Here is a 72089-nt window from a genome sequence, read left to right as displayed (position 1 = left end):
AAACTTTCAAAAGTACTCACAGCTCATTGCATGTCTTTTATTAGCTGAGCAAAATAATGAGTTACTAATGAAAAATCATCAGTCCCGGCCCACTGGTTCCAGTCTGTTCCCTGAAGCGAATGTGACATTTTCTGAACGAGGCCGAGGACGTGGTAGAGGCCGTGGACGTGGTCGCGGTCGTGAGAGTCAACGCGGTCGATATACCCCTTACAATCGCCGCAGTTTTGATATTAACAGGATGCAGAGTAAACCCCAACATGGGGAGATAGCCGAAAAGGCTAAACAGGGAAAGAGGCAAATCGGCATTTGTAACCGGTGTGGCATTGAAGGCCATTGGGCCAATACCTGTAGAACAGCCAAACACTTAGCGGATCTTTATCAAGCGTCACTACAGAAAAAGGGGAAGGAGGTCGAGACTAATCACCTTGATAACGATGACGACCCCGATGATGATCTTTTGGATTACGACACAATGCATCTTAATATAGCGGATTTTGTCGTAGATCCAGCAAACCCCCAGTGATAGACATATTATGTCATTTTACATTATGTTTTGTAATATTTAAATTATCGCATACTACCTTTTTGTAATACATTTTGTAATACTTATATCTGTCTTTATTAATATTGCGTTTATTTATATTTGAAGGTTAAATGGATGCCAAACAAAATGATGCAAATATGTGTTTCATTGACAGTGCAACGACACACACTATATTGAAATACGAAAAATATTTCTCCCATTTGAAAAGGGAAAGAATGAATGTCAATACAATAAGTGGCAGTGCGAAATTAATTGAAGGCTCTGGAGAAGCCATTATATTTCTCCCCGCGGGGACGAAAATTGTGATACAGTATGCACTGTTGGCCACTAAAGCTCGAAGAAATTTACTGAGCTTTCAGGACATTCGGAAAAATGGTTATCACATTGAAACTATGAGTGATACCGATGGTGAATTTTTATTGATCACCAATATCATTGATAAAAGGAAATGCATCATTGAGAGATTACCCTCACTCTCTACTGGCTTATATTATGCCAGATTAGGTGTTGTTGAAACACACCTCACGGTAGATCAAAGGACTACTGATTTTCAAATATGGCATGATCGCCTTGGGCATCCTGGCAGTATAATGATGAGGCGAATAATTAAGAATTCGCATGGCCATTCATTAAAAGGTCAAAAAGTGTTAAACTCAAATGAGTTAACATGTGTTGCCTGCACTCAGGGAAAATTGATAACCAGGCCATCGCCAGCTAAAGTAGGTATTGAATCACCTACATTTTTTGAAAGAATACACGGGGATATATGCAGACCAATAGACCCACCGTGTGGGCCATTTAAATATTTTATGGTGCTTATTGATGCATCTACGAGATGGTCCCATGTTTGTTTATTATCTACTCGCAATATGGCATTTGCGAAATTGGTTGCCCAAATTATTAAATTACGGGCACAATTCCCTGATAATCCAATTAAGACTATACGTCTGGATAATGCTGGTGAATATACATCGAATGCATTTGATGATTATTGCATGTCGATAGGAATTAATGTAGAGCACCCAGTTGCTCATGTTCATACACAAAATGGCCTGGCAGAATCACTTATTAAAAGATTGCAATTTATTTCTAGACCATTACTGATGAGGTCTATGTTGCCCGTTTCAGCTTGGGGGCATGCAATCTTACACGCAGGAACACTTATAAGAATGAGCCCGACAAGCTATCATAGCTATTCCCCAATGCAGTTAGTATTTGGTCACGAACCAAATATATCTCATTTACGTATTTTCGGGTGTGCTGTTTATGTTCCTATTCCACCGCCCAAACGTACAAAAATGGGTCCTCAACGTAGATTGGAAATTTATGTCGGATATGAATCACCGTAAATTATAAAATATCTTAAACCTATGACGGGCGATTTATTCACTGCAAGATTTGCAGATTGTCATTTTGACGAATCATATTTTCCGACATTAGGGGGAGACAAAAACAAACCGAAAAGGGATATTAATTGGAAAATCCCATTGAATTTTTGTGATCCTCGTACAAAGCAGTGTGAACTAGAAGTTCAACGCATTATACATTTGCAAAATATTGAAAATCAGTTACCGGATGCATTTAATGACTCGAGCAAAGTCACTCGATCATATATCCAAGCTGCTAATGCTCCGGCTAAAATAATTGTCCCTGATGGACAAATTGCAAGTGCTAATGAATCAGCGACACGCTTAAAGCGTGGTAGACCACTTGGTTCCAAAGATAAACACCCTCGAAAGAAAAGAGAAATTAATGATGATAATCATGAAAATATCAGGAATGACATTGATAAACCTCAATCTAACGAGGAAGTCAATCCTGAAATAATTGCTCAAGAAGAGCACGATCTTGAAGAACATGATGAGATTATTGACAACTCAATTAACTATGTTACTTCAAGAAGATGTTGGAACCGTAAAGAGGCAGTTATTGATAATGCCTTCGCATACAGTTTAGCACTTGATATAATGGAAGAAAATGAGAATCCAGAGCCAAAATCGGTTCATGAATGTCGGCAAAGAAATGACTGGCCAAAATGGGAACATGCGATTCAATCAGAGCTTGATTCATTAAACAAAAGAGAGGTCTTCGGACCAATTGTTCAAACACCAGATAATATAAAACCAGTTGGATACAAATGGGTGTTTGTACGAAAAAGAAATGAGCATAATGAAATTGTGAGATATAAAGCCCGTCTTGTAGCTCAGGGATTCTCACAAAGGCCTGGAGTAGATTTTGATGAAACGTACTCTCCAGTTGTTGATGGAATAACATTTAGATACCTTGTGAGCCTAGCAGTGCGAAAAAAGCTCGATATGCGCCTTTTGGACGTAGTTACTGCATATCTTTATAGCTCCTTGGATACTGATATTTATATGAGAGTTCCTGAGGGATTCAATATGCTTGAAGCATACAAATTAAACCCAAGGGAATCATATTCCATCAAATTGAAAAAGTCATTGTATGTACTTAAACAATCAGGACGAATGTGGTATAACCGTTTGAGCGAATGTTTAATAAAAGAAGGTTATACTAATGATCCAATATGCCCATGCGTCTTTATAAAGAAAAATGGATCAAATTTTGTCATTATTGCTATATATGTTGATGATCTAAATTTAATTGGAACTCCTAAAGAGATCCAAATTGCAGTTGAATATCTAAAGAAAGAATTTGAGATCAAAGATTTTGGAAAGACAAAATATTGTTTGGGATTACAGGTGGATCATGTGAACAATGGAATATTTATCCATCAATCAACATATACCCAAAAGGTATTAAACAATTTTACATGGATAAATCTCACTCTCTGAGTACACCAATGGTGGTCAGATCCCTTGATCCCAATAAAGATCCATTTAGGCCAAGAGAAGAAAATGAAGAGATACTTGGTCCCGAGGTACCATATCTGAGCGTTATTGGCGCATTAATGTACCTCGCAAATTGTACCAGGCCAGATATATCTTTTCCAGTAAATCTACTGGTCAGGTTTAGCGCATCCCCCACAAAGCGCCATTGGAATGGTATCAAGCACATTTTTCGTTACCTCCAGGGGACTCATGACCTCAGTTTATTTTATTCGAGTGAATCTCGAAATGAATTAATTGGTTATGCTGATGCTGGTTATCTTTCTGATCCACACAAAGCAAAATCTCAAACTGGCTATTTGTTTACTTGTGGTGGAACCTCGATCTCTTGGAGATCTGCTAAACAGACGATAACAGCTACTTCTTCAAACCATGCTGAGGTTTTAGCAATTCACGAAGCCAGTCGTGAATGCGTTTGGTTGAGGTCCATGACTCACCATATTCAGAAAAATTGTGGCTTGATTACCGATGATAAATTACCTCCTACAATATTGTTTGAAGATAATGCAGCTTGTATAGCTCAATTAAAGGGAGGATATATTAAAGGCGATAAGACAAAGCACATATTTCCGAAGTTCTTTTTCACTCACGATCTTCAGAAAAATGGTGAAATTGATGTGCAACAAATTCGATCGTCTGAAAATTTTGCAGATTTATTTACGAAGGCGCTACCGACTGCAACATTCAACAAACTGGTGCAAGGAATTGGAATGCGCCGGATGAAAGACATCAAATAAAGTCCAAAACAGGAGGAGCGCATTAATACAAGAATGATGTACTCTTTTTCCTTCACTATGATTTTTTCCAACAGGGTTTTTTTCATAGTAAGGTTTTAACGAGACACATTCTTTGTATAAAACATCCAAGGAGGAGTGTTATGTACACGTATCATCTTGTACGCATACACGACATGTCGACGTTGGTGTATTGTGGATGTTTTGTAGCAGGTTCATTACCCCTATAAATATGTATACAGGGTGAAAGTAAAATAACAATTCGAATCACATTACATTTGATTCCCACTGCCTCTCCCCCACTCCCTCTCTCTATATATCTATACATATCTTTAAATATTATATACTTAATACATACATTCACATATATATTATATATCCACTAACAATAAATATAATATATTATATTCACATCCTTACATATATACATATTTATACACTTAATATTATTATATTATTATTATATAACACATAATAGATTTTCTTTTAAAAGAAAAAAAAACGTACATAATAAAAATAAAAATACTAAAATAAAAATAATGTTTTCTATAACAATTCCACAAATAATATAATCTACAAAATTTTAAAATATATACTATATATTAAAATATAATACTTCATCCGTCCACCGTTTATATTTTGCACGTAGATTTTAGTATATTGATATTATATTGATATGTGGTACAATTGATATACATAAAGACTATGATACCTTTTAATATTTATGATATTAAAAGAGTAATGATAATACACAAATTTTACAATAACGCACTCCACTAATTAAGTATTGAACATAATTAAGTACTAAATATAATTAAGATAAAAAATTATCGTAATAAATTAAGTACTGTCAAAACCAAATAATTACTCCAAATCCATCCAGCAACAAGACAATTAATTAGTCATAATCCATCCAAAACGTTTCCACCCAATTTTCAGATCACAAGATATGGTTAAAAAAATATATATATACCACACAATTATTAGAAATTCTTAAAATTTCCCCAACCAAAAATATATTTTTGGTCTCAGCGACTCAACACATTACACATCACACTTAGTAAAACAGTGAGTTTGTAAACAACTTCAAATTATTGTTTTGACATTTACAATTTTCCTCAAAATAAAACTTCCTCCCAACCAAAAATAAAATTTCTCCACCCAAATTTTATAAATACAACATTTAATATAATTGGGCATAGTAAATGATTCTCACCTCCAAATAAAAAAAAAAAAAAGATTTAACTTCGGATAGGCTCAAGACAATATCTGAATTTTTTATTGCATTTAGGTCGGCATATGGCGAAATCAATGCAACAATGACAAAATTTGGGGTGACAAGGCAAATAGTGTGTACCATATGGAAAAGAGAAATGCAACAACAACAATCAGGTACGCCAAAATGTGTAGCAAACAGAAAATCAGGAAAATATCATAAAAAAATTGTTTTCGATGAAACAATGTTAAAAAGTATACATTATATCAAGAGTGGATCTTATCGTAGTATAGCAAAGCAAATGAATGTTGGCAAATCAACAGTTGTAAATTGGGTGATACCGGGGCTAATCAGAGTTCATAGCAATGCAATCAAACCCTCTCTAATCGAGAGGAATATGATTAGCAGATTGAAGTATTGCCTCGATGCCATAGAAGTATGCAGGGTCTTAAACTTGATAAAGTTCAAGAGCATGAAAAATATAGTGCATATTGATGAGAAATAATTCTATTTAACTCGCAACAGTGAGACGTATTATCTCACGCAAGATGAACCCGTACCATACCGGACATGCCAAAACAAAAGATTCATTATAAAAATAATGTTTCTTTGTGCCGTGAACAAACTAGTTTATAATGAAAGGGGTTGTTTATTTGATGGAAAAATTCCTATTTTTCCATTTACTAAACAGGTCCTAACCAAGAATAATTCAAAATATCGACCAGCAGGGATTATGGAAACAAAACCTTTAGAGTCAATCACCAAGGATGTCTCAAAGGATGTTATTATTAATAAGGTATGTTTCCTTTACTTAAGTCTTACAATCAAAAGTGCATGCTCAATAATATCATGTAAATTTGTGTAGGTAATTCCCGCAATCAAGGCTAAGTGGCCAACAAATTCAAGTAAAGAAATTGTTATTCGACAAGACAATACTAAGCCGCACATAGAGGATAATGTCCTGGATTTCAGGAGGGCAGCAAGTTCCGATGGATTCAACATACGCATTGTGCTTCAACCACCAAATGGCTCAGATACGAATATAAATAACTTAGGATGGTTTCGAGCACTGCAATCCTTTTAAGTTACAAGCAAATTTTTTGACGAACTGTCCGATACAACACTTAACAATGTTTTCTTAAGCTTACAATGATGTTTAATCAAAATCATGATACGAAATGGAAGAAACAACTACAAGATCTCCCACATTGGAAAATCAACACTAACAAAAAGAGGCATGCTCCCAACATACTTGGAAGTTGATCGAAAAGTGATCAAGACATGCATTGACACACTTATCGAATCAAATCAAGCACAAGGTACGAAAGAACTTATTACTGCTATTGAGGAAATGATTTAACGAACAGATTTGATATAACCCTTTTGTAAAATTTTGACATTTTGAATAGTATAGTCAAAGATATCATTAGTTGTAGGTAACTAAACCTGTACAACCGAGTTTCTTTATAAATTCAAACTAGATGTATAATCACAACCAGTTTTCAGTTGTAATTACAACTCCAACACAGTGATTTCGGGACAGTAGAGTGAGGGTATTCTACTATCAGATTATAGCATCATCATCGAGTGAAAGGGCACGACTTATGTTGAACATTATTTGCTAAGAAATGCCATTCACATAGTTAGTTTGTCCAACATGTTTTGACAATATATTTTCTTGTTTTTTACTCTCAAATTATACTATCATTATCGAGTACGGGCCAACAATATAACAATTTTTTAGGACAACAACATTGCACTCTCACATAGCAATGATCATCAAGTGTTTCATTTATGAAAGATCACTAATGCAATGGGTGATATTATACTAAGTATAAGTCTTCAAAACCTTGCAAGGGGTGATATTATACTAAATACAAGTCTCCAAAACCTTGTATTAGTGACACAATCATTGTAAAGTCAATTAACTGAGCAAGTTAATCATTATTTTAGTCCACACAAAACACTTTTCACCAAAGAAATGCCGCACAAACTTTTGCATATCACAACCACATATAACATGTTGAACTTAAACACCACAATTCCAAGAATATATATAAAATATACCTTTACCATTTAATCGAAGCTTCCACGGAAAGGCTTGGTGAACTGTCTGTCTCAAGAAGTTCCACCGAACCTACACAGTAATATAAAATAACATAGTTACAATTAATTTTATGAAATAATGACACAAACCCTAAGTTTAATTAACGAAATTAAAAGATGTGCATTCTGTGAAAACTTCACCTTCTTCACGGAACTCCGACAACTTTAAGGTGAGAGGGCAATACATATTTAAGAAAGACAACACCACTGCGTAAGTGGAAGAGTTGCTCGGGAGAGCCTTCTCAATTCCAGTAGATTTTATCGGGACAAAGCCACGAAAAAGAGATTGGTGGGGAGCGACCCCGGCGCCGGCAAGTTTTGGTTTGAACTCGGGCTCCGAATCAGGCACGATGAATGGATCAAACGCGACATAGTTCGTCGGCAACCCGGATCAGGCAAGATCCACCGTCGATGAGGTTTCGTTGAGTTGTTGTTCAAACTCGGTCTCCGAATTGGGCACGATAAATGGTGGCTAGGCCAACAACGACGTTGGAAATCGAGATCCGGAAAGATTCATGGTTGACGAGGCGTCGCCATCGGTCAATTTTGTCCAACCGGCCAAAGTAATATTCTCACCCCCGAAACTCTTCTTCTGGCACAAACGAAAGGATTCTATTGGTGAATAACCTTCTACCGTTGGCGGAGACTGTGGTTGAAGGGGACTGCGGTTGAAGGGACATCGCAGACGATTATGACCGACGGTGGTGAGATGAGAGGAATGAAAAATAGGGTTTCGAAACACACCCGTGTTCTATTAAGTCAGATGCCATTTTAATTTTTCTATTACAGCCATGTCATCGATTCCGTAAAATTTAACGGTGGGACTAGTTATGATAATTAATTTTTTGTATAGTACTAATTTTGATAATTTTCTTTAAAATTTGAGATTTGATTGGTACTAATTTTGATAATTTTCTTTTAAATTTGAGATTTGATTGGTACTAATTTTGATTTTTGCTCTAATTTAGCATGGATTCTATGTTGCCACGTTGCAACACAGAATTTTTTTAATTTTTTTTTGTGGCCTACTTTTTAAAATAATAGCAATAAAAAAAGAAATGAGGAGGGAACATGAAAAATGACAGCTGGATTATTATTAATAATTATTATATATTTTTTAATTATATATTCATATTTAATTTCATAAATATAATTTATTATCATATAAATGATGTATTTATTTATAAGATTTTAGTTTTTTATTTTAGCTTTGATACATTATGATAATTAATAATTTTATATTAAATTTAATGAAAAAGATAAAAAATTATTTGGGGATGTTTGTCAATTAGATGTTAATTGATAATTAATTCTATTTACGGGTTTAACTAGATAAATATATTAGTTATTTGTACTAAAATATTTGATACAATAATTGCTTAATGTCAGTTGTTTCAAAATATTATTTTACGGATGCTGACGTGGCTGTTACGGATGCTGACTTGGAAGCTGACTCGGACACAACACGCCCGTGTTTGTAATATACCTCATCGGACAGAATTTGAGACTTCAACACGGGCGTGTTATAGGGAACACGGCCATGTTTGTACATGATACATGGGTGTGTTCATTAAGACACGGCCGTGTTTGAGGTTGCAGTGGTTCAGGACAGCGTTCAAAACACGGGCATGTTCAAGTAACACACGCCCATGTTTGAAGCTACAGACCATGGCCGTGTTTATGTTTTATTGATCGTGTTTCGGTTTCATTGATCATATTGTTATGTTTTAAGTGACATATTTATTATCTTTATCAATATATATTTTTAATTACCACAACATATTAAACATAAATAATGAACTAATAATATATTATATTTAGTTAAAATGTCGATTTACATAATACAAACCTAAGAACAAAACAATCGAAAACTACATAATACATATTCAATCCGAGTGTTCCTCATCTATCAAATCATCACCCTCCCCTCCCGCCGTATAGTCCTCTGCTGGGGCAGGTGCATGTGAAGGCCGGGGTGGCGGGTACGGAAGCGAAAAATGCTTGTAAAGACCCGCAAAAGATGCTCTCATCTCCTCATGCATATTTTGGAATTGGCGATACATCTCACCACGCAACTGATCGACGGAAGACTCCTCGCTGAACCTATGCTGCACCCGGCGACGAGCCTGAGGATGCACGGCCTCTCGATCAATCTCTTGATGAACCTCATCACCCTGAGCATTATTATCCCGATCCATCTCCTGACCAACCCTATCAACCAACACAAACCGCTCTCCCACACTCTATGTCCTAATTTTTGTAATCATACCCATAGACTGTAGGGTATGGAAACCACATGGCATCATAAGACAACAAGGCTCCTCAATCCCTTCATTAAATACTTGAAGACCTTTCGCCAATCGAGTCACATAAGGCCCAATAACAATGCCTCCAAAACGTTTATCCTCAACTTGATGAATGAGAAACCGTGCAAACATAAATCCTATATTTACAGGTATATGTGCATGCATACTCCAAAGATAACATAAATCGTGCGACGATACTAACCCCGTACTCTCTCTACGACCAGACAACATATGAGCTAAAATATAATGAATATATCGCAGAGATGCATATCGGAGGGTCGATGCTTCGACCATGTAGGATTGTGAAATTATTCCGTGCTAATACGCGACCAAAAGTGATAAGAATTTTCCGGTATCGAAATGGGCAATTTCTTAAACTCCGGGGAATCCACGAACGCCCTATCATACAAACCCATAATTACGCCAAAATCAGATAGGGAAACCGAAAAAATCTTGCCTCTTAGTCGAAAAGTGAAACTCTTCGTATTTTCATAATGGTAGTTAATAGAGTCGTGTGTCAACATCGTCATAAACTCCAATGTCAAACTCTTATATGTTGGCTCAATAATTTGGAAGAAATTACGCCATGCCCCAACCGAAACAAGCTTCTCTACTTCCCCTTCTATGCCCAATGTCTCTAATACTTTGCTATCAATATGCTTACTCGTAAAAAAAAAAATTATCTTTCAACCGCTCATATCGCTCTACGAGCTCTTGTTCTTGAAATTTCAAAAACCGACCACTTAAATCTGTATTCTCCCTCGATGAACTAGCATCGGTCGATACTCCCTTGCCACTCCGTTGTTTTCCTCGTTTAAGTGCCATTCTTTAAAGTTAACAAGCACAAAGCATTATAACATAACATTGTTCAAAAAATCCAACAAAACCTCAATAAATACAACACCAAAAATAAAACATTATATAACATTGTTCGAAAAATCCAACAAACCATACCAAGAACAAAATACTATAACACACATTAAGGAAAAAATATAAATACAACACCAAGAACAAACCATTATACTACATTGTTAAAAAAAATCCAACAATAAGTAGTTCAAAATTGGAAAAAAATCATATAATTTTCAAATCCAAATGTATACCACAATGTGAGAGATATAACAAGTAAAAACATTATATCAACAACAAACTACTTGAAAAAATTAAAAAAAAAAACTTTTTTCCCGAATCTTTAAAATCAAAGCAAGGAAACAACCCAAATCAGCCGCCCCCGATCTCGTCGTCTGTCGCCGCCCACGACCTTGTCGTCTGTCGCCGCTGCTGCCGTCGTCGTCCGCTGCTGCCGCCCTCGTCGTCTTTCGCCGCCCCTCTCGTTGTCTATCGCCGCCGCAGTTGCCGTCGTCCAGGATGTGTAGGTCGAACATGGGAGATTTGTATAAATTGTCTCATGTGTTCGACCGATCCGGGGTTTTAAAAATCCTAACCCGCCTCAAACACGAGCATGTTTAAATATCACACGTCTGTGTTTGCTTTACAATGAATTTACTTTAACGAACTAAACACGGCCGTGTAGCAAACACACACGGCCATGTATCCAAACACGACTAGGAACATGGCCGTCTACAACCCCCCTGGACTATTTTGTTTCCACAACACGCCGTGTGCGTAAGTACACGGGCGTGTTTCTTGTACACGAGGTAAATGTGTAAAACAGGGCTAACACGGCCGTGTATTTATAGAACACGGCCGTGTTGTGTTGCACGGTCAAATTCATGGGCGTGTCAACCCCTGGGTTCTATTCTATTTTTGAACACAGCCGTATTTTATGCCACACGGCCTTGTTCGACTACACAGCCACTGACATGGCCGTGTCTGACCCCTGGTTCTATTTTGTTTTTGGAACACGGCCGTGTGTAAATCGACACGCCTGTGTTGAGGTAAATGGCCACAAACATGGCCGTGTCTAACCCTTGGGTTCTATTATGTTTTTGGAACGCAGCTGTGTGTAAATCGACACGCCCGTGTTGAAGTAAACGGCCACAGACATGGCCGTGCCTGAGCCCTCTGTTCTACTCTATTTTCGGAATACGGCCGTGTGGTTGTCTAACACGGCCGTGTGCTATGTACACTGAGTAATACTCTATGATTCAACACGCCCGTGTTTAACCCTAAATTCTGGCTAAAACCATTGTTAAAATTAACGCATCCAAACACAACACCTACACACAAAAAAATAACTCAAATTCATCCATACGTCAAACCCACAACAAACATAAATCAAAGTCATACACAATAACTAATGACAAATAACATAAGACTAATCCAAATATAGTAACATAAGCCAAATTCACATAGAGTAACACAAATCAACTCCACAAACATGCCCCAAATCCATATTTTCTCTCATTGTGTCCCACTTGATGTTCCGCCTTCAGTTGTTGCTCCCCTTCCAAAAGTTATTTTTCTCACATATCTCATACAAACAGTAAGAGTTTATTATAATAAAAAAATCAATATGTGTACCAATATATCAACACACCATGTAAGTTACGTACCGTTAACTTTGCAATTGAAGGTTGTATTGTAGGAGTCTCGGCTTGTTGAATTTGTGAAGTTGAGATACTTTGACTTTGTGCCAGAATATCGCATCTCTGCGACGACTCCTCAGCAAGTTGCATTCCGTCCGTCGTGGAATTTGATTCGATCAAACTTGCTCTTCTCTTTTGGCAGCCCTTCAAAGTATGTCCAACAAGCCCACAAAATGCAAGTTCTTCTGACTTTTTGTCTCGGTAAAATACTCTCACTAACATTTTTTCCCCATTATTGACCTTTCTCCATTACTTCATTGGGGTCACGTCTCCTTGCCTTTTTAGGCCTTCCAGCATCTCGTTTAACATTTAGGGGAAGTGGTGAAGACAATTTAGTTTTTTGCCACATTTTTTGACCATCCATTGCGTCAATAGAATACGAATACACCTTATTGAATGTCTCAACACTGTATATTTCGTCAACAAAATCCTCTGGATTTAATTGTTGTCCACATATAGCACTCATCGCATGGCGACATGGGATACTACATAACTCCCATTTTCTACAACTGCAGAATTTTTTTAAAATGTCAACAACAAATCGATTCCCATCCGAACAATAAATCTCGTAACACCAATCATTGACTTTAACGGGTGCACAAGAAGAAGCCGTTTGAATGTTTTTTTCCAAAATTTTTACTATCTTAGGGCAAAAGCGCATATTCCCCCATTTTCTATGCGTCATCTCCCTTCGTTTCTGAAGACGTGTTAATAAATATCTTCTAATCCACTCCAACATCGGTAGTATCGACATTTCTCTTGCATCTAATATTATACTATTGAATGATTCACATAAGTTGTTCAAGATCATATCACATTTCGAAAATGTAGCAAAATGTGATCTTGACCACTGAGACGGTGGTTTGTCGGCAAGTCAATCAATGCATTTCGGATCCAACTCTTGAATCTCCTTCATCACCTCCTCAAAGTCGGGGACAGTACTTGCGTCGGCGGCCATCCAAATCAATCTTATATATGCAAGACCCTTAAATCCAATTGTTTTCATATTTCCATACAAATGTCGAATACAAAATCTTTTTTCACATTAAGGGAAAATCTTTTCCATGACCGGAACAAGACCTTTTTGTTTGTCAGATATAAATGTATAACCCTCGTGCTCTATGTTCAAATCCTCCCTTAGAAGAGTGAAAAACCATTCACACGCTTCGCGCATCTCACTCCCAACAACAACACATGCCAAAGGAAACAACTCATTGTTGGGATCAATTCCAATAGCAATAAAAAGAATGCCTTGGCAAGGACCTTTTAGGTAACAACCATCCACCCCAATGATAGGTCGACATCCAGACTGAAACTCATGCACAAGCGATTTCAAACATATGCAATACTTGCTAAATCTGCGTCATCCATTCAAAAATTCGCCTTCCAATTGCATCAAAACAGTTGACCCAGGATTAGACTATCGTAAAGCTTAAGCATAGTCCCACAACTTTCCATATTGCTCTTCAGAATCACCTTCAATTGCCTTCAGTGCCCATTTTCGTGCTTTGTATGCTTGCTGTTGGGATATATTGCATCTAATGTCTTCTGTGACGTCTGTCCTAAACCCTTTTATACGTCATTTAGGATCTGATCGAAACAACGACTCATACTTGCTTGCAAGCCATATCGACTTCACATTCTTCACATTCAAGTCACACATACAATCATGATTGCAATTATATGTCCTTAGTTGAAAAGATGCTTGATCATTCACCTTTAACACATTCATTTTCCAATTGCAGTTCTCAACAGCACATCGAACATAAACTCTTCTTTTATCATTCTTGACAAATTTCAAACTTCTCATTGTCTTGATAGCGTGATTCTGGACCGTCTCCTTAAATTCTTTTTTAGAGCTAAAAATCATTCCAAGACTAAAAGTGGGATCATACTTTGACGCTGGATCATAAATAGCATACGATTCCATCTCATCAACATCGGATTCAACAAACATGGTTAAATCTTTTTCTTGAGAATCACCAAATGACATGTCGTCTTCGGAATTTTGGTGCACCACGACACTTTGATTTTCATTAAACTCATTTATATCCACATTACTCTCGAACAATGACAAATCAATCATATCATCCTCTGAATCTTGTTCTTCCATCATATAATCGGAATCCTCAAAATCCGATTCATTAAGCATTTCATTCCACTCATCTTCTTCTCGAATTTCATTGTAATCCAAATTTACATCTTCATCGTATATTTCTTCGACACATTTTCCTTTATCATAACTCATTTTTATGATAAATAATTTTCTCCTACAATACAAGTGAGGATATAATACATATTGAATACACTAATTATAAAATACAAAAAATTATGCATTAATTATAAGACAATACGTTATATAAAACTTATTTCTATAATATTTCAACTTTTCATACAATATAATCCATTAATCACTAGAATATACAAGTTATACATATTATTATTTTTTTTACCATAAAAGACAATAAAGTTATGAAAAAAATAAATTAAAAATTACCTTCACAATAGATTTCACAAGAATATTCTTCACTTCAAAGAGATAAAATATAATATATGAAAGTGAGGTTAGTAGATGGGAGAAGTGGGCTGGAATGGGGAAGAAATGGGAGAGAATTTGAGTGAAATAAATTTGAAATGGGGAACATGTGAGGCTAGGGTTTTTGTCAACAACGAGGTCGAACACGGCCGTGTTTACTTACAAACACGGCCATGTAAGGCTAATTCTAATCGCCAATATTTTTAATGGTACAACACGGCCGTGTCTTAATGAACACGCCCGTGTATCATGTAGAAACACGCCTGTGTTCCATATAACACGCCCGTGTTGGAGTCTCAAATTCTATCCGATGAGGTGTATTATAAACACGGGCGTGTCTTGTGCAACACGGGCGTGTTGTGTCCGAGTCAGCTTCCAAATCAGTATCCGTAACAGCCACGTCTGCCAAAACCGTCAAAATTTGAACGGTGAGACTAGAAATGATAAGTAATTTTTTTGGTGGGACTAGTTTTGATAATTTTTTTTGTATGGGACCAAAAATTAAAAAATTGGATTTGAATGGGACTAATAATAATTTTTACTCTTTAAAAATATACACTATATATTAAAATATAATACTTCATCCGTCCACCGTTTATTTTTTGCAGGTAGATTTTAGTATATTGATATGTGGTACAATTGATATACATAAAGACTATGATACCCTTTAATATTTATGATATTAAAAGAGTAATGATAGTACACAAATTTTACATTACCACACTCCACTAATTAATTATTGAACATAATTAACTACTAAATATAATTAAGATAAAAAAATTATAGTAATAAATTAAGTGTTGTCAAAACCAAATAATTACTCCAAATCCATCCAGCAACAAGACAATTAATTAGTCATAATCCATCCAAAACGTTTCCACCCAATTTTCAGATCACAAGATATGGTTAAATATATATATATATATATATATACCACACAATTATTAGAAATTCTTAAAATTTCCCCAACCAAAAATATATTTTTGGTCCCAGCGACTCAACACATTACACATCACACTTAGTAAAACAGTGAGTTTGTAAACAACTTCAAATTATTGCTTTGACATTTACAATTTTCCTCAATGTTGAAATAAAACTTCCTCCCAACCAAAAATAAAATTTCTCCACCCAAATTTTATAAATACAACATTTAATATAATTGGGCATAGTAAATGATTCTCACCTCCAAATATAAAAAAAAGATTTAACTTCGGATAAGCTCAAGACAATATCTCAATTTTTTATTGCATTTAGGTCGGCATATGGCGAAATCAATGAAACAGTGACAAAACTTGGGGTGACAAGGCAAATAGTGTGTACCACATGGCAAAAAGAAATGCAACAACAAAAATCAGGTACGCCAACATGTTTAGCAAACAGAAAATTAGGAAAATATCATAAAAAATAGTTTTCGATGAAACAATATTAAAAAGTATACTTTATATCAAGAGAGGATCTTATTGTAGTATAGCAAAGCAAATGAATGTGGGCAAATCAACAGTTGTAAATTGGATGAAATAGGGGCTAATCAGAGCTTATAGCAATGCAATCAAACCCTCTCTTACCGAGAGGAATATGATTAGCATATTGAAGTATTGCCTCGATGCTATAGAGGGTTTTAAACTTGATAAAGTTCAAGAGCATAAGAAATATAGTGCATTTTGATGAGAAATAGTTCTATTTAACTCGCAACAGTGAGAGGTATTATCTCACTCAAGATGAACCCGTACCATACCGGACATGCCAAAACAAAAGATTCATTATAAAAATAATGTTTCTTTGTGCCGTGAGCAAACTAGTTTATAATGAACGGAATTGTTTATTTGATGGAAAAATTCCTATTTTTCCATTTACTAAACAGGTCCCAACCAATAATAATTCAAAATATAGACCAACAGGGACTATGGAAATAAAACCTTTAGAGTCAATCACCAAGGATGTCTCAAAGGATGTTATTATTAAAAAGGTATGTTTCCTTTACTTAAGTCTTACAATCAAAAGTGCATGCTCAATAATATCATGTAAATTTGTGTAGGTAATTCCTGCAATCAAGGGTAAGTGGCCAACAGATTCAAGTAAAGAAATTGTTATTCAACAAGACAATACTAAGCCGCACATAGAGGATAATGACCCAGATTTCAGGAGGGCAGCAAATTCCGATGGATTCAACATATGCATTGTGCTTCAACCACCAAATGGCTCAGATACGAATATAAATGACTTAGGATGGTTTCAAGCACTGCAATCCTTTTAAGTTACAAGCAACTTTTTTGACGAACTGTCCGATACAACACTTAAAAATGTTTTCTTAAGTTTACAAGGATGTTTAATCAAAATCATGATATGAAATGGAAGCAAAAACTACAAGATCTCCCACATTGGAAAATCAACACTAACAAAAAGAGGCATGCTCCCAAAATACTTGGAAGTTGATCGAAAAGTGATCAAGACATACATTGACACACTTATCGAATCAAATCAAGCACAAGGTATGAAAGAACTTATTACTGCTATTGAGGAAATGATTTAACGAACATATTTGATATAACCCTTTTGTAAAATTTTGACATTTTGAATAGTATAGTCACAACCAGTTTTCAGTTGTAATTACAACTCCAACACAGTGATTTCGGGACAGTAGAGTGAAGGAATTCTACTATCAGATTATAGCATCATCATCGAGTGAAGGGGCACGACTTATGTTGAACATTATTTGCTAAGAAATGCCACTCACATAGTTAGTTTGTCCAACATGTTTTGACAATATATTTTCTTGTTTTTTACTCTCAAATTATACTATCATTATCGAGTACAGGCCAACAATATAACAATTTTTTAGGACAACAACATTGCACTCTCACATAGCAATGGTCATCAAGTGTTTCATTTATGAAAGATCACTAATGCAATGGATGATATTATACTAAGTATAAGTCTTCAAAACCTTGCAAGGGGTGATATTATACTAAATACAAGTCTCCAAAACCTTGTATTAGTGACACAATCATTGTAAAGTCAATTAACTGAGCAAGTTAATCATCATTTTAGTCCACACAAAATACTTTCACCAAAGAAATGCCGCACAAACTTTCGCATATCACAACCACATATAACATGTTGAACTTAAACACCACAATTCCAAGAATATATATAAAATATACCTTTACCATTTAATCGAAGCTTCCATGGAGAGGCTTGGTGAACTGTTTGTCTCAAGAAGTTCCACTGAACCTACACAATAATATAAAATAACATAGTTATAATTAATTTTATGAAATAATGACACAAACCCTAAGTTTAATTAACGAAATTAAAAGATGTGCATTCTGTGAAAACTTCACCTTCTTCACGGAACTCCGACAACTTTAGGGTGAGTGGGCAATAATACATGTTTAAGAAAGACAACACCACTGCGCAAGTGGAAGAGTTGCTCGGGAGAGCCTTCTCAATTCCAGCGGATTTTATCGGCACAAAGCCACGGAAAAGAGATTGGTGGGGAGCGACCCCGGCGCCGGCGAGTTCTGGTTTGAACTCGGGCTCCGAATCGGGCACGATGAACGGATCAAACGCGACATAGGTCGTAGGCAACCCGGATCAGGCAAGATCTACTGTCAATGAGGTTTTGCTGAGTTGTTGTTCAAACTCGGTCTCCGAATCGGGCACGATAAATGGCGGCGAGGCCAACAACGACGTCGGAAACCAAGATCCGGAAAGATTCATGGTTGACGAGGCGTCGCCATCGGTCAATTTTGTCCAACCGGTCAAAGTAGTATTCTCACCCCCGAAACTCTTCTTCTGGCGCAAACGAAAGGATTCTAATGGTGAATAACCTTCTACCGTTGGCGGAGACTACGGTTGATGGGACATCGCCGGCGATTATGACCGACGGTGGTGAGATGCGAGGAATGAAAAATAGGGTTTCGAACCCAGATACGTGGGACGAAGAGTATCAAGTGGTGGATGGGGAGTGAGAGAATGATATTTGATGTATAGGTGTTTTAGGAATGTTCATTTAATTACATAATTAGTTGTGTTTATTTGTTAATTTAAGTGATATTATGCATTTTTGTAATATTATATGAAGGGTGGGGTAATTTTATATTTTAGTGGAAATTATATTTATTTAAAAAAAATTGATACATTTGCGATGGATAGACTAAAATGACAAAATAGATAGATTGAAGGTGGACGAAGAGATTACTTGAAACCAAATTAATTAAAAAGAATGCATACACAATGAAAATAAAAAAATTGATTAATAGAAAATAAAAATAACATGATAATTAAAAAAAATACATATACAATAAGAATGACAAAGACGTGTCCCCCCTATCTTTTTAGTTGAATGTCTTTTTTATGTTAAGTATAGAGAATCTTGTTGTTAATTCAAAAAATACTCGATATGTTTTTTTTTTTGGTAAAATTTATTAAGGGTGCGTTTGGCAATTAGCTGATAGCTTTAAGCTGATTCAATTAGCTGTTAGCTATTAGCTGATTCAATTAGCTGGTTTGACTAGCTGATTCAATTAGCTGTTAGCTATTAGCTGGTTTGACTAGCTGATTTAATTAGCGGTTTGTATTAAAGTGTTTGGTAAAACAATTGTTTGACATTAGCTGTTTATACATAAAATGACTTTTAATGACATTGATATGCTATTTTAAAATTTTTAATTTTGTTCATTTTGGTTTGAAATTTATGAGAATTTTTGTTATTAATTATTGAAAATTATAAAAATATTATAAAATATTTATTTTATTTTTATTATTTAGATTTGATAAAATTATTTTTACTAAAAAATAATAATTTTTTATTAAAATTATGTAAAATATAAAATAATAAATCTTTTGTACATATATTTTTATTATGTTAATTATTGTTTTAATATAAATAAATTAATAACCTTTATTTTTTCTATTTGATTTAGTTTTAAAAATTTATATATTTTACAAATAAAATAATTTATATGTAATAAATAATAAAAGTAATTAATTTAAATTTACAAAAATAAAAATATAATTTAATAAATTAAATATATTAAAATTAATTAATAAATACTGCTATAAAAATATATATATATGTATAAAATAAATAATTAAGTTTTAAGGGTAAATAAGAAATAACTAAAATTAAAATGAAAAAACTCTTTTAAAACCTTGGGTAAATGAGCTATTCAGAAATTAGCTTTTTGGGTCCAAAAAGCTCTTTCAAAAAGCTAATTTACCAAACACCTAAATTATCTTTTTGACCGGTCTAACAACTAAAAGTTGTTCAATAAGCTAAAAGCTCTTCAAAAAACTGTTTCTCGAACACCCTCTAAATCGAAATATACTTAATGAATATTATAAAACAATTAATTTATTTTAAAACATTATAACATATCATATAAGACTCATTCAAAATCTTTTTATTCTTTTTATCTATATTTAAAACTCATCTTTTTTATAAAATTAGTTTATCTTAATTGTAAATAAATAAATTTATTTATTTATTTATATTATTTAAAATTTTATTTATCTAAAAATTAATATTCATATTACATTATATTTTAATGGTGCGGTCTTTTTGTCAAAACAAACTAACATATTTTCTCAAAAAAATTATTATATTACACGTACTCATTATTTTTTATATTAGCTACGCAATTTTCTATACCTTAAACATTTTCTCAAACTATTTCACAAAACAAATACACCCTTTTATTTTAATTTAGTAAGTTCAATAATAGTAATAATAATAATAATACTTCATCTGTCTCATTTATTGTGTCCACATTTTCATTTTCGTATGTCTCACCTATTATATCACTTTTCTTTTTTGGAAAAGAATCGTACACTTTAATTTCATTTTATTTTTTTTTAAATTTATAATTTTTTTAATTTATAATTTTTTTATTTTAATTAAACTAATTAATTATTTTAATCTTAATCTAAAATTAATTTAATCGTACAAAAATTATTTTCACTAATATATTCTTAATTACTCCCTCCGTCTATTAAAATTAGCTCATTTGGGTCCGGCACGGGAATTAAAAAAATGAATATTTTATTAAAAAATTGATAGGTAGTTGAAGGTATCTTTGGAAATTTAGCTAAAAAATAAAGTAAATAAAGTTAATGATATTTATTGTAAATAAATATTGAATGGAAAATAATAATTAAATGTTGATTTGTTAACCTTGTCAAAATTAATAATGAGATAAATTTAGTGAACGGACTAAAAAAAAATGAGAATAAATTTAGCAGAGAGAAAAAAATATTTATTAGTTATATTCCTCCAAAATTCTCGTGTCTACAGTAAAAGGAGACACCGTAGCCGGAACGGAGGGAGTATAAAATAAAATTGATCGTCTTAATCAATATAACTCTAACAAAAAAAAAAAAACACTCCTTAACCATCATCTGAAGAAACCAAACTAGAATCAAAGTTATCAAAACCATTAATAATATCCAAAATAACTCTCAAGTGTTATATAAATAATAGAGTAAATTGCGTGTATCATACCCGTGTTTTAATAAATTTGCATAAAATCCCCTGTATTAAAAAAATCATATCAAAAAATCATATCAAAATCCCCTATATTACAAATATATTGCAGACGCCCCACAATTACTAACGGAGTTAATTTAGTTGTTGAAGTGACCGTTATGCCATTTGCCTTTAAACTCATTAATATCTCTTTTATGAAAATTCATAAACAATTTTTTTATTAATTAAATGAAATTAACTTTCATTGAATGCCCAGTTTACATCCATTAGCGACAGATTCCATTAGCAAGGGTTTTATTCTTCTTTCTCTTCTCATTGAATGTAGCGAAAGGATTAGGTCTTTCGTTTCTCTATTCTCCTCTCCCGCTAAATCTTATTTTCGACTATTGTTCCCTTAGACTTTGGTGCTCTATCTTAGTTTTTGTTGTCGGCGGAGTTGGGTTTTGAAGGTAAGAAGATGCTTTGCCAAACTTTTATAATTTTGTTGGGTTTTTTCCCGATATTATTGTTCTCATTACTAGTAATCCTAAAAAAAACTCTACCCAATGTCATCTTTGGATAGATATTAAAAGTTCTTTTCGGGTTTGAAGATTTTGTATGCTATTTGTTTAATTTTTTATTTCGCGACATCCGTTTGGGAGGGGACCATGTTTTATAATTGTTTAATTTTGATGGGGTGTGGTAAATATACTATTTTTTTTGTTGGGGTATATTCTAATTTTGTTGTATCTTGCAGAGACCACATGGAAGATTCCCTCACTGTGTTCTTGTGGGTCGACGGTTACATAATTTGGGACCCATTTATAAAGTACATGGAAGGAAGAAAAGTCAAGTTTGAAGGTCTCAATAGGGATAAATTAAATTAGTTTACTTTAGTAGATTTATATGTGATGGCCGGTAGGGTGGGGACCAATGTAGAATTTTGTTACGGTTTGCCGGGTAGAAATTTGGAGGGTAAGACAATGTATATCAGGACAGATGCAGATGTTATAAATCTCCTACGCTTGTATAAAAATGAGTCTGCCATTCAAGTATTTGTCACTGAATTGGGGGCCTTATAAAGAGCTTGGATAATGAAGAGAAAGACTTGAGTCGTGGTAGTGAAGTTTTGCATTTATCCTGGAAAGACACAATTGTAGAATGTGAGAGGCGAATAGTAGAAGCAATAGATGATGAAGGGCGAAGTGCAGAGCTAGAAAACCTACTTGATTCTAATGCAGGGAGACATGATGATCCTAATCCTGATTTGGTTCGAGATGCTGTATGGGAGAATTGGGATACAATTAGAGATTTTGGAAACTATGGTGATAAAAGTAATGATGCTTCAAGTTTCAAAGCTTCTAATGTGCATTAGGTTGAGTATGGAAATCACATGACACATGAGACAACAAATGTTGGTGAAGGGATATTTGAGGGAGATGCAGGGGAGGCTGATGATGCTACAAATTCGGGGGTCAGGAGTTTCGATGAGAGGCTAGGTGGCGGAGGTGGTAGTGATAGGGATGAAAGGTTGGAATGGAGTGGTGATGATGGTGTTGTAGATGGATTTGGAGAATTGGCCACAATTAATGAGAGCGATTATGAGGATCCATCATGGATGTATGATGATTTTGATGGTCCGTCAGACGATGATATTTTCGTTGAGAAGCCAGAGAATGACCGAGATAGAATGAAGAAATTGTTGAAGAAGTTGAGGGTTTTAAGAAATGAAAGAAAAAAAGAGAAATTTGTTTTCGATGGTACCAGGAGACAAGGTGAGTGGAAAGGAGAGGGCACAATGTTCTATTTGGTATAGCGATGATGCATCAGAAGGAGGGACTGTTTTCGAGGCTCCTTTACTATCTGAAGAAGAATAAATTGGATATAAGGAATGGGATGAAAGCCTAAATATGGCTGCCATAAATTTGGAAGTTGGCATGAAATTTCCATCAAGACAAAAATTCAAGGAAGCATTAAAGGATTGGGCAGTTCGCAAAGGTTGGGACTTGAAGTACCCAAAGATGGAAAAACACGTTGTAAGTGCTACTTGCAAAAAGGGTTGTGAATGGTATATTCGAGCATCAGCAATCATGAAGGGTGATACATTTCAAATTTAAACACTTAAAGGAGGACACATATGTGCTCATATGACAACAAACTCACAAGCAGATTTTCGGTATGCATTTTAGTCTTCATAACTTATCCTATATAATTATGTGTTAGTAAATGGTACTGTAATGATGTTATGGCTGCTATAATCCTATTTTGTGAGTTATATTATTTCTGTTCTTTTTTTTGTTATTAATTCATGAATATATATATATGTGCTTGGGTGTTCACTAGCTAATAAATAATGCTAGTATACGTTGCGGCCTACAATTAAATTACATGTGGATTAAATTAGCTTAATGTAGTGAAGTTGTAATTTATTGAAGGGGCTTTAGATGGTATTGTAATGATTTTATGACTGCTGTAACACTATTCTGCTAGTAATATTATTTATGTACATTTTTTTTGTTTATTTAATGGTTTTTGTGTTACTATATTATATTTATTTTGGAGTAACAGTATTTTTCCAATAGGTACTTGGACAAAAGAATTATGAATTACGTGAAAGACAATCCTGGAGAGTCTCTGAAATCTTTACGGAGGAAAATCCGACGAGATGTTGAAGTGGATGTAAGCATCCATAAAGTTTATCGAGCAAAGCAACATGCTATAGATCTGTTGAAAGGGGATATTAAAGAGCAGTACAATAGACTGTATGATTACTGTGAGACAGTATGCAAACACAACCCTGGTAGTTCTTGTGTATTGAAAGTAGATCGAGAGCTAACTCCTCCAATACTGCAGAGAATGTATGTTTGTTTAAAACCTCTTTCAGATGGTTTTAAAGTGGTGTGTAGGCCAATTATTGGATTAGATGGTTGTTTCTTAAAGGGGTTGTATAAGGGGCAGCTTCTAACTGCAACAACAATGGACGAGAATAACAATATCTATCCGATAGCAATGGCATTTGTTGAGGTCGAAAAGTTTGACAGCTGGGATTGGTTCTTGAATTTGTTATTTAGAGACATTGGAGAAGCTCGAGAGGGTAAATGGTCATTCTTGTCTGACAGACAAAAAGGTCCGATTGAGGCATTAGGAAAGCATGCGCCAGATGTTGAGCATCATTTTTGTCTACGTCATATGTACAATAACTTCAAGATGAAGTTTAAAGGATTGGAGTTGAAGAGGTTATTTTGGAAGGCAGCCTCAACATACAATATCAACGAGCACAAGAGAACCATGAAAGAAATATTGAAGTGTAATCCAAAAGTAAATGAGAATAAAAATGCATTTGAGTGGTTGTCCGACATTCCGGAACATCAATGGGCAAGGTCTTATTTTCCGACAAGAACTAAGTGTGATGTTTTGGTCAACAACACTAGTGAGTCCTTTAATCACTATATCATGGCTGCCCGCGATCTCCCAATCATTGAAATGTTTGAATGGATTAGAAGGAAGAGCATGACCCGCATCCAAATTAAGAGGGAAGGAATGGAGAAATATGATGGCTCAATCTGTCCAAACATTGTGAAGAAGATTGAGGTGCAAAGAAAGGAAAGTAGGAACTGTTTCCCGAGTTGGGCAGGTGAGGACAAATTCGAGATCATGCATTTGCAATCAAATCATGTTATTCATCTTAAGTCGAAGAGTTGCACTTGTGGTATGTTTCAGTTAGTGGGATACCCTTGTTGTCATGCCATTGCTGCCCTGGACATGCATAGACAGGATCCATTGGAGTTTGTGGATGTCTACTTCAGCAAACAGATGTACCTATACTTGTACAGCCACATAATCAGTCCAGTACCTGGAATGCATGACTTTGAGAAGTCCTCTCTTGGAATTGTTAATCCTCCAATTATAAAAAAATGAGCTGGCAAGCCAAAAAAAGCGCGACGGCCTGATGCAAATGATATCAAAGATTCATCGAAGGCAACAAGAAAAGGGTTAACTCATACTTGTGCTATATGCCATAAGCAAGGCCATAACAAAAGAAGCTGCAAAAAAACACCACACCCAAATTCCAGATTTGCAAAGGTAATATTTTAATTTACTGCTTGAATTATTAAGTGATGCATGCATGAGAAAACACTAATATGTATTCTATAGGGACAAGGTGAATTATCTGCTGATGTTGATGGTCCAGCTCGGCCCGAACAGACCATGACCTGTGATGGACATGCCCGACGAGTTAGTATACCTTCAACTAAAATAATATATTGTTAAAAAATGATAGTTAGATATTAGTCTTGTAATTTTTCATGAAGTTTCCATACCTACTAATCCAATGTGAAAACACAATTAGTTTTGTAAAAGAAAGATGACTCACAGTAGCGCACAAGACACAAGAGTATCTTCACCAATGCATGCTCAGGTTACTGATTTACTACCTTATGAAACTATTTACGTTGAAGAAATACAATATATTGAAAATTTAATATCGTACATTTTTTTTGAACCGATACAGGAGGACCCTCAAACTGCTATTCCTGGAAAAATTGGGACAGATGTTCAGGCCACAATTTCTACGCAATCAACCGGCCAAGTTAGGACAAAAGCTACCGATTTCGATCAAAGTCAAACAAAAGTAAATATAATTTCGAAATTTGTAGTTACCTGCCCAAGTAATAACTCTATATTCGTACATATTAATTATATTTTTGTATTTTATAGGAGCAGCCCTCAAAACTTCCTCGAAAATCAAAAAAACCCATATCGATGTTCTGAAGCCAAGGAAATGTGATTACCACATTCAGCTCTCAATCTTTAACGGTTTTGCCACGTCTAAATGTTAGAACTCAACTAGTTGGATCATCACTTGCATCCAGGTTACGTGCATTAAGGTTCTCTAACAAGCCAAGACAACCTCATACCTCGCATCAAGGAAGTAATGGTCCAAGGCGTGTTGCTAGTTCTGAACTGGAGTCGTGATTGTATTAAATAGTGTTAAATATTTGTTGTTAGTTAGACAATGGCATAGTCTTCTCGTATATGGTTTTTTTTGGGTGATTTGGTTGCAAATTGGCACGTAGTTTGTGTCAATTTGAAGTATGTTTTTTGTGTTACCTGCCAAGTTATTACACCTTCAAACATGTGACATCATGTGCTGTGATTTTGAAGTATGTTTTTTGTGTTACATGCCAGGTTATTAGACCATCAAACATTTGGCATCATGTGCTGTGATTTTAAATATATATTATTAGTTTTGTTTTGAACTCCTTTGCATAAGGATATTGTAATACCCCGATTTTGAAATATATAAAATAATATTATTATAGCAAATAAATATTTTTATAATATTTTGGGATCAAGAAATTAATACTCTGGAATAAATCTTATTCCTATTTTATATATTGATTATGATTTAAAAGACTGTTAAATAGAAAAAAAAATCGATAAGGATAAATATAAAATATAATAATAATAATATAATAATAATAATAATAATCAGAAAGATAATGTTGAAGTTGGTGGCGATAATGTTAATAATAATAATAATAATAATCATAATAATAATAATAATAATAATAGTAATATAATAATAATAATATAAATATATATATATAGTAAATAAATAAATAAACTCACCCATTACTTCGAAAGGAAGAATGCAGGCAGAGATGAGTAGGAAAGAAAAGAAAAGAAATGAGAGAAGGAAAAGAAAAAAGAAAAAGATTTAGCCGTTCGATTTCGATTCCGACTTCGGTGTACGATGGAGGAGATTTGGGTGAGATTACAAAAGTTAAGGAGTGTTGATAAGAGGTAAGCAGTAAAGAATTAAATCTAATTTTAAGAAATTAGGTATGCATGTTGCATGCGATTTTGATTAATATGTTAATGTGATATTATGTGAATCATTTTGTCAGTGCATGTATATATTTATCTATATATGTGTGCGTATGCATGTGGGAGACTTCACGGTTTATGATATTTAATATACGTATTTGATCGCGTTGGTGAATTTATGAAAATGAGGATAGGTGAGCTGTCTCACCAGCCATTTTCGGTAAATTCACTTATTTGGCATGTTGCACACATATTGCACGGTTTATCGGATATGTTTTATAGATCAATCGTTTAGTCGCCGTGTGCGGTAGTGCTAGGCGAGGGCATCATCTGGGGTTAAGATATTCGACTCTGATGTACCGTAACACTTTGGCGATAGTGGACGATAGTAGTCGGACAACTGGGTGACTTAGTCGCACGGTCATTCAGGGATTAAACCCATTGTAGTTGAGACGTATTTGGACTAATCATTCGTGTTTGGTGTTGTTCCACTCATTGGAGTAGCTACTAGTGAGGTCTACCGGTAGTTTAGGATCATATGTCAAACTCCAAACGTGATCCCGTTAGGGCGCGCGAGGAGGAGTAGAGTTTCCGGGTTTCCCTTGGGTGATTCCAGGTTGCACGGATTCTACTACATTACACGGGATATGGCTAGTCAATGGGGGTCCTATCTTCGCTATCACAGACTATGGGGCGTCTTGTGGTTAATGGAGACAACGTTCGGCTATCCATGTATTGATTGTGGGAGTCGTATGGTGGGTATATGGGAGTGACCGGATGACCGTTATATTATTATGGGTTTATCAGGTCCTTACTTGAGCCGAGGATTTTCCGGCTATTTATTGATGATGGTCTAGTGAGTTTGTTATTACGGGGCCGAGGTTATTCCGGCTGCTTACTTAGACAGATGCAGTGAGCCTATTATTATGGAGCCGAGGTTATTCCGGCTGCTCACTTCGTCGGAGGTATATATATGTGCATGTGCATTGTTGTCGAGTTTGATATTTGTATTGCATCAGGAATTAAACTTTATATTTGAAAATGTATGAAATGACATATTTCATGTTAGTTCTTAAAATGGATTTAATTCTAGACTGCTTTTCGGAAAAATATTTGTTTCAGGTATGCATGGCACATCCGAGACAGGGGACGTCTCGGGATATAGAAAGACGGGCTGAGTGAGTGAACTTTTAACCGAAAAAACCTCTTGTTTAGGAGTGTGTTTTGTAAATATTCATAAATCAGATTTTGTTATATAATAATGCGCTTTTATGGTTAATTTTAGCCTTAACACTGTATTGTGAGGCCTGAAGTATGAGGTGACGACCTCATGATGCAGTGTGGCGGTAGCATTTCCAGTATGAGCCAATTGGGGATGTTACAGATATAACAAAAAATTGTTGTTTTCATTCATTTACCATAATTTAAGGTCATGTATGGATTCAGGTGATTTTCTCCTCTGCCCAAGTTCATTATCTGTCTCACTAAAATGATTTGGATTGTTTTATTTTTGCATAAATCAAACAATGATTTATTCTGCTATATAGCATGAGGATGGATATTTAGAATTCATATTGGCATGTGGACATGGAGTATTTCATGAAGTCTTAACATTACCTTGGTGAAAAGATTTACATGTTTATTAGTAACTATTGTCACGTAGCTTTATCTGTACCTCACCTTGCAGCTGGTTCCTTCAATCATGCACCTCCATTGAAATACATCACTACAAGCAACAATCCAATTTTGTAATGAAATCAGTTCAATCCAGGTTTTGAAATTATAACAACAATTCAAACACCGAATACAATAGATGTCATAACAATGAAATCCAAAAGATGTCATAACAATAGTTCAAACACCGAATACAAGAGATATTTCTAAATACAACACCGAAAAACATAGACACCTACTTACATATTACCATAAATGCAAGAACAACAAAAACAAAAACACAAAGATATGTAACCCTATTCGTATTTTTTTCCAAATGCTTTATGTTCAACTCTATCACTCTAGCAATGTTGTCCATTTCAGCCCTCCCTATGGCACCATGACATGCATTCATACTTGCTTCAGGTTTTGAAATTACTTCATCTTCTTCGTCAGAGTTAACGACTCTCAACTTTGATCGTTCCTTCTCTTGTGCATTCAAGGCTTCAAGCCAACAAAAAAAATCACATTGTCTGATTTTGCAATTCCAAAAAAACTTACCTTCGGTATCTTTGGTAGGCCCAACGACCCTAATAGCAGTATATTTTCCGCATTTACATACTGGATTCTTGTATCTTAAATCCAGTACTTCCGCTCTCAAGCCTCTTTTGCTATTCGAGGATGTCGTAGACATTAACGCCACCTATTCAACAAAAGCAAAATCGACTATACAATTCAATCCGAATATTTATAAGAAAAACAAATAAAACAGCCCCATTCAATGAAAATTGTTCTAAATTAGCAACAAACTCGATCAACAAGTCTTCATCGAAAACTGGCTGGAACATAAAATATCTATCCCTAATTTCTACTATCGCTAAAATAACATCACTACTGCCCGAGCAACTGAATTAATTCCATAAAAATAAAACAAAAGGTTAAGATTTTCTACAAAAATTGAATAAAATTATAAGGAAGGGAGCGACGCCAACGCAACAAAGTTAACACTTATACTATCATCAAAACAACACAATCTTCTCTCTTAACCCAACACAAATTCTTACGTGAAATCAAATTACTCAGGAACAATAACACTAATTTAAGAAACCAAAAATTCTTACTTGCACGACGAATTTTTAGAGGTTATTTTTGAATCCCTCCCTTGCGAATATCAATCGTCGTTCGGTGAAGAGGGCTTCGACGGTAAAGGAAGAATGCTTGAGTTAGGGCATATGATCGACAATCAAAAATTATATTTATTGGAACAATATTCAGATACAATGAAAGGACATTTACGTCATTTCATAAGACCTTTGAGAGCTTGTTTTTATAATACACGCATAAATAGCGCGTGTATTTTTCTCTCAGTGTATTGTGGACGGATTGGGGATTTAGTGCAGAATTTGTTATATCATAAATGTAAATTATGCGATAAAATAAACATAAGGTGTATTACGCAAATTTCAAATAACAGAAGTACCAAAAGTGAAATATACCCTAAATAATAATAAGTGTAATAGATATATGAATATGTATGTATAAGTATACATAAGAGAGCAGAGAAAGATTTTTGAGAGAATAAAAAATGGATGAATTTTATTCATACAAGCCATACATATATATAGGTAAAGGGAGAAATGATTGTGATGTTAGGATATTAACCAACAACGCAGCCACACATTATCAACGTCATTGCATTGTGTACAATTCGTATACAACACTCCCCTTTGGATGCCTTTATACAAATAATGTGTCTCATTAAAACCTTACTGTGAAAAAACCCTGTGGGAAAATATCATAGGGAAGGAAAAAGAGTACATCATTCTTGTATTAATGCGCTTCCCCTGTTTTGAACTTTATTTAATGTTTTTCATCCGACGCATTCCAATTCCTTGCACCAGTTTGTTGAATGTTGCAGTCGATAGTGCCTTCGTAAACAAGTCTGCAAAATTTTCAGACGATCGAATTTGTTGCACATTAATTTCACCATTTTTCTGAAGATCGAGAGTGAAAAAGAACTTCGGAGATATATGTTTTGTTCGATCGCCTTTAATATATCATCTTTCTAATTGAGCTATACAAGCTGCATTATCTTCAAATAATATTGTAGGAGGTAATACATCATCAAAAATCAAGCCACAATTTTTCTAAATATGGTGAATCATAGACCTCAACCAAACGCATTCACGACTAGCTTCGTGAATTGCTAAAACCTCAGCATGGTTTGAAGAAGTAGTTGTTATCGTCTGTTTAGCATATCTCACAAGAGATTGCGGTTCCGCCACAAGTAAATAAATAGCCAGTTTGAGATTTTGCTTTGTGTGGATCAGACAGAAAACCAGCATCAGCATAACCAATTAATTCCTTTCGAGATTCACTTGAATAAAATAAACCGAGGTCATGAGTCCCCTGAAGGTAATGAAAAATGTGTTTGATACCATTCCAATGGCACTTTGCGGGGATGCGCTAAACCTGGCCAGTAGATTTATTGAAAAAGATATATCTGTCCTGGTACAATTTGCAAGGTACATTAATGCGCCAATAGCGCTGACATATGGCACCTCGGGGCCAAGTATTTCTTCATTTTCTTATTTTGGCCTAAATGGATATTTACTGGGATCAAGGCATCTGACCACCATTGATGTACTCAGAGAGTTAGATTTATCTATATAGAATTGCTTTAATACCTTCTGGGTATATGTGGATTGATGGATAAATATTCCGTTATTAACATGATCCACTTGTAATCCCAGACATTATTTTGTTTTTTCAAAGTCTTTGATCTCAAATTCTTTCTTTAAATATTCAACTGCAATTTGGATCTCTTCTGGAGTTCCAATTAAATTGAGATCATCAACATATGTTGCAATAATGACAAAATTTGATCTCTTTTTCTTTATAAAGACGCATGGGCGTATTAGATCATTAGTATAACATTCTTTTATTAAACATTCGCTAAGACGGTTATACCACATTCGCCCTGATTGTTTAAGTCCATACAGTGACTTTTTCAATTTGATGGAATATGATTTCTTTGGGTTTAATTTGTATGCTTCGGACATATTGAATTCCTCATGAACTTTCATATAAATATCAGTATCTAACGAGCCATAAAGATATGCAGTAACTACGTCTAAAAGACGCATATTGAGTTTTTCTCGCACTGCTACGCTCACAAGGTATCTAAAAGTTATTCCATCAACAACTGGATAATATGTTTCATCAAAATTTACTCCAGGCCTTTGTGAGAATCCCTGAGCTACAAGATGGGCTTTATATCTCACAATTTAATTATGCTCAATTCTTTTTCGTACAAACACTCACTTGTATCCAACTGGTTTTATACCATCTAGTGTTTGAACAATTGGTCCGAAGACTTCTCTCTTGTTTAATGAGTCAAGCTCTGATTGAATCGCATTTTCCCATTCTGGCCAGTCATTTCTTTGCCGACATTCATGAACTGACTTTGGCTATGGATCCTCGTTTTCTTCCATTATATCAAGTGCTAAACTGTATGCGATGGCATTATCAATAATTGCCTCTTTGAAGTTCCAACATTTTCTTGAAGTAATATAGTTAATTGAGTTTTCAATAATCTCATCATGTTCTTCAAGATCGTGCTCTTCTGGAGCAATTATTTCAGGGTTGACTTCCTCGTTAGATTGAGGTTTATCAATGTCATTCCCGATATTTTCATGATTATCATCATTAATTCACCTTTTCTTTCGAGGATGTTTGTCTTTGGAACCAAGTGGTCTCCACGCTTCAAGCGTGTCGCTGATTCATTAGCACTTCCAATTTGTCCATCAATGACAATTATTTCAGCCGGAGTATTAGCAGCTTGAATATATGATCGAGTGACTTTACTCGAGTCATTGAATGCATCCGGTTACTGATTTGCAATATTTTGCAAATGTATAATGCGTTGAACTTCTAGTTCACACTGTTTTGTACGAGGATCACAAAAATTCAATGGGATTTTCCAATTAATATCCATTTTTGGTTCAATTCTATCTTCTCCTAATGTCGGAAAATATGATTCGTCAAAATGACAATATGTAAATCTTGCAGTGAATAAATCACCCGTCATAGGTTCAAGATATTTTATAATTGACGGCGATTCATATCCGACATAAATGTCCAATCTACGTTGATGACCCATTTTTGTACGTTTGGGAGGTGGAATAGGAACATAAACATCACACCCAAAAATACGCAGATGAGATATATTTGGTTCGTGACCAAATACTAATTGCATCGGGGAATAGCTACGGGCTTCATTCTTATTAGTATTCCTGCATGTAAGATTGCATGCCCCCAAGCTGAAATGGGCAACATAGACCTCATCAGTAATGGTCTAGAAATAAATTGCAATATTTTAATAAGTGATCCTGCCAGGCCATTTTGTGTATGAACATGAGCAACTGGGTGCTCTACATTAATTCCAATTGACATTCAATAATCATCAAATGCATTCGACGTATATTCACCAGCATTATCCAAACGTATAGTCTTAATTGGATTATCGGGGAATTGTGCCCGTAATTTAATAATTTGGGCAACCAATCTTGCAAATGCCATATTGCGAGTAGATAATAAATAGACATGTGACCATCTGGTAGATGCATCAATAAGTACCATAAAATATTTATATGGCCCACATGGTGGGTCTATTGGTCCACATATATCCGCGTGTATTCTTTCCAAAAATGTAGGTGATTCAACACCTACTTTAGCTGGCGATGGTCTAGTTATCAATTTTCACTAGGTGCAGACAACACAGGTTAACTCATTTGAGTTTAACACTTTTTAACTTTGTAATGAATTGTCATGTGAATTCTCAATTATTCGTCTCATCATTATACTGCCAGGATGCCGAAGGCCATCATGCCATATTTGAAAATCGGTAGTCTTTTGATCTACCGTGAAATGTATTTCAACAACACCGAATCTGGCATAGTATAAGCCAGTAGAGAGTGACGGTAATCTCTCAATGATGCATTTCTTTCTATCAATAATATTGGTGATCAATAAATTCACCATCGGTATAACCATTTTTCCGAATGTCGTGAAAGCTCAGTAAATTTCTTCGAGCTTTAGTGGCCAATAGTGCATACTGTATCACAATTTTCGTCCCCGCGGGGAGAAATATAATAGCTTCTCCAGAGCCTTAAATTAATTTTGCACTGCCACTTATTGTATTGAAATTCATTCTTTCCCTTTTTCAAATGGGAGAAATATTTTTCATGTTTCAATATAGTATGTGTCGTTGCACTGTCAATGAAACACATATTTGCATCATTTTGATTGGCATCCATTTAACCAAAAATAAAATGGCCAAGAACCTTCGTGCTGATAACGTGTTATATAAATAATAATAAGTGTAATAGATATATGAATATATGTATATGTATGTGTAAATATACATAAGAGAGCACAGAGAGATTTTTGAGAGAATAAAAAATGGATGAATTTTATTCATACAAGCCATACATATATATAGGTGTAAAGGGAGAAATGATTGTGAGGTTAGAAAATTAACCAACAAGGCAGCCACACATTATCAACGTCATTGCATTGTGTAGAGTTCGTATACAACATCAAGATAGTAATGAAATAATTAAGGGTGTGTTTCTTTTACACGATTTGGGACAAATCTACTGTGCAGCCACTGTGATAGCGAAGCCCCGTTTATGACACGATTCGACATGCCTATTCGATAGCGTCTGAAGAGATTCTTTAGGCTGTCATGCCTACTACGACTATTTATCTTCTTTTTTAAAAAAAAAAAATTAACCATTAATTGAGGTAGGTGGGGTGCACACCATCCCCTGGCATTTCATTTACACGCAGAGCATCGCGCACCCAATTCCTGCGAAGTTGATGGTCCGAAACCGGCGGTTTGAAGGCGACGGAGGTCCGGCGAGTCGAAGGGTACGACGCATTTGGACCGTGGTTCTGTGGCGAGCAGCATTGCAGGCTCAGGTGTGCGGCGCCCGGGCCAGTATCGGCAAGGCTCGAAAGGGACGACGGATCAAGGTACGCATCTCTTCGATGTCTGCTACTACTTATCGCAAAGTTTGTAGGGTGTGATCTGCATTTTCCCAGTGAAATATGTTTCGATCTGCATCGTTAAGGCTTTCGGTGTTGTCAATCGGTGATAGAGGGGCATTTGTGATGCGAGACATCCTGTGGGTAACGTAGAATGTTTCAATCTGTTAATTCTTGACCTAACTAGAATGGCAATTAAGAGGGTACCAAGGAGGGTTTCAATATAGCGGTAGCCGAGGGGGGTCTGGGTTAAGGTCTCATAAGGGCGAACTTGTGGAATAACATGGATAGAACGGTACCAACAAAAGTGGAAGTACTTTGTCGTGACGAGGCAGCCTCCATTATCAACAGTCATAGAAAATGATAAAAAGATATATGTCGCAATTCGTAGTACATATTTGTTTAGGGTAGACTTCGCAACTCTATAACGACTATCGAAATCCATGAGAAATTACGAGCGTCTTCGGATAATGGGGTTGCCAGGGTGTAGCCCTCTCCCCCTCCATCTGTGTAGTAGTGCGTAGGGCTCCGATGACCGGCATTTTCATCATTTCTTTTGCGAAAAAAATATACCGGAACTATAGATTGCCATTGTCGCTCAAGTGTACATATGGATGTGTTGAGGAAGGCTCCTCGAGCGAGTGAATATGTGGTTGTCTTTTTTGTTGGGTGATGGTAATTACAGTTACTGACTAGTTTATTCTCGACATCATTTACGTGATCGTTGTCACCTTTCTCATACGCGTCGATCTATGTAGTTTAATATTCTCGCCGTGTGAACTTTTCGAAACAGTGAGAAAAACCAAGATGACTCGTAAACGGTACATGTTCGTAGATCTTTCCCCCTATACGTGTGGGTGTATCGAGTTTCTTTGATATCCAATTGAGTCGTTAACCGTAGGCTTTCCCGGGTTGCACGGTAGGGGCATCCCTACCGTACATACATCGGGATAGAACCGTTACAATACAACAAAGGGTTGTGTTGTGATGCTACGGTGGGGTGGTTACTGTCGACAGGAACAATAGCAAGAACATACACTTCATTCGTACGTTTATTTGTTCCGAACTTAAAAAATGTGTAGCCAGTACGATGAAACGGTCTCCTTTCCTCCCCTTGTCTTGGTCTAAAAATTTAAATGCATTATTTTGTTGTATCGTGTTCACTTTACACTGAACACACATTAACCTGCGCAATTCCATTATTGCCTTACCGAAGCGTGCAAAGCTGGACGCCCGTGAAATTCCCGACGCCGAAAGCTCCGTAGGGAGTAGTCGAGTCTTGTGTCGCTGTAAGAGAAAACGCGAGGTATCAGTAAGAACATCCTTTGAGGATGGGTCCCCCGTTACGATTCCTAAGTAGTTGATTTCCCTAGATTTTTGACATGCATCTCATTCCGTCGTTTCACTTCCGACAGATGCCTCGCCAACGAGCAGACCCTGCTGCTCCACGCAAACCTACTGCGAATTGGACTTACGAGCTAGAGCTGTACTTTACGCACATCCTGTGGTTGCACTGGCTAGCTGAGGAACTTTGCAAGGGTAACTTTGCGCCGGAGGTTTGGCAACAGATAGTTACACAACTCCATGAAGAGACTGATTGCGACTACGAGTTGGAATAACTTCAAGGAAAGTTTAAGCGGATGAAAACCTCATATGCTCTACTGCGAGACCTTGTCGTTCGACAGACAGGGCTAGGCTGGGACGCAGAGACGGGTCTTATTGATACGAGCGAGGCACAGAAGGCCGCGTGGCTAATGGTATGCGTCTAATCTGATGATTATTGAGAGAAAACGGAGCATGAAACTCACGGTCCCTATTGGCAGGCACACCCCGGGTATGGGCATCTACTGTCGCGTCCATTCGCCCACTTCGACTATTGTCATGATATGTTTGGACCTCAATCTGCCACAGGAGCCAGTACTCAATCCAACAATGCACCGCCACGAGGCATGGACACTACCGAGGGTACTGAGACGAGATCGGCGGGGCCGTCCACGATAAGGGGCGAACATGAGAATGACGACGGCACGGGTGAAGGCGATGCCGACAGAACCACCAACCAATGACTCCCTACTAGTTCTTCGATGCGGACCGGGGGTCAGGTACGTCGTCGGCGCCCATCTAGTACGTCGACAAACGCTGAGTTAGCAGACCGCATTCAATGTGAGCTTCGCAGCGGAGTTCAAGAGTTGCGGGCGCAGCTTACCGATCACCGCGAAGAGCGCAGACGGACCCTTCTCGAAGCTCAGCGCATTCTGCAAACGTTCACGGACCTTCCACAAGATGCATTTCTTCGGGCAGCCAGAGCGATATGCAAAGACAACGAACGATTCCTCTTCCTAACTGGACGAGTGATCTGCAGCGGGCATGGGCTTTCTCATTTGTGCGACACTCGCCAGGAACCTGAGCTATAACAACCTTGACTTAGCTTATTTCGATATGTTACTAACCTTGTTGATACTAGTACTCGTCCACGTTATTCTGCATTGTTTACTAACCTGGTATTTCGTCTGAGTTTCTCGCTTTGTTGTGAACAACTTCCTTCTGGGATCTCTGTTACTGTCTGTTTAGAAGCATCTACATTGAATTTTCCTTTGTTCATGCAATATTGTGTTTTTCACATACCAGGGTCGAAGGGGAAATGGCGAGTTGTTCGAATGGCCCGAATGTGGACAACTACCGAAGCCTGCGGGAGAAAACGTCTAGTGATAGCGAGAACGGGGACAGCGACGAGAATGAAGGGGCAGAACTAGAAAGCGAGGATTCCGATGATGACACGATGTTCGAAAACAACATCGATGCAATGGAGAGACTCAGCGCATTAGCACTAAACACTTTCACAAATGTGATTGCACGCAGACGTTGTTACGATTCGGCCCTAAGTGGTGCGGAATTCACGAAAGAACTGATTAACGGTCACCCGGCTAAAATAAAGAATCTGCTACGGGTGTCAAAGAGTACGTTTCTCGACCTATGCGACACTCTATCTGCGTGGGCTCTCCTGAAGACAATAGCACAAATACGCGTTGGAGTACACGAGGCGGTCGCTATCTTCCTCCATACTGTCGCCCACTCTAACCGGCACCGCAGCAGTGCAGAACGGTTTCAGCACTCCACGCATACTATATTCTGTCACGTTAAGCGTGTCAGCGAGTCATTGTGCCTTCTTGGGGTGGAGGTTGTATGTCCTAAAGATAAACATAGAACGCATCCCCGCATCGAGACGAGTAGACATTTCATGCCATACTTCAAGGTACCCGACCGTAGGTTGTAGATCTCATCTCATCCACGCCCTTTATATACATGGCCACACAATAAGTCTAATTATTGGTTAACGAATAGGATTGTGTTGGCGCACTCGACGGGACACTCATATACGCCACCGTCCCAGCGGAGGACGCGCCACGTTTTCGGAGCCGCACGGCCGATACCGAGCAGTTCGTCCTTGGCGTGGTAGATTTCAACATGCGATTTGTTTACGTTTACGCTGGGTTTGAGGGAAGTGGACACGATTCACGTGTTCTTAATCATGCCATCACCGTTGCCGGGGATTTTCCTTTCCCCCCTGGTATGTGCCCCTACTCATCGTCGTCGCCTACCAGGCTTTCCCTCCTCCGAATAGTGCTTTCATTTCATCCATTAATGGTGTAGGAAAATACTACCTCGGGGACTCAGCTTATACGAACTCTGCGTTGACGTTGACGCCTTTCCGGTCCCATCGTTACCATTCACAAACTTTCCGCGACACCCCGGGTGGCCCGAATGGACCGAAAGAGCTATTTAACTATCGTCACTCTCAACTTCGGAATGTAGTGGAGCGCGCCTTTGGAGTGCTAAAGAGGAGATTTGCAATTTTGAGAGGTCTGATGCCGCCATACAAATTCTTCCGACAGGTTAATCTCGTACATGCCTGCGCGACCGTCCATAACTTCATTATTTCAAATGGGGAGAATGTTAAGAGCCACGACGGAGCGACCCTGCAGCAGATCAGGAAGGGTCCTCTGTCAACGATCCAGACATAACCGACGCCTTCCTTGCATCTTTCGCCGACCCCGACAGAAACCGATGGAGAGAAGACATGGCGTACGGAATGTGGGCAGATACCTTACCTTAGAGTGGACACCCTTAAACGGCCCGGTCAATGTTTGTCGTTATTTTTTGTCTATTACATATTTTGTGACTCTCAACACTAATCCGCCATATACTACGTACGTTGTGTGCCTGACTCGTAATTTCCAAAAGTTGTGTGTGAACCCTGATGGCAGTTCTTGTGTATCTTTGGGTTAATATGTAAGGTTTTTCCCGTAGGGTACCTGCCTATAAGTTCGATTGCTTAGGATCATTGAGTCATCCCTTAGGTGTTCGTGGGTAACTATCGACCGTGTAGTAACGAAGAGTCTTAAACGTAATGTAATTTCACTTGTCGATGTTATTCTAGTCAGTCTCGTAGTTCAGTATTGAGTACATCCATAAGCGCTCAGTGTTGCCCTCGGAAAAACTCACCGAAGAGCACTGTGTTGCACAACCGTATGTTTCTTGCAGTGTAGAAGAGGCAGCCAGATACGTCCCCTTCTGCATGGCCGTGCCAATGCCGAGCTTCTTTCCAACTAATATGTGGCAGAGAAATTCAACCCGCCGTGCACGGCCGTGGCAGCGCCGAACTGGACTAGTGCATGACTTCATCAACGAATTTTTGCCCCTTCAGCACGGCCGTGACCACTCCGACGTGTGGACTTTTCGCGGTGGCAGAGAAATACGAGGGCGAATGCACGACCGTGGTGAGGCTCTTCTAAATCCCTGCCCTCTCAGGGTTGGGACTTCACACAGTGGTATGCATGGCCGTGCAGGCCACTTGTTTCTTCATGGATCCTCCAATAAATCTAACTTTCGTCGTCGGCCATATAAGATTTGCACTTGTCTGTTAATGTCGACGTGGCAGTGGCGTTTCTCGTTTGTTGTTTTCATTGACAGGTATGTTGCTCTCCTATGAAAGTTATTCGATATGTGAGAAAAAAATTTTATCGATTTTGTAGGACCGTGGTTAACTGCTTGGGATGGCACCTGCAAAAAAACCCAGCCGTACTGCGAAGAAGGGCACTGTGGCGAGCGCGCGAGCAACGCCCTCTGCTGAAGATACGACTCTGCTCCCTTTTCAAAATCCGGATCAAGCTATGAAGTTCGAACACCTTGAAGATGTGTCCTTTCTTGTGGGCCGCTACATCTCCGATGAAGCTATAACAGCATTGAACGCCACGGCCGAGGTTGAGGGATACCTTAGCGTGGGTACGTGGCGCCGAAACTTTTCAATAACGGACGACACGCATCGGACTTTAACGTTGGAGCTTCTTGCTACTTTAGAGGTGGACAAGAAGCATTTACATGAGGTCGACTACCCGGGTACGCTCCAATTCAGGTTGGGGAATAGGTTCTTCCGCCTCTCTTGCACGGAGTTCTCTACGGCCATGGGTTTGTACGACGAGGACTTTACAAAGACCAACGAGTACCGGTCGCTGACGCAAGAATTGCAAGCGACACAACAAATGTACTGGCAATCAGTGACGAACCAACGCATATACCACCCAGGTCAGTCGAAGGCTTCAGCTCTCTGGTCCCCGGCATTGCGGTACCTGCACTACGTACTGGCGCACACGCTCACGGACCGCAACTCAAGCATGAGTGTGGTCACTTCCGACGATCTCAAATATATTTGGAGTATGGAGAGGAGGGTCCCTATTCACGTTGGGTATTGCCTTGCGCGACTGTTCGCAAGGCAAGCGTCGGATGGTAGGATTCGTACCATCGCCGTTGGACCTTATGTGACCCGACTTGCCCACGGCCTACACGTTACGACCTTTTTCAGAGAAAGCCCGGCGTCGACGATGAGGCCTGCCGGAGTCGATGTGCTTATTCAAATAGGCCTTGTCTGGAGGAGGATGCGCGGTGACAACTCTCTGGAAATTAAGGCCCCAACGGATAATGCGGCGGACGAGGGCACATCTGTGACAACTATCTGACGCATCGGCGCGATGGAGGATCGGGTGTTTCGTATGGAGGCGCGGATTGACGAGAGGTTGCGCGTCATTAAGGAGAGAGTGGAGGCACTTTGCACTCACTTTGGTGTGCCGGCTCGTCGCACACCGTCATCCCGCTGACGGAGGCATTTACGTAGGTCCCCCTTCCACCGGTACCGGTTGAAGCCTTTTACCGTTGGCAGGTTTGTCCATCGCAGCACTTTTTATTCGTGGACGGTACTTTGCAATTGAACCTCTGATCCACTATTTACTCCCACCCCCGAACGACTACTCGATCTCATATTACAACTACGTTTTCCATTATGTCGTTATGTGTCTAACTCCTTTTGCCGTGTTGCTACTGGTGTTCCCATCCCGTTTCCGGAATCTTTCATCCAATTATAGTACTTACGCGTAATAGTTATAATAGTTATCTACAACGCTGCAAATGTTCTTTTTTTCATGCCTTAAATACCTGTTATTCTGCATTTTACAAAGGATTCTTCACGCAAATAGACTTCATTATATATTTTCTGTCCTTTTTAAAAAAGCCCAACCATCTTGCACCACTATACCTGCAAAATTAACATCACCTCCATTTAATTTTCGAATTGACTAGGTGTGCAACCCACAAGCGCATACCACGGAATTCATCCCCCATCCACCCTCTTGACCTCCCTACGTTTGCAGGTTGTCCCTACATTATGAAAAGAGTTGGCATAAATAATTAATACGATCGTATCTACGAATCTTATCCTCTATAGGCCTTGCTCCCTGCACGTATGACCAAGCATTTATTCTTGTGACCCATGTGGAGTATTAATACTCCATACAGTAACATTCGTGCTTCGAAACCTTTATCCTTCTAGTTATTGAAAGTAGAGATATGCTTCCTTCTTATGCAGGGACTCCCAGGGTGTCATGTACTCCACCGGCGCGGTGGACTTATCAACTTGAAAAACAATTCGTACACATTGTATGGGTACAGTGGCTTGCTGGAGGCTTCGATGGGCCTCACATCCGCGTCCAGCTTTGGGACGAGGTACATAACCAATTCAATCATGAAACCGGTTACGCATTTGAGCTAGGGCAGCTAAAAGAGAAGCTGAAGCGGATTTGGTCCTCGTACTTTCTCTTATGTGACCTAGTTGTTCGGGAGACATGCCTTCGTTGGGACACGACAATGGGACTCGTCAATGCAACCATCGAGGAGTAAGCCGCATGGCTAGCGGTAAGTGCTGAGTTCAATAATCAATATACTCTGGTGTTTTCAACTATGACAGAGATGAACTTTTGGTCGTCCGCATCAGGCATACCCCAGATACAACCATCTACTTAAACGGCCGTTCCCCCACTTCGACTTATGCCATGATATGTGGGGATGTGCTACCGGATCTCGCTGACAAATAAGTGTTGAAATCCTTTGCTCGGAGACGGCGTTCACTCCGTGCATTCGTACCGTTGGTCTTTCGCCACCCATGTGCTGTTCCGTTGTTGTCCTTTTTCGTTTTTATGTACCATGATTTAAGCATTTCGAAGTAATGTGCCTTGTTTCAAGTCTTGTACCGGTGCTCGTAGTAGCTTCGGGGAGTTTCAGTTTGGAGTTAGGTGGAATGACGGCGGCTTTCGTTCCGCCCTTGCATATGTCATTCCTTCACACGCTCGCATGCGAGAGTAATTATTTATATAATTGATTTTAAAAAAATCCAAAAACACCTTTTCATCGTAATAAAAATAAAAAACAACAAATCTAAAAACACCTATTATCCTACACAATCATTTCACTTATCAAATCAATACATATCACTTCCCCCAAATCCAAACCAAACTACAACCCTAAAGAAACAATAAAGTAAAATTCACTTAAAAATTCAAATATAAACCAAACTCAAATCCAATTTCTCCAAACCGCGTCTAAAGAAACACACCCTAAAATATATAAAAATAGAAAAATATGAATACTAAAAATTTCTACCACAAACCTACACTCTACGATGTACAATACGAGGAAAGGTCAAAAGTTCATAATACCATGAACAATTGAATTTATAAATGAAATGGAGTCATGGAGATAAATTTGAATAATCATATGTGAAATACGTTTTAAAAATAAATATGGTTAGATTAACTTAAAAAAATTAAAATATATTTCAGGTCTTATCATCCAATGATTTACGGGGTCAACGAAAATATTTCAAAGATAAATTTATAATTTTAAAACTTACAATTGAAACCAAAAATAAATTCAGATACATAACAATTAAATTTGATTCAAACACATTGTTCAATGTTTACTAGAGCTATGTACTTATAAGAACTACTATTGCTATGTACTTTTTAAAAACACTATAGACGACTTAAATTCATCAATAATAATAATAATAATTTTAACATATTTACAATATCCAACCTTGTCGGATTTTAGAAAGCATAAAAATTCATGTATGTATATTCTAAAAAGATCTGATTGCAATGAAAAAAAAAATAATACTCCATCCATTCCTAAAAAGGGTTCTATTTTCCATTTTTATCGGTCCCAAAACAAGGGTACTATTTTCTAATTTAATAATTGTATTGTCTACCTAACTTAATAAATACCCTTCCAACTTACAATATATTACACAAATGTCACCACATTTATATTCCACAATACTAACAAGGTATTTTCGTCTTTTTTACTACAACCCAATATAATACTAATATTAAAAAATCTACGTGCAGAAAGCAAACTTACTCTTTAGATGAGACAGAGGGAGTAAAAAAAATTCATAACGTATCTAGCAACATTAATTGAATGACTATTCATCGCTATCATGAATATCAATCGTTAATTTATTATTATTATTATAGGATGATCGATTTAAAAATTCAATATGATGCTGAAAAGCCACTTCAAAGTCACATTGAAATTCCGGGCAAGCGTAACACAACTAGCTAGCTACCATGAACAGACAAAAGCAGCTTCCATACAACTCAGTCACCAACACCAACACCAACACCAACACCAACACCAACAAATGATTGAGATTATTCATCAATAATAATTCGAATCAATGAATGCAATTAATTGCAAAGAATAGACAAGATTACATACCATACAATTACAAACCTTCTTCATCTTTTTAACTTCACTCGTCTCATCTCATCGCAGTTCCTCCGAACTAAATTTGGTCCAGGCATCCTATCAACAACAATCAAACAAGCTCATCAATTTCCAGCACAATTTCGTCGACCACAAACAATGTAAGCTCCATTGCATACCTTGAGAAGATCGAAGACCTTTTCTGCTACGCATTGTTGCCTAATATTCGCCCCTCTTTGTTGAACTTTGTCCGGATGGACATACAAGTTTGCCCTCATGTATGCCTTCTTAACAGAATCCCAAGTTATCAAGTCCGTTAGTGCCACAGGCCGCCAACCGCTTTCAGGCCCCAAAATCTGCGGCATAGCTCGTTCAATTTATGTAACCATACGGTTTGTGTAATGGGGGAAGGAAAAAAAAACAAACAAACAAACAAACAAACAAAAAGACACCTGGTGCAATGAGGACAACAAGGCTCGAAGATTTCCTTCCTTTCCAGCAGCCCATCGCCTTATCTCATTGTCCAAAGCTTCACCAAGTTCCTAAAATGCATAAGACAGCCTGTTTGTCAAAATTCAAAGACGGGCGCAATGGTTCTAAACATCTTTGTCGGAGAGCCTTACACGCTTCTCTTCCTGTTCACATTGAATTTGATGATCACGCTGATTTTTTAGAGCTAGCGCCTCAGCCTGGAAAGGAGAAAGAAATCTAATTACAAATCTGCTCCAAATGCATAAGCCAAGACATAAAGAACAGTCGACATAAAGTCAAACTATATAACTCTACAGCTCAATGTGCACGTGCATTCAACAGTTCTACACGTAGGATACAGGGCAAGAAAACAAGAAAAGGAAAGAGCTGTACGATGTACCATTCGAGTATTTGTCATCAGATAACGTTTTCGCCTAGCTGCTCGTCTTTCTGCAGGTTCCCCCTCTATCTCTACAAACTCCCCTGATGAAGGGATAACATCTGCAAGCAGGAAGGCAACAAGAATCCGACCAATATAAGAGTTTTTCTCTGATACGCCAACAAAGATTAGGCGAAACACTGAAACTTCCAAATGAACACTTACTACGGCCACACAATTGTTCCAATGTTCACCAGAAACAGCTAATTAAATATACTTTATTTCACATTTCATCCCAGATTCAATTATCTAAATCAACTTATGCAATTCGAAGTACAAAAAACAAAACTACTAAAAGTGATGATACCTCCAAATAGAGCAGAGAAATCATCTCCAGGGGTCGTAGACATGGAGGCCTTCCTTGTGTTGAATGTCGATTGTGAAGACGTACTCTTCTTCACCTCAGTCCTCTTCTCTTCATGGAAGAAATCATCAAAGAGGGAATTCTGATAACCAAAAACAAAATCAATCAAATTACTCTAAAGTACAATTCCGATCGAACATTTGCTAGATTGACTATTCTACCTCTGCCACACGACTTGGTCTTGCTGCATTCTTGCGCTGCTCATGATTGCCACCGCCAAAAGTTTCATCCACATAATTGGTATTCTTAAATCTATTTGATCTTGTCCCTGGACTCAGCTTGTTGAATGTGTTCCGTGATTGCTCAACATTCGAACCATTCCTCACCCCACCCATAAAAAAGTCATCTAAGTCATCCATTGAAGATTGAACCGAACCTTTTCCTGTATCTTTTACCGACTGCACGTCAAATGGCCAGGAGGCATCTGATTGAGGTGCAGATGATTCAAAAACAAGGAATGGATCATCAGCCACAGCCGAGCTGGATTTAGACAGATTTCTGCCGGCATTAGTGTATCCACTGCTCAAGGTAATACCAAATAAGAATTAAGAACCCAAGAAACTGAACATTAAGAACAGATAAATAAAACTCAGAAATCTAACCAAGTAGAAGCACAGTAAGAAACGAAAAATCAATCGAAATTTCATTGAATCTACAATGCTAAAAAGTAAACAATATGAATTAACTTCAGGAATTCTACTATCTAGCCACATAATTCACAACTGAAAAGTAAACCTAACCCTAATTTCTTCATAACATATGCATATATTCGCTCACAATCAGAAGATGTACAATGATGAGTACATACTTGGTCTTAGGAGAGCGAATTCCTCCCACTCCTGGTATCAAATCATCCAATGCAGCCTGCTTTTTCCCCTGCTTACCATACCCCTCAAAAATCCCAAACAAATCAACGACAGCATCTCCTTGTTCTGACTTTGATCCATTCGATCCCAGCAAATCATCATAGGAATTGGTATTGGAATTGGAAGCTGAAGAATTACTTGAAGTCAAACTACCACTATGTTTGTTCGAGCTGCTGAACACTGATTCCAAATCAACGCCTCCGTTGTGGTGAGAATTTGAAACTGGTCCCCCGAATATATCATCACCACCGAAGAAATTCTGAGGCTGATGAGTTTTGCTGATGTTAACACTGGATCGGAATATTCCGTCTAGCTCATCAACAGGCAACGAAGAAGAATCATCAAACGCACGCGTATTAACGGTGCTGGGGGCTGCGAAGTGAGATCTAGGTTTGTGCTTCAATGCCGCCATGGGCGCCGATTTTCCATGAGCTCTGAACCCAATGCTCTCAACCAGAACTCCGAATTCATCCATTATTCGTCAAAGTACACCACAATTTCGGCAAGCAAAAGATCGATGCGTGGAAAACAAAATCCGATGTGTCGGTGACGAGCAGAATATACAACAAATGACAAAGGTAGAATGCAAACGCGGAGGAGGATTCAAGGAAGTGGAGATGCGCGATTGATCGATCGATCCAATCGCTCGTAAATCCCCAAAGCTTGACGAAGTAAAAGTGTGTCAATAACACTGATAAGATTGAAAAGGCAAGCCGAGGAGAGGCTGGGCGAGATTATGGAAAACGTATGAGAAAGAAGAAGAGCGAGCGGTGTCGGCGAGGGAGGTGGTGGGCCCGCCGCCGCTCGGCATGTAGCTGGCGGTGGCGCTGGTTCGGTCTGGCTTGTAGCTGTTCTGTCATATGGGAAAAGTCAAGCCTCGGATGACCTGTACGCATTTGCTGATTCATTCAATAGAACAATTTGTTTAAATAGGGAGTTTATTTATTTAATATTTTACTTGGATTTTTTTTTTTTTTTTTTTTTTTCCTGTGTTATAGTGTATTGCATTATTAATATAAAAAATAATATATATTAAGAATTTTGTCATAGTGTATTGCATTGATGACCTTTTCTCTATCCTCTTTGGAGTCGAACTTAACCATCCTGTTGGTTTCCATAGTCCTTGTAATGGGAAAACTGATTCTTGTGCCTAGAATATGTATGGATCACCAAGGCTTCTGTTCTGTCCATTCACTTGCCCCTTAGTAGCAAGATAAGAGTCTTGTGGAAAAGACTTGTATCTGCTGGCAGTCGGGGCGAGCGTAATGTCACACATTGAAGATAATTGGAGGGATGGTCTTCGTCCATGGCCAAGTTCTTTGGCCTTTCTTGGAGAGGAAAGAATTCTATTTATTTCAATAATTCTCATAATATTGTTATATCAATACTCTATAAATATATAAATGATATATATTATATAATAAAAACATACGGAAATATAATAAATTATTGTAAATCATATAAAATAATAAGGACAATGTGTTGAAGGTGATTATTATAAAGAGTGCTAAAGAAAGTAATTTGAATGTTGAGATAATATGATGTTGATGAGAGAGATAATAGGGTAAAGGCAATGACAGCAACGAATTGCTCTTAGGTACGAAGAATTTTGTTGATTATATTAAAAATAATATTTTGTGTTAAATTTTTTAAACTTTTGTAAATTGATAATATATATTATGTAATTGTTAATATGTGTATATTGTACTTTTAATAATATTTATAGAGAATCGTTCTACTGAAAAACACTAAGCGAACAAACCCCTAGTGTAGGGGTATTTATCTAATTTTGAGATTTTACTTTTGATTTGGAGCTTAAAAATCATCATCTGATATCAAAGCTATTCGATTGTATACTTAGAAATTCTATGATTTCATCCGATGTCAATTGTTAACACAAATATAATGGTGAAGGAAAGCAAAAATGTGTTGTCTCACTACCCACAATTGACGGCGACAAACTATATTGCTTGGAAGATCAAGGTAGAAGCAATCATGGAGGCGAGGTGTTTGGGAGACAGTGGAACAACCTGCCAAGGTTGCAGCAAACATGAAGAAGGACAAGAGTACAATAGTGTATCTTTTCCAAATTCCAAGCACTTTTGGAAGATCTTTTATTGAAATTTGTAAAGAAAACAAATGCGAAAGAAGTTTTTTATTTCCTTAATACAAGGTTTGTTGGGAAAAATTACGTCAAAACTGTAGTCTACAAACACTAAAAGGTGACTTTGATGCGATGCTATGCGAATGAATGATGGAGAAATGTTGGTTGTGTGTGCTGGCAAGCTAAACGACATGACAATAAAGTTTGCAAATGTGGGACTGACGCTCGATAATGCAACTATGGTAAAGAAACTACTTACTATTGGGCCAAATCGGTTCTACTAAGTCATTGTTGGCATCAAGAAATTTTGTGTTCTTGACACCATGCTATTTGATGAAGCATATGGATGATTAAAGGCTTTCAAGGAATGCGGACGTCTACACATATCCAACGACACTGGTAATGGCCAATTTCAGCTAAAGAATAGAAGAAGCGACTTATCTTCATATAAAAATGAAAAATATTCTACAAAAAATAAGAATCGTGGCTAGGGTGGTTGCGGTTGTGGTCACGGTAGAGGTATGAGCAAAGACTGGTGTGGTGGCTTGCTTCACAAGGATGGTGCGAATGGCTATAATGGTGGTGGCCGTAACAAGAGTCATAAAATATTTTAGTTGTAACAAAATATATTACTATGCATTGAAGTGCATAAACAAATTGTGGGAAGGTGAAACCAATCTCACGCACATTGAGGAGGAGAAAGCGTCTCAATTACTAGCGTCGGCAACCATCAAAAAGCTAAAATTTATTATTGGGAATTTATTTGATAGGATCAATGAATTGGTCATGCAACCAATTAATTCTCACAAAGAAAATTAGTGGATAAATAAAAATAAGAGAATCAGAATAATAATAAATTGAACGGAATAAAAAAAAAATTAAGCTAATAATATCTAGAGATTTTTATAGGCTCATATCATAACCCACTCCAGCTTGGGCCAATTGACTCCAAGTCGTCCAATAAGGCAACATCCACCAAGAAACAATTGTTGGTACCGACAGGAAGTCACCTAAATTCAGAAAAATTACCCACAGAATTGACGAACACATACTAAGTATTTTGGAAAGAACGAAATAAATCCGATGAAGAATAGAGACAAGTCGACAGAAACAAAAAAGAGACAAATATCTGCTTCCACTCACACAGACAATATCTCACACTCCTCCTCACTCTTTCTCTTCTCAACACACAAAAGAAACGTCACAACATTAATATACATATAGGTGGAAGAAATTTAAATCAACACAAGAATTAGGAACGAACATACCTTATCGAGTGACAAGTCGTCAGAACAAATTTGAAGTAGCCTAGAGAGTGTCCAGAAGACACGGGAGGTTGAAGTGGAAAGATTCAAAATCAATCAAGATTGATTTAGGTGTGATTAAATTCAAATCGGTTTGCATTGGGTTGGATTAGATTTTGTTCAAGTTTGGGTTGGTTCCATGTTGAACATAAGTAATATACAATAGTCTTTCAATTGTTTCTAATCGACCATCATAGTTACTTTAAATAGTCTAATCGGGAGTGAAAACCATGTGAACGTCATAGCCATTATTTATACAATTATACACATCGTCATTGTATTAAAGTACATACAAAACACAAACATATATATATATATACAAACAAGAGTAAACAACACAATTATCTGTATTTCTCTATGACAGAGAAGTGAAATCAGAAAAGATAATGAGAAATAATTTATTTGTCAACTCTCAATTTTCTTGTTAACTCCCATTTTCATTTCTATTTCTATGTACCAAACATACCCTAAATTAAATAATTAATTTTGAATGTTTTAATCACAAAGCATATCCAAACACCTCTATATATTTTCGCGGCTCTTAAGGTGCTGATATTGTAAAACCATCAACACTGTGTTTACTTTACTAGAGCCGTTGATTGAATTTAATTATTGATCAAATGGACATCAATAACCAAGGTCAAATATGTAAATTCGTATAGAAAGATATTTAGGAAATTTTTTTATTAATATATGTAATTTAAATTAGTCAATTATAAAGTCTCGTTAATAAGACACATTACTATAATTAACTATAACAATAATTATGGTATCAAATCTTATATAGTTCTTAACCCATAAGTTGTTATGCTATCTGTATATACACATATGTTATCAATAACTCGATGATATGATGTCTGATAGGATGTTATGCTATCGGCTGTATACACATATGCTATCAACAACTCGATGATATGATGTCGTTATACAATATTTGCTATACATGTTATTTTTTTAATTAAATTTTATATATTACTATATATGACATATTTTTTTGAAATTAATATATTTTTGACAATAATTTTATTTAAAGTACTTAGTTCAATTAAGGAAAGAAATTGATATGATAATAATTATAAATGTTACCATAATTATAAAAAAAAAAAAAATCTTATTAATTATAACATCAAATCTTATCTAGACTTAACCCATAGGATGTTATGCTATCGATTGTATACACATTTGCTATCAGCAACTCGATGATATAATATCACGTTATACACTCTTACGGGACATTTTTATGTCCTCTCAATTAATATTCAATGTACTGTATGCATTGTGGATCATTTTTTTTTCATCTTAATTATGATGGCAAACCCCTTTTTATGCGTGTATCCACAATAGAACTCGTACGCCTCAGTTACACCTCATTATTTAATTAATTATGCGTTCGGCGTAACGCTAATCGTATGCTATTTAAAGTCTAAGATGTTTTTCGTATAAGCAATATATGATGTAAACTATTGAATAATATGCTATTAAAAACAGGAAAATATATTGTGGAGTATATTCCGAACAACCAGCCATCAAAATGCATATATAAGCTTACCTGTATTTGGTGACGAAATGAAGGCATTACCATTGCATGCGATAACAGGGTTGGGATGCACATCTCCTAACAAATTGCTCATCTACTTCACGTGGCAAATAATCAACCGATTTGAAGGTTTAAGAAGAAATTTCATAAAAACAAACGGATCAATGTAAAAAAAAATAAAAAAATTGTATAAATTTTTGTGGATAATTTTTTTTATTTTTTTGTCCATTTAGAAAAATTATTGCTATTCCTTATGTAAATTATACTAATCAGGAATGATATAATAATTTTATATTCCTATAGTTACTATATTATATAGAATTACATTTTAATCCTTACTTCAAATCTCAACCATTGATTTCATGGCCCGGAATATTTCAGCACGGTGCTGATAGATAAGCTAATTTACATATTTCTCCCATTATGGCATTGGCATTTATAGGTAGAGGGAGGTTTATACTAATGCAATTCGATACACTGAATGATCATCAGGTGTGTAGTTGGGATTTCACTTTCTTGAAACGCATGAATTCTGCACCAAGTTACCTTCTAATGATTTTTAAAAAGACAAAATATATAAATAAATAAAATAGGAGCCGGAGCTTCAAATGAAAGATAAGTATAGAGACAGCATCCAATCCTAAAATGATAATAACAGTCTAACCTTGATTGCACTGCACTGTAAATGTCAATGTGAGATTTTACAGTATAACGGCGCAGCTGACCGTCCAAATGAGAGCAAAGGCTGCTGTCTAGGTTGGCATACATATATTGTTTTCCATGGAAATTGCTCGTCTACACTTTGATCGATTAAAGTTGATACAGCCAGACAAAAAGGGATCGTTTAAGGAAGAACAAGTTTCGGTTCAGAACCTTTTAGCTTTAGATTCAGACATTCCTGAGAGCTTGTTGACCTCGTACAACAGTCCAGCAGAAAACAAGAAGCTGCCATTGCCAAGCATTTGGTTAGTGTCCATAAATTCTCCCATACAAATTTCCGTGTAGAGACCGATTAAACAATGCTAAAACAGAATCCAGTAATAGTAAGACGATGGAATACCAGGTTGTGATGCAAACTCTATGCACAGTTCCAGCAGCTATGAGCGCCACTGTCTCTGCAATTATAACTGAACCAATAAAGGCGGAAACTTATTAGTGAACTGGATCGATCATATGTTTCCGTAAGGTGCAACTCTATAATTCCAATATTAATAGTTCAAGTTATATCAATTGGATGAACTCAATTGTTCAGGTTTTATCAAGTGCATTGGCAACAGTGATCAAGGAATTTGATAAAATCCAACAATGGATTCAGTAAAGCTATCTTCCAGCACCTATTGCCTTTTGTATCACTTAATTCAGTCTTTGCCTTTCAAACTTGTTGAACCACTTATAGATAAAATAAATAAATAAATAAATAAACAACTAGCAAAAAACAGCCAAACCATATCATCACCACCTGCCATAAGTATTGAAGCAGATAAATAATCTATTCAGATAATGGGTATTTGAATTACCTGCACCCCATCCAGTCTTAATACCGCTAATTTCTTGATAGTTTCCAATGAACTGTAGATAAAAACATCCGAAAATACATACTAGTCAGAATCATAAACCTAAGTCATCATAAGTATCCCATTTAAAGGGAAGGTGAAACATGCCATAAAATATATAGTTTTGAAGACAGTTAATTTGTAAAATGTAGTGGCACAAGAATTTGGGTGTACAGAGATATACTGAAAAATTGCAAGGTAAAACCTATGCTAAAAGACAATACACTTTAACAATGTTAATGTAGTTACCTATGCCACAATTGGCGTTTACATATCTGCTGAACTGTCAAAATAAATCTAGATACTATCTTTGTGTCTTTAATGTAACAGTGAACCCCACTGGTTTAAACAAGCTTAAATGGATGAAGTTATGAGGGTGTATGGGAATTAACTATTTCATCAGCTTTTATCTTGTTTAATAGTTGTTAACTAAACACTCTTAACACAAATTAATTGAATCATGTAACAGTTAATACAATTGTTAGTCAAACCAACTAATTGAATCATCTAATAGCTAACAACTAATTGACTAAGACCTATATGTGAATTTTCAACTATTAATTTGACAGAGAGAAGTATTGCATAGTGTATGTAGAATAAGGGCTAGAAAAAGACTAGTGAAGATGTCAATGCAAGGTGCAGGCAGGCATGCCACTGTGTTTGCATTGTAGAATTAGGTTCTGTGAACCCGGCTGTGTTAACTGAAGATTATTTAAATGACATGGAAAGTGAAAATGGAACCAAGTAACCTCTCAAAGAGATTTTTATATATGCGTGTGTGTTTGTGTGTGCATATCAATGGCCATATCAGTGCAACACATGTCATAGTGCAAAACTCTGTCTGATGGTTTGATGCAAAACTTATTCTGAAGGTTTGATTCTTTAAATTTTAGTAAGCGGAAGCTTATGACAACACACAAGCATAGCGGCATAGCGTAAAACTGAAAACAGCACATATTGATTGCCAGTGCGGCATATGTTATTACCATATTCCTATTTTCTCATCAGAAGTTATGTATCTCTTACCGTGAGCAGAAAAAGAAAAATGAGAGAGCTGGTGAATCCTCCAAGTATAGTATATAACTCTGAAGAAGCTAGTTTTGCTCTATACATTTCTTGTAGAGAAAGTGTAGCAATAAACAGTAGTAAAGAATACGACATTGAGGTCCCTGAGGAAGCCATGTGCTTGATATGCCACTGAAATGTCAAAAAAATTAGAACTGATTAAACCCCTAGACAAGGGTCCAGGAACAAATGAATAGCTGGAACGGAGTGTTTGACTCCACATTAAATCACCAACACCACAATCCATAAGAGAAATCCAAATCATAGCCAGTTTTGAAACAAGATATGGTCTTTGGATGGAATCACAGAAATCCAACTAACTGCCAATATACAAGGCACAGTTGAGCTTATACAGAATGTTACATTTCACAATCCATTTTGTTCTACATTCCCATATAACATTAACTAGCTGTGTTAAATGTACGTGAGATTCAACATTGTTTATCTCCAATTGTTGCTCTGGGCATCACAAGGGTGTCTTCAAATTCAAATGTTCCCAATATAAATATCCCAAATTTCAAACAAAAGATTAACTCGACCTATATAAAGGTATAACTAAATTTAAACCTTGATTATGAAATAATGACAACAAAAATGTTGAAAAATCGGAATGAGTAACAACTAACATACAAACTCATGCAATCACAGCACAAGCAATAAATTTGAACTTACGACAAATTAAATCGAAAACCTATCGTCGACACTTAAATCCAAAAGACAATATCAGATCTGTATCGGGCGAGTCGAAACCAAACGAACAAATCAAGATAAGATGTCAACAGTCGAATCAATTTAGTAACTATTTCGTGTATGAAACTGTGTAAAATAAACGAATTGCACGCAGATTTGATGAACGGAAAAGACGTTGCGAGATCGAATTCGAGCAGCAAGCACATAAAATTGCTGCAGAGATTCGACAAATCTCAACAGTTGCTTCTCATTTTAGAGATAAAATGAAGAGAAGGATTGAGCTTACAGTTTTTTCTGCGCTGCAGGCGAAGAATTTGGCCGAAGAAGACGCACTACTGTTGCTTCGCGTAAAGAAGATGAAGGTTAGGGCTGGACTGTGCTGAAATATTGGGCTTGTCTTCGTTTCGGACCGAAGTAAGTAATCATCTTAAAAAAAAAAGTTAAAAATTATGGGGATGGAAGGATTGTTGGGTACAACACTGTTTGTTTGAACACTATTCATCCAATTTTTTTCCCCCAAAAATATCAAATCAAACACCTATTTTTCATTTTTTATATTATACTAAAAATCAATTTTACATTCAAAACATCACATCAAACCCTATTTATATCACATCATACAACTATTCAAATTCAAAATTTTTACTATTCAAATCCCAACTCAAAATCCAAACCTCCAAACAAACACACCCTAAATTATATAGTAATAATCAATTTTAGTCTAATAGAATTTTTTTTTATCAATGTGGATTATTTAAATTAAAATAATTTTTTTTTTCTTTGATTAAGTAGAACCAGCCGTCGCTAATTTGTCTCATATAATTTTACAAAATATTGTGACAAATGAACTTGAAAGCACAAGCATCAATGATTATGAGTTTATTTTCACGTCATCAGTTCATCTCAAGGAACTTGTGTTTAGTATATATATATTTATGATGTGGAAAATACCCCATGGTATATTTTATTTTATGTAAGTTATATGTGTATGGTTTATTGTAGTGATTAATAAAAGTACTAAGTGGAGTATTATATTGTTTAATATTGTAAGACTAACTTAAAATAAAATAATAAAGGATATTTTTGTTTTTTTAGTCCCGTAATAGGACATTCTTGTCATTTTAGTCTTGTAAGTGAAGCCTGTCGCAAATTAGTCCCATAAGTGAAAAATTTTCGATGTTTTAGTCCTCTGGCGCCGGAGACGCCCTCGTGGCTCGTCGGAGGTGATGTGTCCGCCAAGTGTCCCGCCAGGTCAGCGACACCTGGCGGACTCATGGATTTTTTTTTTTTTTTTATTTCATTTTTAAATTTTTTTTAAATTTTTTTTAATCTATTTTTAATTTTAATTTTAATTTTTTTATTTTTTTATTTGGTCTAATTAAACAAAATTTAAAAAGTTAAAAAAATAAATAAAAATAAATCCACGTGTCCGCCAGATGTCGCTGACCTGGCGGGACACCTGGCGGACACATCATCTCCGGCGAGCCACGCGGGCGTCTCCGGCACCGGAGGACTAAAACAGAGAAAAAATTTTACTTATGGAACTAGTTTGCAACAAGCTCCACTTACGAGACTAAAATTATAAGGGGGTCCGGGACTAAAAAATAGTTTACCCAATAATAAATATAAATATGAATCCTTTCGGATAAAAGACAATTGTTACTGTTGATCGGATGCAAATAAAAATGTTGTTGTATAAAAGACTATTACTCTTACTCGGACATGCCACTCCACCAAGCCAAGTAGTGGTTTACACCGATTCATCATCATCATAATCATCCTCAACTTTAATCTATATTGGTTGTAGAAGCGAGGTAATAACGAATTTTCATAAAAGAAAATATAGATTGACTATAAACTAAATACAAGAGTCTTGCCCAAAAAAGTCACAATTAGGGATTTAAAATTCATGGTAATAGATAATGTTATTATTTCTTATGAAGCATTTTTAACTATAAATTGCATCTATTTACATATAAAAACTAGATCAGATTATCGGATCATTAATAATAAATAAATATATATAATTATACACATCATTTTTTTTTTTTTTAAAAAAAACAATAATATGTTTAACTTGCATTGCAGATTTTATAATGAAATTCAACCAATGAATTTGCGTTGAAACAAATGATTTGGCGTAAATAAATAAAAATAAAAATCAAATTGTATGTGTTTGTTTGAATGGTTTTGAAATCTTAATTGTAATATTTAAAAATTTTAAGATAATATCAAATTAATTTTAAAAAATATTTTTATATTGAATAAAAAATTAACATTCAAAACAGTCTGTCTAATTTATATTTATGACATAAATATCACTACTAGAAAAGTATTGAATTGTCTTTGAAAAATTGTTTCGGAATCTATATAGTTACGAGACAATTAATTAAATAATCTCGAAAATTGTCTTGAAACTTTTTCCGTGGCCGTTTGATCGTAACAATTTGGAAAGTCATGGAATGACGAGACAAATAGTCTCATGAGATTATTCGAGAGAATGTCGTGACAATAAATTATATAAAAAATACTTGCGAACTTTGTTACTATATTTTGTCTTAAACAGCCGTGATAATTTCTAAAACTATATTTTGTTTCAAATATTTGTGATAATTTTTGAGACTATAGTTTGTCTTGAATGTCCGTGGAAATTTTTGAGACTATATTTTGTCTTGAATAGCACTGAAAATTTTCGATACTATATTTTATCTTGAATGTTTGTGATAATTTTTCATATTATATTTTGTCTCAAATGACCGTAATAATTTTTTAGACTATATTTTATCTTAAATATTTGTGATAATTTTCGACACTATGTGTTGTAGTATCCAACAATCATGATAATATATGAATAAAAATATTATATTATATCTCAAAATAATTATAGCAATATCCGAAATTATACTTTGCACAATTTAATGCCAAAATAAATTAATTATTTTGGTTAGTTTATTCCTCATGATATTTCCACCAAAATTAGTGCATATCAATATTATAAATATTGTCTCAAATTATAAGACACATTAAATATTTGGAAAACAATTTCTTAATTAATATACATACACTGATCAATCAAGAAAATTATATACAAAACCTCATAGCATCACTTCTAAATAATTTACACATTTTTTTTCAATACAATAAAATTAGCCGCTTATCATCACCTTCACCATTTGATTTGGGTAATTAATGCAACAAAGAATCAGAGGCTCACTAGTTCGTTAGTGCACTCAAACTTAATTACTTGGCAGAATCATGAACATTTTCAGCCTGATATTCCTTCATGGTTATGTCCTCTTCGCGAAGGTTCTCCGATGCTGAGTAAATAACAACAACAGATAGCCACAAAGAATCATGAACATCAGAATATTACAATGTGAAATTCCAGGTTAGAACATCAGACACAAACAGATGGATCATATTACCAATTTTCGATCTTTGCATCATTCGGATCAGTTTCGAGAATTCTCAGTAATTGTGAAGCAAACATCCACTAAGATAGGGAATATTCACCCTTATGTGGACAATACATAGTAGTGAAAGAAAGCAAACATATGCAAGAACACAAATTGATGAATATGTATCCTCAAATCAGCAATAATGCATTCAAATCCATTCCTAAGGAAATTCTAATACCTTCAATCGCAGTTACACGCAAGCTTTATCATAATCGTTTACAAAAAAAAAAAAAAAACTATTTCCAAACAATTATGTTCTTAGAAGTAAGAATTAAAAAAATTACAATAAAATTATACAAATTCATATCCAAATAAGATAAACATGAATATCTAACTAATTAGGAAAGCTAATTGAATACTTCAAACAAATATTCTTAAAAATAGCACCCACCTAAACAAATTATCAAATTCAAATTGAAATAGCATATCTAATTCACTTAAAAAAAATGCGGACCGGTAAATAAATATATAGCTATTGCAGATGAAAATTAAGTGGGGTGAGTAAATGTGAACGTGGGTGAGAGAAAGTAGAAGGGTGGAGTGAAATTTAAAATAAATTAGTGGGAAAAATCCCGCTCACAATTATTATATTTTTATTATAATATTTGTTTGTATTTTTATTATATTTTGGTTTTTTTTTTATTATAGATAAATGGATTTAATTGATAATAATTTATAGTATTTATTGTTTATAATAGGATATTCTTAATAAAAATAATTGACTAGGTTTTAAGTTAAGTTTGATATATAAGTTTGATATTTATTCTTCAATTCGATTTTATATATATTAAGTTATACATAAATATTATAAACTTTGTAAGCTTACTTATTTTAGTTAATCAAATAGAACATAATTTACTTTTAGGATAAACTCTTTTTTAAGTCTCATAATTGGACCCTTTATTATTTTAGTATCGTAAGTGGAGCCTGTCACAAACTAGTCCCATTAGTGAAAAAATTTCGTTGTTTTAGTTCTCCGGCGCTGAAGACGCCCGCGTGGCTCGCCGGAAACCACATGTCCGCCAGGTGTCCCGCCAGGTCAGTGACACCTGGCAGACACATGAATTTTATTTTATTTTTTAATTTTTTTCAATTGAATCAAATAAAAAAAATTAAAAAAGGCAAATAAAATTAAAATTAAATTTTAAATAAATTTTTAAAAAAATAAAAAAATGAAAGAAAAAATAATAAAATCCACGTGTCCGCCACGTGTCGCTGACCTGGCGGACACGTAGCCTCCAGCGAGCCACGCGGGCGTCTCAGACGCTGGAGGATTAAAACAACGAAATTTTTTCACTTATGGGACTAGTTTGCGACATGCTACACTTACGACACTAAAATGATAAGGGGGTCCAGTTACGGAACTAAAAAAACAGTTTACCCTTATTTTTATTTAAAAATTATATATAAAATTAATATATTTTAAACTCCATGCTCCAAAGATAAAAAATGTATATTTTTGGGACCACATTCGGAATATAATTTGTGAGTCGTTTTGAGATTATTTATCGTTTAAAAAAAAATATTTTGAGACAATTCAAATTCTCAAAATATTTTATGTAATTTATTTCAAGACAATTCAATTTTCAAAACATAGTGTGCGACTTGATTCGAGACAACTCATATTCTCGGAATATTTTTCATGACTTATGTCGAGACAATTCAAACTCTCTGAATATTTGTGTAATTTATTTTGAGATAATTTTTACCCTCATAATTTATTTCGTGACTCATTTTGAGATAACATTTACTCTCGGATTATTTTTCTGACACATTTCGAGAAAATTCATACTCTCGAAATATTTTTCGTGACTTTTTCGAGATAATTTATACCCTCAGAATTTATTTCGTGCCTCATTTTGAGATAACGTTTACTCTCGGATTACTTTTATGACACATTTTGAGACAATTAATACTCTCGAAATATTTTTCGCGACTTATTTCGAGATAATTCAACTCTCGGAATTATTTTCATAGCTTATTTCGGTATAATTTCTAACAATCCATATACTCATAATACTTTTTGCAACTTATTTCGAGACAATTTACACTTTCGGAATATATTTGTGACTTATTTCGAGATATTTTCTACTCTCAGTAGTATTTTGAGACAAATATGCAATAATATATTGTCACAAAATAATTTTCGAGATTATGATTGAGACAAATTGTCCCATAATATCTTGGATTATTGTTGAGACACTAATTTGTCTCGAATAAAGGTTCCGAGACACAAGATTGTCTTGGGGTTTTAATCCGAGACAATCATTCAAGACAAATTACCATTTTTGTGGTAGTGTATTCAAATTTACAAAACTTAAAAAAGTCAAAATTAAAATCAAAACTTCCAAAATAACACCAAATGAAAAAAAGATTAATATACTATATATAATAATAGTAGTATAAAAAAAAAATATAAATTCAAAATAAATCATTGTATTATGATATAAATAGCATATTTCAATAAACTAAATATGAAAAATAAAAATATTACTAATGTAACTTTTGTATAAATGAATTTTATCTACTTGTTTTTTTTTTTCCAATTATTACGGAGTATAATAATTTTAAATATATAAAATATAATGATAAAAAAATCGCATTAACATAAGTCATAACTTTCAACCATTTTTTTCTTTTATGTTTTTCACTTTCTTCACCCACTTTTGTTTTTCACCTTAAATCATTTTTGTCCATTTTCTTCTCTCTTGTTGCTTTTGCAATGTTGGTGGTGAAGCATAACAGAAGCAAACAATCTTTCAAGTATGAAAAGATTTATGGTAGACTAAAGAAGTTGCTTTACAAATTTGGTATTAGACACTGCAATATCGCTCTGATTTTAGAGAGGTTGGTTGAGGGTATCTACAATGACATCAGCACTGGTGAACTCGACCAATTTGTTGCTCAGTTTTATATCAATTTGACTGCACATCGCCCGTATTATTCCATTATAAGTCTAGTTTTTACAATGACATCAGCACTGGTGAACTCGACCAATTTGTTGCTCAGTTTTATATCAATTTGACTGCACATCGCCCGTATTATTCCATTATAAGTCTAGTTTTTTTTTTTTTTTTTTTATTTTTACTCTAGTATGTGTTGATTTGCCACAAAAATGGTCCGGGACCTATTAATAAATGAGATAGTATAAAGAAAAATGAGAAGAAGAAGAAGAAAGTGACAAAATAATTGCATTTGTTTATAGTTTTTGACACCACTGCTTAGGATTTATTATCATTAAAATATTGAAAAATTTTATTCCAAAAAGTAGTATTATTTATCCGTGTCTATTAGTGCATATTTGTTTGTGCTAAGCTATCCACTAATAAGAAGTAAATCTTCTTTATATGTCCACTTTCTTTTGATATCTTTTGTTGGGGTAGTAATTTGCATATTATCTTCATCTTGTTGATTGTCTAGTGTAGAAAATTAAGGAATTCTTTTATTTTTGTATTTTGTGTAAAACCCATCAATGACAGATATAATGAACTTTGAAATGATTGAAAATTTTGAGTATTAGAAGAACCTCCAAATAATTGAAAAGTTTTGATAATACGATGAACTTTCAAAAGATTGAAATTTTTTAGAATGATAGCAGTGTTGTGACCTGTAGCGCGGTCAATCAAATATTTTACCTATTTCGTGATCACAATTTAATGTAATACATATGAAGGGATCGTCTCCACAGGGATTGTGTGATTAACTCTTTAGCGTTCTATTGCAGTAAATAAAATGGGTGAATTTTCTTTTATTAACTAATGAAGATAAAATAACAAAACAATTAAATTAAAAGAGAACTAGCTATCAATGAGATGTCTGACTCAAAGGATTATTCAGTTATAGCACTTGTGTTTTATTATTAATTCAATAAAGTTAATTCTTATTAAAGTATCAATAAATTAGTTATAGTTATCAACAAGCTCTGACAACCAATTTTTGCTTATAGTGTAGGTAATTAAGGTAGTTATAGTTATCAACAAGCTCTGACAACCAATTTTTGCTTATAGTGTAGGTAATTAAGGTACGACCGTTAACTACCCCTAATTAAGCAAATAAACCTAGGTGCGCCCGTAAGAAATATTGTCTAATCGCATTCTAATCTAGAAAAACCAAATTCAAAACAATTACTACCTAAGAGGAGCAATTAGATTTGATTGTCTAATCCCCGGGAATAAACTATTCAACCTGGTTGTCACCTATTCAAGTGCGAATACAATTACGGATATTCTACATGAATTGACTTTAGATTATCATATTAATTCAAATATCGGTATAAAAAAATATTCAATTAATCTAACAATCACAAACTTTATTCTCAGAATTAGACAAATATTGATAATAAAAAAGAACTTTTATAAAGAAAATCAAGAATCTTCAAAACAAAAGAACCAAAACATTATCACCCCTCAAACCAGAAAAGTATCTACTCCATAATCAAATAACAAAGAACAAAAGAGAAAGATAAAGTCATAGTGGGAGGGGAAATCTTCTATGTCGATTTGCTCATGCGCGATCTATGAGTCTTTCAGTCTCCTACTCTGGCTATTCCCCCATCTTTTCTGCGTGTAATCCTCTTATTTTATTTAATTTTTGCCCTAATTATTTTGTTGTTGAGCTTTTGGACCTTTAATTAAATTCTCATGTCATGAGGGTATAGTTAGTCATGGCCATGACTAACTAGGTGGTGCAAATCTGAATTTTTCTTTACTTTTTTTGCCAATTACGCCAAACTTGATATTTACCCTGTGCATACAACAAATAAACAATACGCATATAAATTAGGTAGAATCCAATCAAAATCAATCAAATATCGCATATAATATGAACATTTAATGCATGCGATTTCTAACTATCATGTTGAAAATAGAAGAATACGATGAAGTATAGAAATTTTGGATAGGAGTTCGAAAATTTTGGGAAGTATTAGAGTTGAAAGAATTTTGTGAACATTATTAATTTTCAGCAATGCTCGTAAAACTTTGAAATAAAAAGAATTATTTTTCAATTTCAAAATTTTTTAGAGTTTGCATTCATTGTTGAAACTAAAAGATAGGGTGTTATGATTCATGTGAATTATTATGGGTGTGTTTGTGTTTGTGGGCTAAATACAATTGGTATTTATGATATTACGTTAGAATGATGTACTAAAAATTGATTTGATATGATGTAGTTGACATAAGGATTGCGGTATCAAATCTTCACAGATTCACCAAAAAATCATTCTCAGAAAAGTAACCAATCTTCCTTTATTTTTTGTATTTTTTGTCCTCTGTTTTATTACGTACGGTTGTTTTGTTATTATATAATATTGTGTTGCACAAAATAAAAGACTTGTACGAAAATGTTAATGTGGAATTGAGACTTAAGGCTCAACTTATTTCAGACGATGTGCATGAAAACATTATAAATGTTTCATTTGTTCATTTTTCTCTCTAACATTAATTTAGTGACATATTTTTATACTAAAATATGCAATTTTGTATTTTGATTTGACTTATTAATGCGGCTTTGATTTTCTTTTAACATAATTCGAGCCGTCTTGACAGGGAGATCATATACGATAGAGACTTTAATTGCAACTTTATTTCCTTCAACACATTAGAGAAATCATATTTGCTTACCATTAATGGGAAAGTGGTCGAAATGCCACAACATATGTTCATGAGGGTCGCTATAAGCATCCGCGGAAAATTTGCAAAAAATATCTTCTATATAAATTTCCACTATCACTTTTTTTCTCATTTATTTATCTAAGTGGGAAAATATAGCCTATATATTTTAAAAAGTCATAATTGTTTTTCTCCGGCCACGTGTGGAACAATCATCGCATATAAATAACGCGTGGTTGGAGGACAAAAACAATGACTTTTGTAAAGGATAATGACTAGCACCCCATTTTAGCTCGAGTTTTAATACACGCCAAGTGTGTTCATAAATAAATAATTTGCTAAAATTTGCATAATATATTTTTCATGCCTAATTCAAGACATCAACAATGGATTCTCAGCTTATTTTTTGTTGGTTACTTTGTTCAAAGCACAAAAAAAAAAAAAAAAAAAATTGAAATGACTTCATTTATCTTTTGCCAACAATTCTTACATTGTTTTAAAACTTTTTTACACTAATACTTAGGATTTATTATAAATAAAATAATGACAGATTTTATTTTAGAAAGTAGTATTTTTTTTGTCGGTGTCTATTAGTGCATATTTACTTGTGCTAAGCTATGCACTAATAAGAAGTAAATTTTCTTCACATGTTTACTTTATTTTTATCTCTGTCGTTGGGGCAATAATTTTCATATTATCTTTATCTTGTTGACTGTCAAGGCATCATCAATGGATTTTCATTTCTTTTTTGTTGGTTAATTTGTTCGAAGCACCAATTTTGTTTTTTAAACAACTCTATTTTATCTTTTTCCAACGATTATTGCATTTGCTTACACTTTTTGACACTATTGTTTAGTATTACTAAAATATTAAGAATTCTATTACAAAAGGTATTAGATTTTTGTCAGTGACTATTAGTGTATATATGTTTGTACTATGCTATCCATTAATAAGAAGTAAATCTTCTTTTGATGTATAGTTCTTTTGATCTCTGTCGTTGTGGTAATAATTTGCAAATTATCTTCATGTTGTTGATTGTCTAGTGTGGAAAATTAATAAATTCTTTTCATTTGTGTATTTTATGTAAAAACCATCAATGAGAGATATAATAAACATTGAGATGATTTAAAAATTTGAGAATTAGAATAACATCCAAATAATTGAAAATTTTGAGAATATGATAAACTTCAAAAGGTTGAAATTTTTAGGATAATAGTAGTGTTGAAAAATAAAAGAATATGATGAAGTATAGAAAGTTGGGATTGGAGTTTGAAAATTTTCGGAAACATTAGAGTTGAAAGAATTTTGTAAAATATTATTGATTTCCAACAATGTTCGTAAAACTTTGAAATGATAAGAAATTTTGTTAATTTGAAGATTGTTTAGAGTTTGCCTTTATTGTTGAAACTTGATGGTGGGGTGTTAAGTATGAAAAAATAATATAGCCTAGAAAAATAAAAAATCATTAAAAAGTTTGTGTGTTTTTTTTTTGTAAAATACAATCATATTTATAGAAAAAATTACACACTATAATTTATATATTATTTTCATATAGTATGTGTTGGATATACATGTATTGTTAAATCATATCCATTTACTTGTATATCATTGTACTAGTAATTATTTTTTTTAAGTTTTATCTTGTTAAACTTTATTGAATGTATTGTTATATCATATCATTGTATTTGTGTCTCATTATAGTAGTAATCAATCATTTCAATTATAGTCTTGTTGAACTTTATTAACAGCATTATTAAAATTCATAAATTTAATTATATGTCATTGTAATAATAATAAATCATTTCAATCTTTGTCTACTTGATCTTTGTTGACTGTATTGTTAGATTACATCAGACTTTATCATTGTACTAGATAACTTTAAACACGCCTGCATTATTTAAACACATCACTTTTATTATGTGCGTTATCAATTTTTTTTGCAAATAACTATATTATTGTACACTACTTATTTACATATTTTAAAATATATATATTATTATTTCACATCAATACTATTACCATAGTATTTATTTCATGTAATATAAACTATAAATATTCTATATTGGCAAAATTTCTATACTATATTTCATTTCAAAAAATATTTGTAACAAACAATTTTGTTACAAAAAATATCAAACTCATTTCAAACTATTTCAAGTTTCGACTCTGGTGAGAATGATGCGGTTTCTTTCATTTTGCGTATGCAATTTCAACGTTTTCAAAATGTTATCACAAATTATAAAGACGAAAAGCATTATGAAAGTTTCATTTATTCATTTTTCTCTCTAACATTTATTTAGTTACATTTTTTCTACTAAAATGTGCAATTGTGTATTTTGATTTGGTTCATTAATTCATCTTTGTTTTTCTTTTAACAGAATTTGAGCCGTCTTAATAAGGAGATGATATACGATAGAGACTTTGATTGCAACTTTATTTCCATTAATGGAAAAGTGGTCGAAAGACCACAACTTATATTCATGAAGTTCGCTATAGTTATCCACATAAAATTTGTAAAAAAATATCTTCCAAGCATACTCCATTATTACTTTTGTCATTTATTTATCTCGCTGGCAAAATATATCCTACACGTTTTGAAAAGTTGTCATTTTTTCCTTCGACCGCGCGTCGAACGGTCGTCGCATATAAATAACGCACGACTAGAGAAAATGATGACTTTTGTAAAACACAATGACTAATACCCCATTTTAGCTCGAGTTTTAATTCACGGAAAGTGTGTTCATAATTAAATAATTTGCTACAATTTTCATAATATATTTGATGTGCCTAATTCAAGACATAATCAATGGATTCTCAGCTTATTCTTTGTTAGTTAGTTTGTTCAAAACACCTAACAAATTATGAAACGGCTTCATTTATCTTTTGTTAACGATTCTTGCATTTGTTTACACTTTTTGAAACCACTAATTTAAATATATTATCATTAAAATATTGAATAATTCTATTCCATAAAGTAGTATTTTTCTATTAGTGTCTATTAGTGAATAATTGTTTGTGCTAAGTTATCCATTAATAAAAAGTAAATCTCCTTTATATGTCCACTTTCTTTTGATATCTGTGGTTGGGGCAATAATTTGCATATTTTCATTGTCTAATGTGGAAAATTCAGGAATACTTTTCATTCGTGTATTTTGTGTAAAACGCATCGATAAGAGATAAAATGAAACTTGAAATGATTGAAAATTTTAAGGATTGGAATAATCCCCAAATAATTGAAATTTTTGTGGATATGATATATTTTCAAAAGATTGAACATTTTGAGGATAATAGTAGTGTTTAAAAATAGAAGAATATGAAGCGTAGAAATTTGGGATAAAAGTTTGAAAAGTTTGAAAAAAATTAAAGTTGAAAAAGTTTTGTGAACATTATTTATTTTCAAGAATGTTTGTAGAACTTTGAAATGGAAAGAATTTTTGTTAATTTGAGGATTTTTTAAAGTTTGACTTCATTGTTGAAACTTTTTTTTCTTGAATCAACGGACAAATATCTTCCTCAGGCTTTGAACTACAAATCTACACCGTCAATCAATCGGATTATTGACAAAAGAGAAAAAAAAAAAGCATCCATCTGATACATATATACATTGATACAATATAATTGTTATATATAGACCGTGACCGTACAATGTGGACATCCGCACGCAATCGCTCCCCTCGTCAGCGATGCAGCGCAGCTAGCACAAGTAGAACTCGACGAGCTCGTCCAGCGACTTCGGCTGCGGATCAGAGTTCTCGAGCATCCACCAAAGGTGCTCAAACATAACAACCTCGTATCTGATAGTTATCAACGACTCATCTCCACCGCGCTCGGAGAGCTCGAGAAAGAGCGTTCTCCACCACTTCGGAAGTCACGAGGTAGTGCCGTTGCGATTTGCCGATGTAGACGCCGTGGAATATAATCCCCAAATAATTGAAATTTTTGTGGATATGATATACTTTCAAAAGATTGAACATTTTGAGGATAATAGTAGTGTTTAAAAATAGAAGAATATGAAGCGTATAAATTTGGGATAAAAGTTTGAAAAATTTGAGAAAAATTAAAGTTGAAAGAGTTTTGTGAACACTATTGATTTTCAAGAATATTTGTAAAACTTTGAAATGAAAAGAATTTTTGTTAATTTGAAGATTTTTTAAAGTTTGACTTCATTGTTGAAACTCTTTTTTTTTCCTTGAATCAACGGACAAATCTCTTCCTCAGGCTTCGAACTACAAATCTACACCGTCAATCAATCAGATTATTGACAAAAGGGAAAAAAACAAAACATTCAGCTGATACATACATACATACATTGATACAATATAATTGTTATATATAGACCGTGACCGTACAATGTGGATGTCCGCACGCAATCACTCCCCTCGTCGGCAATGCAGCGCGACTAGCACAAGTAGAACTCGACGAGCTCATCCAGCAACTTCGGATGTGGATCGGAGTTATCGAGCATCCACCAAAGGTGATCAAACAGAACCACCTCGCATCCGATAGTTATCAACGACTTATCTCCGCCGTGCTCGGAGAGCTCGAGAAAGAGCGGATTCTCCATCACTTCGGAAGTCACGAGGTAGTGCCGCTGCGATTTGCCGATGTAGATGCCGTGGAGATCCTTGGATGAGCACTCGTTGAAAAAATTACCAACTATTATTGAGCTATAATTGGTAGGGCCGAGCTTGAAGGGCTGCATCTTTTTCAGCATTGACTTAATTCTGATGAGCTTCCCTACCTTCGCCATTGATAGTTTTCAGTTTGTTTTATTTTTTAATTTGGTGTGGTGGCGTCTTCATTGTTTAAACTTGAATGTGGAATGTTAAGTATGAGAGAATAATAGGACTTAGAAAAATAAAAATTTTCGAAAAGTTTGTTTGTTTTCATTTGTAAAGTGTAACCGTATTTATAGAAACAATCACACTGTATAAGTTATACAATTTTTTCATATATAATATGTTGGATATACTTGTATTGTTAAATCATATTAATGTAATTTTACATCATTGCAGTTGTGATTAATCATTTCAAATTTTATCTTTTTAAACTTTATTAAATATATTGTTATATCACATCATAGTATTTGTGTGTTATTGTACTAGTGATCAATCATTTCAATTTTTGTCTTCTTAAACTTTATTAATTGCATTACTAAATCATATAAATTTAATTGTATGTCATTGTAATAGTGATCAATAATTTCAATTTTTGTTTCTTAATCTTTATAGATTGCGTTGTTATATCACATCACACTTTATCATTGTATTAGATAGCTTTAAACACACTGACATTATTTAATCTCATCATTATTATTGTGTATCATCAAATTTGTTGCAAATAACTTTATTATTGTATTACTTATTTACATATTTTTAAAATTTATTTTATTATTATGTCACATCATTACTATTACCATATTATTTATTTCATATAATATAAATTATAAATATTATATATTCGCAAAATTTTTATACACTATATTATTAATTTCAAAAAATATTTTTAACAAATATTTTTGTTACAAAAAATATCAAACTCATCTCGAACTATTTCAAGTTTCAACTCTGATGAGGAGGACGCAGTTTCTTTTGATTTGTTTGTGTAATTTCAACGTTTTCAAGATATTATCATAAACAATGAAGAGGAAAATCAATCTCGTTGAAAAACATAAATCGATAGGAATAATGAATAATGGCATAATTGTTTTCTTAACGATTATTTTTTCTGAAATTCTTGTATATGCATATTTTTAATTTCTTTGTAAATTTTGAACGAGGAAACATGTCTTTCTGCGCAACGTAGATCATCTAACAAAAATAAGTGAGTTCTTCCAACAACGTCGAGTTGCAATGGGAAGACTTGATCTATTGTCATTACAAAAATGCACAGCTGTTTTGTCCTTGTTGACGTTTGGTGTAATTGTTGATATAGTAGATGACTATATTCGTATTGGAGATAGCACAAGAACGTGTGTAAAAAAGTTTGTTGAATGAGTCATTTCATTATTTTGTGAGGAATATTTAAGAAGATCATATGCAATTGACCTACCATGATTGTTATATGTTGCAAAAAAAATGTGGTTTTCCAAAAAATGATGAGAAGTATTGATTGCATGTATTGGGAGTGGAAAAATTGTCTAATTGCTTGGAAATGCCAATTTTTACGTGGAGATAATGACAAACCAATTATTGTATTAGAAATTGTGGTATCGTATGATCTATAAATTTGACATTTTTTTTTTTCAGAGCACCAGGTACATACAATACATTAATATACTTGATCAATATCAAATTTTTAATGGCCTTTTAAATGGCAAAAGTTTAAAAGTAAATTTATTGAGATAATGACAAATCAACGATCGTATTAGAAGTTGTGGCATCGTATGATATATAAATTTGATATTTTCTTTTTTCGGAGCACCAGGTACATGCAATACATTAATATACTTGATCAATTTCAGATTTTTAATGGCCTTTTAAATGGTAGAAGTTTAAAAGTAAATTTTATTGTCAATAAGTACCAATATAATATGGAGTATTATCTTATTAATAAAATATATCCCTCATGAGCGACATTTATCCAATCTATTTGTCTACCTCAAAGACTTAAGATACAATTATTTTCACAACGTCAATAAGCGGCTCGAAAGGATGTAAAATGCGCTTTTGGTGTTTTGTAAGTTCAATTTTCTATTATTCAATATCCGACACTCATTTGGTTTAATTGGTAAGATAATTAAGACATGTATAATTTTGCATAATATAATCATTGAAGATGAAAGAGATACATATCAGTATTATTATGATTTATCCCAATTTGAACAAATATGGTAGATAATATTAGTAATTCAAATTAACCATAATATGTAGATTGACATGCCAAAATGATGGAGTTTTTAAGAAATAGAATGTGGCTTCGAGATAGAGGAGTACATCAGCTACTCAAAAAACAGATTTTGTTAAAATTAAATGTATGGCAAAAGTTTAATTAAATGAATAATTATGGTGTTTATTTATATTTCTATTGTAATTATAAATTGTTATTCCCTTAAAAAAATTTAATTATTATCTCTATATTTTATTTTTATCTGTTAATTAATAATAATTATAATAATAAAAATACAATACAAAAACTAATTTGATAACAAAATTGAAAATTAAAAATAAGGTCAAACTAGACTTAATTAAATAATAATATATATTTTTGTTTCAATAAATTATTAATAAATTAAAATATTGACAAATAATAAACATGAAAATAAAAATTAATAAAAAAAATAAAATGTGTTTTTTTATAAAAATGAAAAAGATATACTTCCTCGTTTGGCGATAGATGACTCCTTTTTTTTTCTTTTGTCCTTCCCATTAAAGATGACTCATTTCTATTTTTAGTAAATTTATTATCTTAAACATATTTAACAAATATAAATCAATTTAATTAAATTTTTAATCTCTTACATAGGACCACTCAAAACCCCTTTATTTTTATCTCTCTCCTCAATAAATAAATATTTTTATTTATATTTAAAACTTATTATTTTAAATAAAATTAGTATTAATTTAATTATAAATAAATAAATAAATTTATTTATTTATTTGTATTATATATAATTTTATTCTCTACAAAATGATATTTATATTGTATATATTTTATTGATATATAATGCTAAAAATATTTAAAATGCCAACAAAATTACCCATATAAAAATAATAAAATAATATCATAACTTATTATTAATAAATTACTAATTTATACTGCCTAAAATACCGTGTTGTTAAGTAAAGGAGTCATCAGTATATAACAAAGAAAAAAAAATGACATGAACATAAAATAGTGAAGGTGGATATCTTATAGTGCAAGGGCATGATTGAAAATTCCAATTAATTGGCTGATGTGACGAGCTGTGAGTGGATTATTAAACAAGACTCTCCTTTTATCTATGTAGTGTAATACATATAAATAGAATTCAATATTCACGAAATCATCCAAATTTGCAATGTGACAATGAAATGATCATCTAACCGACCTTGCAAAATTCACTATTTCATCCTTCCATCCGGGAGGGTGTGTTTCATTATTTCTTTATAATTTTTATTTTTTTTAAATACTCACTGTTGCATCTAAAATGACTCATTTCATTTGGAATATGATATTTAAAGTAACGTGTTTTAATTAGTTAATAATAGTGAATTATAATATTATTTTATTATATTTTTATATGAATAGTATTATTAGTAATTTTAAAATAAAATTTAATATATATAATTAAAATAAATTCAAAATATGTGTTTAAATTTTTTAAATATTATATTTCAATAAAATATATGTAGTATTGATAGAATAAAATTTTAAATAATACAAAATATATTTATTTATTTATAATTAAGATAGATTAATTTTATAAGAATTGGTGAATTTAGAAGGTAAATAAAAATATTTGTTTATTAAGGAGATGAATATAAATAAAGGGGTTTTGAGATGAGTCTTATATGATATGTGATATTATATATTATAAAGTTAATTAAGTTGATTAATATTTATTAAGTATACTTAAGGTGTGTTCGTTTGGGGGAAATCCCCAAATTCTACTATTTATCAAAAATTTTATTCCTAAAAATATCAAATCAAACACCAATTTTTTATTTTTATATTATACAAGAAATTAATTTTACA

General features: G+C 34.5%; 6 protein-coding genes across 11 annotated transcripts; 3 read left to right on the top strand and 3 right to left on the bottom strand.

Moving 5' to 3' along the window:
• The first annotated feature begins 67 nt into the window (after positions 1-67).
• Positions 68-523, top strand: LOC127264371 (uncharacterized). Its single transcript, XM_051293851.1, has one exon. It carries the CDS (start codon positions 68-70, stop codon positions 521-523), a length of 456 nt encoding a protein of 151 aa, XP_051149808.1.
• A 22792-nt stretch (positions 524-23315) lies between these two features.
• LOC127264402 (uncharacterized) lies at positions 23316-26519 on the top strand. The gene is made up of 6 exons (XM_051293910.1): positions 23316-23500; positions 23907-25407; positions 25480-25560; positions 25676-25744; positions 25838-25957; positions 26044-26519. The coding sequence occupies exons 1-2, from the start codon at positions 23472-23474 to the stop codon at positions 25240-25242; spliced, it is 1365 nt and encodes a 454-aa protein (XP_051149867.1). The 5' UTR covers positions 23316-23471; the 3' UTR covers positions 25243-25407; positions 25480-25560; positions 25676-25744; positions 25838-25957; positions 26044-26519.
• Positions 26520-28977: 2458 nt separating this feature from the next.
• LOC127264401 (uncharacterized) lies at positions 28978-46992 on the bottom strand. 4 transcript variants are annotated; one of them, XM_051293907.1, is made up of 9 exons: positions 46036-46992; positions 45389-45749; positions 45171-45309; positions 44825-44925; positions 44577-44642; positions 44406-44495; positions 44133-44309; positions 43966-44052; positions 28978-29512 (listed from the first exon to the last, which is right to left on the bottom strand). In XM_051293907.1, exons 1-8 carry the CDS (start codon positions 46566-46568, stop codon positions 44014-44016), a joined length of 1506 nt encoding a protein of 501 aa, XP_051149864.1. In that variant the 5' UTR covers positions 46569-46992; the 3' UTR covers positions 28978-29512; positions 43966-44013. The 4 variants fall into 4 exon arrangements, with proteins under 4 accessions (XP_051149864.1, XP_051149863.1, XP_051149866.1 ...); XM_051293906.1 differs by lacking the exon at positions 28978-29512 and having other exon boundaries at positions 43724-44052; XM_051293909.1 differs by lacking the exon at positions 28978-29512 and having other exon boundaries at positions 43724-44052; positions 45389-45707.
• LOC127264403 (uncharacterized) lies at positions 39213-42521 on the top strand. Of its 2 annotated transcripts, XM_051293912.1 has the most exons (3): positions 39213-41913; positions 42020-42102; positions 42182-42521. In XM_051293912.1, exon 1 carries the CDS (start codon positions 39915-39917, stop codon positions 40872-40874), a length of 960 nt encoding a protein of 319 aa, XP_051149869.1. In that variant the 5' UTR covers positions 39213-39914; the 3' UTR covers positions 40875-41913; positions 42020-42102; positions 42182-42521. The 2 variants fall into 2 exon arrangements, with proteins under 2 accessions (XP_051149869.1, XP_051149868.1); XM_051293911.1 differs by having other exon boundaries at positions 39213-42102.
• Positions 46993-51679: 4687 nt separating the features above from the next.
• On the bottom strand, positions 51680-54747 carry LOC127264535 (uncharacterized). Of its 2 annotated transcripts, none has more exons than XM_051294112.1 (5): positions 54633-54747; positions 53618-53788; positions 52556-52607; positions 52099-52165; positions 51680-51983 (listed from the first exon to the last, which is right to left on the bottom strand). In XM_051294112.1, exons 2-5 carry the CDS (start codon positions 53771-53773, stop codon positions 51905-51907), a joined length of 354 nt encoding a protein of 117 aa, XP_051150069.1. In that variant the 5' UTR covers positions 53774-53788; positions 54633-54747; the 3' UTR covers positions 51680-51904. The 2 variants fall into 2 exon arrangements, with proteins under 2 accessions (XP_051150069.1, XP_051150068.1); XM_051294111.1 differs by lacking the exon at positions 54633-54747 and adding an exon at positions 54329-54590.
• Positions 54748-67812: 13065 nt separating this feature from the next.
• On the bottom strand, positions 67813-68163 carry LOC127264536 (auxin-responsive protein SAUR76-like). The gene has a single exon (XM_051294113.1). It carries the CDS (start codon positions 68161-68163, stop codon positions 67813-67815), a length of 351 nt encoding a protein of 116 aa, XP_051150070.1.
• Between the last annotated feature and the right edge of the window lie 3926 nt (positions 68164-72089).

The sequence above is a fragment of the Andrographis paniculata genome, unplaced genomic scaffold (assembly GCF_009805555.1).
Source record: "Andrographis paniculata isolate CXL003 unplaced genomic scaffold, ASM980555v1 Contig70END, whole genome shotgun sequence".
Lineage (NCBI taxonomy): Eukaryota > Viridiplantae > Streptophyta > Magnoliopsida > Lamiales > Acanthaceae > Andrographis > Andrographis paniculata.
Note: the sequence above shows the minus strand (reverse complement) of the source record. Positions and strands in the feature narration are given on the sequence as shown.

What these genes read in the sequence shown, in the direction of transcription:
- LOC127264371 (XM_051293851.1), top strand. Translation starts at nt 68, where the DNA reads ATGAAAAATCATCAGTCCCGGCCCACTGGTTCCAGTCTGTTCCCTGAA.
- LOC127264402 (XM_051293910.1), top strand. Translation starts at nt 23,472, where the DNA reads ATGACAACAAACTCACAAGCAGATTTTCG. An exon ending in AACTCACAAGCAGATTTTCG is followed by an intron (nt 23,501 to 23,906) that starts GTATGCATTTTA and finishes TTTTTCCAATAG; the next exon opens with GTACTTGGACAAAAGAATTA.
- LOC127264403 (XM_051293912.1), top strand. Translation starts at nt 39,915, where the DNA reads ATGGCACCTGCAAAAAAACCCAGCCGTACTGCGAAGAAGGGCACTGTG.
- LOC127264401 (XM_051293907.1), bottom strand. Translation starts at nt 46,568, where the DNA reads ATGGATGAATTCGGAGTTCTGGTTGAGAGCATTGGGTTCAGAGCTCAT. An exon ending in TGTTGTCCTCATTGCACCAG is followed by an intron (nt 44,310 to 44,405) that starts GTGTCTTTTTGT and finishes GCTATGCCGCAG; the next exon opens with ATTTTGGGGCCTGAAAGCGG. An exon ending in AGGTCTTCGATCTTCTCAAG is followed by an intron (nt 44,053 to 44,132) that starts GTATGCAATGGA and finishes TGTTGTTGATAG; the next exon opens with GATGCCTGGACCAAATTTAG.
- LOC127264535 (XM_051294112.1), bottom strand. Translation starts at nt 53,773, where the DNA reads ATGGCTTCCTCAGGGACCTCAATGTCGTATTCTTTACTACTGTTTATT. An exon ending in TAAGACTGGATGGGGTGCAG is followed by an intron (nt 52,166 to 52,555) that starts GTAATTCAAATA and finishes TTATTGGTTCAG; the next exon opens with TTATAATTGCAGAGACAGTG. An exon ending in AGAGTTTGCATCACAACCTG is followed by an intron (nt 51,984 to 52,098) that starts GTATTCCATCGT and finishes TGGCAATGGCAG; the next exon opens with CTTCTTGTTTTCTGCTGGAC.
- LOC127264536 (XM_051294113.1), bottom strand. Translation starts at nt 68,163, where the DNA reads ATGGCGAAGGTAGGGAAGCTCATCAGAATTAAGTCAATGCTGAAAAAG.